The following is a 72089-nucleotide window of genomic DNA, read 5'->3' as shown; positions in this document are numbered from 1 at the left end:
ACTTTATGCAAGTCAGTTAACATTTTCTGATCTTCAGTTTCTTCATCTATAAAATGATAGTAGTCCAACATGACCTCTGAGGTCCCTTCCAGCTCTAAATCTAGAACTCTTTAATACTCCCATACAGTTTTGCCAGTGGCATGATAAGATAATGAGGGAAACATTTTTTGTTTGTTTTGTTTTGTTTTGTTAACAAGTCAGACATTGAATAAGTAAGTCTTGCTCCCTCTTGGTGGGAAGAAAGTAATGGAACAAGACTCTTAGTTGTAGGTAAATACAGATTTGGTGACTGGACTTATTGAACAAGGAGAGTGGCAGATTTTTTCTTCCTAGGCAAGCTTTGTGTGGGGCCAGAGTTTAACAGTGGTCAAGAGTTTTATAAGAGGAGGTCCATAGTCTTACAATGACTCACTGTATCTATAATGCTAGATGGGCATTTATTTCCATTCAGAGATGATTGTGAAGTCTTTCTTCTCTTTAGTCATAAAGATTGTATGTAATTATAGAAAAAAAAATCAATGCCCCTCCCCCCATTGTGACTGAGAGAAACACCTAACACTGCCCTCAAGGAGTGATACGGATTTTAGGAGCAACCAATGGGGGCTTCAGGAGGACATACTGTTCAGAAAAAAAAAAAAACAGTTAGATGCCCCATTCTTAAAGCTATGTAGACCAAGAAGGGAGCCACATGGAGAGCAATACTTCACAGAGTCCTCTAGGTCATACATAAATCAGTGAGAAAACTCATGCCTGCAGGCAGCACCTGGAAGCAGCAGAGGAAGTGAGTGTCTTTTTACAATTGTATGTTATTGTGCACTATAAGAATCTGGTCCCACAAAGACATATTTTTTTCCCAAAAGACTTAAGTTACAAATTTTGTTTTCTTTTATCCACCATTCAATATAGTTTTCTTCTACCATTTTAGGAACTATAGGCTTGTAAGTATGGGATAACTCCAAGTCCATTTGGCTAGAAGGAGAGAAGTCACTAAAGGAGTAGTTTCCCTTAGTAGGGAAGCAGCGAAGAGAGAACATTCCCTAACGGGTAAATGGGCCCTAAATACTACCAGACCATCTCTGAAACAAGGGTTACATCCAAAATAGTTTCGAAAGTGTAGAGGAAGACCTTTAGTTAGTGACATAGATTGTTGATGGATTCACAGAGGATAATAAAGGGATGGACTTAGCAAAGGATTGACAGAGGTAAGGGGAAACGCCAATAAGATCATGGATTCAGTGAACTTTTTAAAGACTGAAACATACTTGGGCCTGGGAAGGGGAGGGTGAATTTCTCCATGGTGTGGTTGGTGATATGGGCAACTGGAACTTGTATAAAAGTAATTGATGAAGGTGGCAAGGAGTTTTGTGTACATTAAGGTATCAGTACCTCAGAATGAAGTTTCTCAGGATCATAGGTTCATAGGTATTGAGCCAGAAGGGAGATATTAAAGCATGTAGCACAACACCCCTATTTACAGTTGAGGAAACTGAGGCACAGAGAAATTAAAACTAGATTTGAACTCTTGTTTTCTGAAACCAAAGACATGACCTTTCCACTGTTCTCTCACAGTGTCTTTTCACAGTGCTTCCTTTGGTTTCTTAATCTGAGGATAACTTTTTAAGTGTTTTGGTAAACAAAAACAATGTTTTAAATAAAGGTAAATGTAACTAGTTTCTTGAAGCATAGTAACTAGGGGGAAGGGGAAAGCAAAGGAAAGAAAAATCTTTATTTTTAAAATCCTACCATTCCAGGTATAGCAAACTCGTGTCCCTGAAAATGTTAATAGTGCAGTCAGTTGCATGTTTGTTATAGGTTTCCACCTTGTGCCAGACACACACGAAAGAGAAATGAGGAAAATCATAATAAATCAAATGTAAAAAAAAAACCACATATATCAAAAGGATAAAATATCTAAAATTTGAATGGGTATGTACAGATTCTATGCAATATGGAGTGTCAATGAATCCTCTGAGAGAAATAAAACAGGAAAACAAATAGGCACTTTATTGTTGCAACATAAAAATTTCTCATGAGATGCTATCATTAGGCAGATCATTACCAGCACTTTTTTTTTCTTTTTCTTCTTGTCTCATAAAATAGAATTGGCATTTACTACATTGATGTCTTGCACAATAAACTATAAAATAAGAATTTATGATGGTGGCAGAAGCCACATAAAATTTGTTTGTGGGGCTGAATATTCTATATAGGCTCTAGAGACTAGTGAACTTGGGTCTCACCAGAATCTTTTCATGCCAAAGAGAAGAACTAAGAACTAAGATATGACATCTCCATCTGTACAGGAACACCTGTAAATACCTGTTATGTGCATTAGAGCACTTAGAAAGACAGGGTTGCATAATATGTAGTGATAAATGCAATGCAATGTTCAATTAAGAATGTAAGCTCCTTGTGAGTAGGGGTTATTTCTTTCAATGTAATCACATCCCAGCACCTAGCACAAGGCCTAAAATATAGGAATATTTAATAAATACTTGTTGATTCAGAGTCATAGTACACAGGTTCAAACTTCTGCTTGCCTATGTTAATTTAGTGTCTTAGGCAATCTCTGCCTCAGTTTCCTCACCTTCCACATGAGGAGGTTGGACTAGATAACTTCTAAGGTCCCTTCCAGACCTAAATCTATGATCCTATGATCACTGAATCTGTACAGATCTTGAGTAGAAAATACATATTGACATTAAAAACATACTGACATTTTCAAATATAGACAGGGTGTATTTATTTGCAGGATTCTTTTGGTAAAACCTCACTTGCTTTGGGGCAGCCAGGTAGCAAAGCAAGTAAGATCACTGAGTAAGAGCACCGGCTCCAGTGTCGGGATGACCTGGGGATCGAATCCAGGCAGCACCCACCCAGAAACACCTGGCCATGTAACCTTGAGCAAGTTACTTAACCCCAATTGCTTAGGGGCGGCCAGGTGGCTCAGTGAGTAAGAGCACCAGCTCTAGTGTTGGGATGACCTGGGGATCAAATCCAGGCTCAGATACTCAGCACCACACCCAGAAATAACTGGCCGTGTAACCTTGAGCAAGTTACTTAACCCTGATTGCTTTAAAAAAAAAAAACCTCACTTGCTTTTCCAAGTCACCTTGCTCTTTCTCTGAAATCAAAATAAAACAAATGCTAGGCAAAAGGTATTTCTTTAGGATACATTTATCTTTCAAACATTGCCTTGGTTGGCAAATGAAGAAAGTATCCCCACCTCTGGGGTATTTTCCATTGGTCCACTGGGTGTTCAAACCATAAAAATTGCAAATTAAGTTCCTCATCCAAGCTTAGTTATAAGTATACTGATGATGGCCCCTTTTAGACTTCCCTTAACTAAATTCTTCCTGTTAGAGAAATGCTTAGTCAAATGATAATGTCCCTGTGCAGTGAGCAGAGACCATCATAAATCATCCACTAGTAAAATAAACATTCCTCAGCAACCTTTCCATTTTAATTAATAATGAAGGATATGATTTCTCTAGATGCCAAAGATATTACTGCTTTCCCACTGAAGACATAAAAACAATTTTACAAGAGAAGGGAATGTTTTGATGGAAAACAGCACTCCGTGCCATATTCAGTGGGTATTCTTCTTGATTCTACTTAATCACTGGGAACATTATAAGTTCAAAAATTTAGAGCCAGAAGAGATTTTAATGCTAATTGTGTCCAATCCCTTCATAAAGAAACTGAGGCTGAGATCACGTAACTTACCTAAGGTCACACGGCTATCAGGTATCTAAGACAACTATGAACTCGGGTTGTCCTGACTCAGGGCCTAGAATAATCAAATATTCTACCCTAAGGTCTCTAGTCAAATAATGATCTTGAAACCTAGATATTCATTCTATGTATGAATCTTCATGGTGTATATGTGGATGTGTGTAATATAGACAGATGTATATGTAGATAAAGCTCTATATGCATATACATTATAGGACACTAACATAGCATAATACATATAATTCCATATAGTATATTAGGTATACATATGTGTATATGTATGTACTATATGACATGGTGGATAGAGAACCAAGCTTGGACACAGGAAGAATTGTTCAAGTTCTGTCTTTGACATGTGGTGATTATATAACCATGGCAAGGTCTACCCTCCCAGTATGCCAGGAAACTTTTTTAAAACTACAAGTTACAGAAAAATTGTTGAGTTTCTCATATTGATAAAAACTACAAAATCATAGACCCAAATCTGCATATATTGCACGTGCAGGAATGGGGCAGCTAGGTTGTACAGTGGATAGATTGCTGGTCCTGAAGTCAAGAAGACCTGAGTTCAAATCCGGTGTGAGACACTTAATAGCTGTGTGACCCTGGTGTAATGTAATACCAAGCAAAGGCAACTTCCCAGGTTCAAAATACCAGCATAGGTGCTCTCTATTTTATTCAGTAACAAACCCAGAACAGAGAAGATCAAAACATGACATCATTCAAAATACAGCATTTACTAAGTGTGATTAAATCATCTCCAAGGCCTACCCCACCCCAGGACTTTCCAATCATTCAATCAATTACAAAGTCCCTGTTCCAAATACTTCTCCACCCCTAGGCTATACCTTAATTAAGTCCACCACAAAGCCCCTCTTCTCAAATGGAGATTAGTTTCCAAACATAAGTAAAATACATTCATTTGCTCAACCATAGAACACAAAAAGGTCAAAAGTTCCCCACCCCTGGATCACAATTGAATCTACCCCAGAGTTACATCAAGTTTAAACACAGCACTTAATACCCAAATGGAGGTCTTTTCTTCATCTTGACACGAGGCAAGTTCTCAGCAATCTTAGTTCCTGGAGAGACAAGGCTTAGCAAGGCCATAAGATACATTGCCAGTCCCTTCATGAATTTATCCTCTGTCTGTAGAACAGTCCTAGAACCCCTGAACACATTAGCAAAGCCCTCTCCCAGGATTTCTGTAAACATACAACAAGAAAATCCTTCTTCAGGGCTTCTGAACCAACAGAAAGGCTCCCAGACCCCTGCAACAACAGCACTGTCCTTCACCAGTGGACAGTATTCATTCTGTCTGCCGGACAGTCTCCAGACCCCTGCAACAACAGTACTGTCCCTCACCAGTGGACAGTATTCACTCTCTGTCTGCAGGACAGTCTCAGGCCTTCTTAACCAAATGCCAGGTTCCAGGACTTCTTCAACAGGACAGTCTTTCACCAGTGGACAAATCTGGCAAAATAACATCAAAACAGACAGACAAAGTACCAGCAAAACAGCCATGTCTCCTCAGTCCCTGGCAGCTCAGGGGGCAGGTCTCAAAAGTCCAGGGCAATTCAAAGCGGCCACCAGCAATCTCTTAGTCTCTCCCTCTCCAAGAGGTGCTGCTTCCAAAAAGAACTTCCGCCTCTCTCTTGTCTCTCCAAATCTACATCACCAGCTCCTCCCACTTCAGGACTTTCTTTTCACATCAACAAGCCCATCCCACAGGTGGGATTAACAAACTCTGGGTTTTAATACAATCAATTTGAAAACCAAGCCAATACAGGGGAATCTTTAATTGCCATTACTATCACACCTGGGGAAGCCACTTAACCCTGTTTGTCTCAGTTTTCTCATCTCTAAAATCAGGAGAAGGAAATGGCAGACCACTCCAGTATCTCAGCTAAGAAAACCCCAAATGAAGTTATGAAGAGTTGCACATGACTGAACAACAGTAAAATGTAAATGCATACTTACATGTGTGTATGTATGCATACATATGTATGTATACATAAATGGAATTGCTCACACATAAATGTATGCATATATGCATATTTACATATGCATATAAGCAAATGTGCATATATACATATTGGTATTATATACATCAGAAATGAGAATAAGAAATAACAATTAAAATGCCATAGTGATCATCATTATGAAACAATCCCAAAGCAATTAAAGAACTTTCACCTTTAATTACTGGTGTTCTGAGAGTGTCTTCAAACACTACATTGTCTATTAGATATAATTTGGAAGATGCTAAGAATGATAATTAGAATGGGAAAGCATAATGTAGAGGATATACACCTGTTTTGAAATTCACCAAATGCCAGTGATTAAGTAGACTGAATTGCAAAGAAAACACTGATAGAAACCAAATACTTTTATCAAGGACAACCAAAATCTCTGAGAATTGGTTTGGAGATACAACTGCTGTTTGGTCTTGTGTTGCTTGTTCATGATTCCTGTAGAGATTCACAATGTGAGACTGATGAAATTAGGGATGGGAAGAAATAACGACTCTCCCTGAAACAGAATGAAGTAACAGTACACTTCACTATATCCCAACTCTTAAGGGCCCTGTGGTTGCAATCATTACACTCCAATCTGTTGAGTTCTGGAAAAGCAATTCTTCGAAGTAATGGCAATTTGCAACTGTGTTGAAATGACCCTATAAAATAAAGTGATATGAAGTAAGAGAGATCCAAATGGCTCTGCTATTCAGTGTTCAATCTAGCACATCTGGCTCTATTCCTGGAGATGTGTTTGTTGCTAATGGAACATACAGCTGTTGCCATCCCAAAATTAAAGCAGTAGGTGAACATGTCTTTATGGAGTATTTTGCAGAAAAGATAGTGATTAATGTCACAGTGATTAGTTACACAGAAGGCAGTTTCAAGAATGATGGTGGACTGCAGCAACTAGTATGGCATATTATTTTATTAATCAAAAGGGCTAGAACAGTTACTCTAAAACACGACACATTACAGCTGCTGTATTAAGATTTTATTCTTGTCTGATTTACTCTTGCCAAGAAAAACTTAAGAGTTTAAAAGATAGGCTATTGCTTTCAGGTACAAAGACTGTATTTAAAAATTAGCAGTCAACACCATTTCCTTATTTTTATTTACTAGCCATTTTCCTCACCATTCAGATTGATCTCTAAGGGCAATCATAATGCATTCCAAATTTGATTTAAAGACAAGGAAGATATATAGGATGAGGGCCAATACATTCTCCATTCCAAAGGAATTGTAATGCTTACCTTTATAGACAATTTTTAAAGAGTTTTCTGGATATATATTTGTTTAAAATACAACCAAGTCAATAAAAAGTCTACCTTGTGTTCTGCTGAAAGCAAGTTGTGTGTGTGTGTGTTTAATGTGTAAAAAACTGGATGTATACTGGATATCTCAATATGCTAGAGAAAAGTGATAGAACATATTCAAATAGCAAAATAAATAATATTTTCCCTTTTCATTTACTATGAATTATTTTACAATTATTTTATTTGAGCAATAATCCCCAAAATTATCCAGTCAAAATAATAGATAATATTGATCTAAACCTTTAGCTTTTTATTTGAATCAATAATGAGTTTGTAGTTGTTTTATAAACTTTGTTCTTTGGTATGTTTGTATGGTTTTAAGTGATCAAAGTATTAATTGTATGTGATATTTGTCATCAAATTTTGCATTTTGACTTGCCATACACATTCCTATAACTAACTAATCTAAGCTAACACTAGTTGAATGACCAGATTCACAGGGTAATTACTCATGGATCACTGTGAGCTATGAATCTCAGTTCAATTTTTCCAAGGATCTGTGCTTGAGTCCTTGCTGTTTAATACTGTTATTTAAGTATAAATGGCATACTTAACAAAGCTGGGAAGGTGTATTCAAACATTAGATGACAGAATCAGCATCTAAAAAGATCTTGACATACATGAACATAGAGCAGAATCAAATAAGATGAAATGTAATAAGGATAAAAGTAAAGCCTTATACTTGGGGTCACAAAATTAATTTCACAATTATTAGATGCAATAAACAGTTCTGGAGGTTTTAGTGAACTGAAAACTCAATATAGCTGTCCCTCGACATTTTGAGCATTAGGAATAAAGGACTCCTGTGAATGTGAAAACTGAGAATAACTCTAGGCCCCATGCCAAACTTTTATTTTTAATAATTTTGATCGTTATTTAACATACAAAACAAGTAAAGAAACACACTGCACTCATAAAAAAGTTCCAGTTTCTGTTGTGAGAGATTAATATCTAGCATACTATGCAGATTCTTTGCAGCTGCCAGTATGTTACAGCAACTGTTCCACAAATTTCCTTCTCTTACAAAAAGCACAAGATATGATGATGACTGAGGAAGAAAAATTCTATGACTGAGTGTAAATGGTAGAGAGACAGAACAAAGGCTTTCCCAAAGAGTGTTTAGCCTATAGTTCTTTCACATACTGAAATTTTAACAAAATTTAACTGTTTATAATAACTTTATGTATACTTACCAATTGTGTTTTTTAAGTTTCCTTTACTTACACAGTATATGAAAGATCTCCAAAAATTCCCATTTAATTATCAAAGACCAATCTATGAATAACCCAAACTGGGAATATGAAACCCTTGAATGTGAAGGGATGATTGTAATTGATTATATTAAAAACTATACCCACAACTATATGATCATCTCAATAGATATAGAAAAGATTTTTGACAAAGTACAGTACTCTTTTATGCTAAAAACCCTACCAAAATAGGTATAGGGGTACCTTTTTTTTGTATAATAAAATTCATCTATCTAAAACCAAAAGAAAGCATCATATGCAATGGGGATACAGAAGAGCATTTTTCAGTAAATGAGAGTTATGTAAAAATATCCACTGCCCCCATCCTTATTTGATATCATTTTGGAAATAAAAGAAATAACAATAAAATAAGACAAAGGAATTAAAGTAATCAATATAGTAAAAAAGAGATAAAAACCATCCTTGTTTGCTGATGGTATAATGTTTTACTTGGAAAACTCCAGGGAATCAAACAAAGGTATTAATCAAGAAATTAATAGCTTTAGCAAATTGGGAGGTTACAAAATAAATTCTCAAAAATCAAAAGCAATTCCATATAATAATAACAAAACAGAAGAAGCAATTGTAAAAGGAAATCCCATGCCAAATAATTACAAAATATACAAATGTCTAAGGCTTAAACTCACCAAACACAGAAAAGACTTGAATATATTCAATTACAAAGTGTTCCTTAAAGAAATAAAGAAAAGTCTAAATAGCTGGAATATTAGTGCTCACAGATAAGCCCTGTCAAACTAGCAAAAATGAAAATAGCACCAAAATTTATTCATATTTTAATCCTATACCCATCAAATCAACAAAATGACCCAAGGTTTTGTACATATACACATACATGTGTATATAAAAATATGTGTATGTGACTAATAGCCATTCTCTAATAACTAAATGATCATAAAAGATATGAACAGTTCTCAACAGAACTACAAAGTATTCACATCTAAATTATTTTTTTAAATGCTTGTAATCACTAATAAGAAGAGAAATGCAAATCAAAACAACCCTGAGGTTTCATCTTATATCCTGTAAATTGGCAAAAAATAAAAAAAAATGGCATCAGTCTTAGAATGATAGTAGAAAGATAGGCAAACTTATACATTGTTGGTTAAGCTGTGAGATGGTACAGTCATATTGGAAATCAGTTTGGAATTATGCAAATAAAATGACTAAAATGTCTATATTCTTTGGACCAGAGAGTCCATTATTGGGCTTATATGGCAAAGTTATTAAAAAAAAGTTTCCATTTACTCCAAAATATACTTTTTGTGATAACTAAGAATTAGAAAGAAAGGAAATGTCAATCAATTGGAAAATGACTGAACAAACTGTGGCACATGAATATAATGGGATATCACTATGTTGTAAGATATGATGTTTGTGATGAATACAAAGAAGCATGGAAAGAACCATATGAACTGATGCAGAGTGAAGTAAGCCTACTATGTTCCCTACCAAATATGTGGAAGTAGTTTCCTTTGATTGGCTACCTGTGTCCTTAAAACTAGTGATACTAAGTCATTCTTTTTCTTTCCCCCCTTTCTTCCTGCTGTTCTCTTCTTTGGCCGCTCTTTTATCTGTTGCCTCCAGAGGGTGAAGTTCTCAGTAAAGATTGAACAAGTGAGGGGGAATAAGTTTCTTTCTCTTCTCCCTATCTTTTACCCTGCCTCTAAGAAATGAGCCTGCAGTTCTTTGTTTCTATTCTGTGGTTTGTTCTCAATTTCAGGTTCCAGAGGTGATTTCTACCTAAGTATTGATAAGAGACATACTGTGTCTTTGTGTTAGAGCTTTGGGTTAGGAAAACTGGACAAGCCCAGAGGAATATGACTTATGTTAGAAATTACAGAGGCAGAGTGCAGTGCATTAGTCAGGGGAGAGGGAGTTTTCTCTTCTAAACGTTCCCTATATTAATTAAATCTTAAGTCATACCTCTGGTCATACCCACTTCATATTTGATTAAAAAGGAAAAGTACAAACATGTATCACAAGTGATTTGGTGAACCTACTTTACATGTGAATCATGTTACTAGCATTTCACAACCCCAAATCTTTCTTGTCTTCAACCATTTCATGCTTCCCTATAACTTTTCCCCTCCCTCTCTAAAATCATATCTATCTTAGTAAAGTATTGGTTGCTGGCCAAATATGGACCAGATCCATTACTACCAGAAGCAAATTAATACAAGTCAGTTTTTCTCACATGGACTTTTCATGCAGAAAAGTATAGAAAATCACATAAAATGTTCCATTGGTTTGCTATGTCTTCTCTGTTGGATTCATATTGTGATTATGAGTTAACAAGTGTTTCTAGTTGTGCAGAGTATTAAGATTGAATAGTGGCCAAGAAGCAATGATTACAAAGAAGATCATAAAAATATAAGGCCATCTGTTCTCCAAGTGTTGAAATAAAGTAAATAATATCATGGATAAGAATACTATTTTTTCTTTTAACCCCCCATAGAATGGGTAGGTGGAAGAAGCAGTAGGGAAAAAAAAACAAAACAGAACACCCTGATGTACAGTGGAAATTAAAGTTGCTCATCAATCCAAAACTGTTATTATTGAAAATCTCTTAGCTGAAACACAAATCTTGCCCATTTTAAAATTCTTGGTATATTTTTCTTGTAGTTACTAAATGAGGGTAGGGAAGAATACTATATTTATCACAGAATGACTACCTCTCTCTTGGGCCTCTCTCTGAAATCTTGATCTTTTGTTCCCTACAAGGGCATATGGGCTCATGGATTGTAAATATGGAGCTTTCACTAAAACAACACTTCCCTGGAAGTTGTAGAAATATTTTATATTAGGGTCAATACATTTTTTTGTTGTTTTTTGAAAAACATATACTAGATGTTGCAGATGGCAGGCGTAATAGGAGCAAAGACATGGAGGTAAGAATGGTCAAGTTCCACACAGAAAATGGCAAATGTGACAGAAATAAAGGGACTGTGTTGTTGAGTAAGAACAGATGAAGTTAATATGGAGAAGAATTTCTCAGGGTGATGTCATTCTTGCCTTTTGTTTTAAAAAATTTGTTTAATTCGTTTTGTTAAATATTTCTAATTACATGCAAAAAATTTAAAATAATTTTAAAAGTTTTTGAATTCCAAATTTTCTGATTCCCATTCCTCCCCACTTCTTGAGAAAGTAAGCAATTTTATACTGATTACACATGTGAATTCATGTAAAACACATTTCTATATTAGACATGTTACAAAAGAAAACACAAAAAACACTAAAAATTGTTTTAAAAAAAGCAGGCTTCCATCTGCAATCAGAGTTCATCAGTTCTCTCCCTGGAGGTGGATAGCTTTTTTATCATAAGTCCTTTGAAATCATCTTGAATCATTTTATTGCTGATAATAGCTGTCATTCACAATTGATCATCTTTACAATATTGCTATAACTGTGTACAATGTTCTCTTGGATCTGCTCACATCACTTTGCATAAGTTCACACATATCATTCCAGGTGTTTTGTTTTGTTTTCCCTCTGAAACCATCCTGTTCATCATTTATTACATAAAAAAAATTTCATCTCAATTATATGCCAAAACTTGTTCAGCTATTTCCCAATCGATGTACATTCCCTTGATTTCCAATTTTTTGTCACCACAAAAAAAAAGCTGCTATATACATTTTTTTTTGTACAAAAAGGTTCTTTTCCCTTTTCTTGATATATTTTGTGATACAGAGCTAGTAGCAGATTACAGGGTCAAAAGGTATACACACATTTAAAGCCCTTTGGGAGACGTTCCAATTTTTCTACAGAATGGCTGGACTCACTAGTTTACAATTCTCACAACAGTGTATCACTGTCTCAATTTTTATTATATACCCCCTCCAACATTTGTCATCATTTTTTTCTGCCATGTTAGTGAATGCTATAGAGGTGAAATGGTACCTCAAAGTTGTTTTAATTTACATTTCTCTTATCAGTAGTGATTTAGAGCATTTTTATAGCTATTCAGAGCTATGATTTCTTTTGAAATATGTTGTTCATATCCTTTGACCATTTACCAAGTGAGGAATGGCTCTATTTTTATAAATCTGATATAAATTCCCTACATATTTGAGAAATGAAGCCTTTATCAGAGAAATCTGCTGTTAAAATGTTGTCGTGCGGCTTATTTAAGGCCTAATATCTGGTCAATTTTTGTTTAGGTGCTAAGTACACCTGAGTAAAAGATATACTCCTAGATTTCTATACCTGAGTGTGTGTGTTATTCCCTCTTTGAAGCAATTCCAACAAGATTAAGGCTCAAGTATTGCCCACAACCCTCTATTACCTCTCTATTATAAAAGATTATTTGGGCCTGTTAGGTTTTTTGGGGGAGGAGGTAATTTACCACACTGTACATCTTCCTTCCTTTCTCCTAGTATAGCCATTTTTCACACCCACTAATTTTATTTTTTGGATGACAACCCATTTTAGTCAACTCACATGCATGCTGTCTACGTATGCTCCTTCTAGCTGTTCTACTAAAAGGTTTTGCTGAGTATTTAACTCTTGTTTCTAATCCTAGCTCCTTTGTTTTCTGGAATATCATATTCGAAGTCCTCTGATCCTCTAATGTAGAAGCTGCTCAATCCTATGTAATATTCCTGGGAGTTTTTTTTAAATTTATTTAATTATTTAATTTTAATTATTTATTATTAATAGTATTTTATATTAATATAATTTATTAATTATAATAAATAATTATAAACTAACTTTTTAATTTAATAAAATTAATAAAATTTAATTAATAATATAAATTAATATAAAATAATACATTTAATTAAATTTAAAATTTAGAATCTCTTTCAGGAGGTGATTGGTGGATTTGTGTGTGTGTGTGTGTGTGTGTGTGCGTGTGTGTGTGTTTTGGAGCGGGGAAGGCAGGGTAATTAGGGTTAAGTGACTTGCCCAATGTCACACAGCTAGTATTAAATATGAGGTCAGATTTGAACTCAGGTCCTCCTGACTCCAGGCCTAGTGCTCTATTCACTGTGCCACCTACTGCCCCATTGGTGGATTTTTAAAATTTCTATTTTACTCTGTGTTTCAGGTATATCAGAGCAGTTTTCCTTGATCATTTCTTGAAAAATGATACCTAGGCTCCTCTTTTGTTCATGGCTTTCTGGTGGTCCAATAACTATCTCCTTGATCTATTTTCTAGGTCAGTTGTTTTCCAATGAGATATTTCACATTTTCTTCTTTTTTTTCTTCTTTTGATTTCCTTTGATTGTTTCTTGATGTCTTGTAAAGCCATTAGCTTCCACTTGCTCAATTCTAATTTTTAATGAATTATTTTCTTCAGTGAGCTTTTGTACTTTTTTTCCATTTGAACAATCCTACTTTTTAAGGAGTTGTTTTGTTTGTTTTAATCAGTAAACTTTTGTGCCTCTTTTTCTATTTGGTCAATGCTAATTTTTAAGGAGCTCTTTTCTTCAATGGATTTTTGTGCCCCTTTTAACATTTCACCTATTCTATTTTTTAAGGTGTTATTTTCTTCAGTATTTTTTGTGTCTTCTTTACCAAACTGTTGATTCTTTCTATGGTTATGTTCTTTTTGCATTATTTGCTTATTTTTCCAGCCTATGCTTTAACTTTTAACTTTATGTTAAAAGAGTGGCTCTGCTGCTGCCATGACTGGGGTACTCTCACAAGTTCTAGGTTTTTTGTGCAGTTGTCTCTAGGGTTAGTTCTGGGGGTATGTAAGTTTTCAGCTTTTACAAGGTGGTCTGATCTAAGGAAGGTGAATTTACTATCCTCCTAGCCTATGCTCTTCTGCAAGTGACCACAAGCACTCTTTTCCACCCTAAAACTGTTACTAGGGTTCCTGCTCCTCTGTGGCTACAAGCTCTGGTATACTAGTGATTCTCTTGGCCCTGGGACTATGACCAAGGTCTGACCCAGATCTACATATAGGCAATGCAACAGACTACTCCATCCATTGTTAGCAAAGGGACCACTGTAATCTCCTTCTGACCAGTTGTCCAAGCCCCTTCTGATCTGTGAGCTGAGGGCTACGGAAGCTGCTGCTTCAGATCTAGGTGCCCCCTACACCTACTGCTAACCTGTGTCATTGCCAGCCCCATACTCCATTCTCACTCTGTGCAACCTACGAACCTCTTAAGTTGCCTTGGACTAGAAAACTGTTTCATCCCATGCTGTTGTTGGTACTGCTACTTCAGAATTCATTTTGAGGCATTAATTAAAGTTGTTTGGAGGGGATATGAGAGAGTTTAAGTGACTCTTTACCTTTTCTCCTCAATCTTAAGAGATTTCTTTCTAAAGTAAATAAAGGTAGAAAGATGAAAATAGAACTTAAAGAAATAGATGAAGCCATAGTAAAAAAAAAAACAGCTCTGAAACATCAGGAATTAAAATTTCTATCTCCCTCCTTGCCAAAGTTGAATCGATGTCTACAGTGGAACTAAATTCCAGAATGTAAGCATCCATAAAAGAACATATGTGAGGTACAAAATGGACAGGAAAGTGCAATCTAATCTAATCAAGTTTAGCATCAATAATTAAGGAAAATATCTCCTGTAGTCTTTAAGAAAAAATAAAAAAAATAAAAGTTCTAGGACTAAGAGTGACAGGGTAAAGGAATGGATCATAACAGGTAAAGAAAGGAGGAAATAGTGATTTACTATTGGGGGGGTGTCCTACTTATTAATATTCCCATAAGTGGCAAGATACATTCTGTAATGGAAAATGATAACTTTACAATATTCCTAAAATACAGGAATTGGATGCTGAGTGGGACAATATTCTCTGAGAGAGGGTTCTGCCTTTATAGGTAACATCCTACTTCAGGAGAAAAATAATTAAAGAGTACAGATGTCAAATAGCAACTGGAAGGCTGGGAGGCCATGGATCCAGAGAGGAGAGTCCTTGGCAAATGACCAAGAAAATGTATAGAGAGGAGAAGCGGGTAGAATGGGGCCATATAATTAGGAACACAGAGGAATTTCTGCTATGAGCAATACTTTTATCTTTACTACCCCCGATGGAATCAATAATTTAGAGTGAGGTACAAGAGGAAACCAAAAATGATGAGGGCAAGATTTATAAGACAATAACAAAGAAATTGTTTAGAAGACAGAAAAATTGTTACAGTTTATCAGATAAAGGTGTCATATCTGAAATATACAAAGAACTTTGTCAAATTTATAAGTATATGAGTCATTCCCCAATTGATTAGTGATCAAAGGATATGAGCAGGCAGTTTTCTAATGAAGGAATCAAAACAATTTATAGTCATGTAAAAATGCTCTAGATAATTATCGATTAGATAAATACAAATTAAAACAACATGGAGATACCATTTTACACCTACTAGATTGGTTAAAATGATTGAAGGGGAAAGCAAAAAAAAATGTGGGAGGGGATATGGAAAAATTGTGACACTAATGCACTGTACTCTAACTACTGAATCATCTAGCTTCCCCAGCATACTATACATTAAAAGGAAAAATAAAGGCATATATCATACATTTATATATTAAAAACAAAATGGGAGAAATACATAAAAATAGCAATAGGTGACTTCAAATTCAAAAAAGAGGAGTTGTGTGTCTCACACTCATAGGAAGAAGGCTTAGACTTATAGCTCTGAGACCCTGAATAGGAAATTCTGAGCATGAAAACAGCATGGAAGATATGGGAAGATCATCTATAACACATGTTGACACCTATTAGAACAATAATAATATCTTCAATTTAAATAGAATTTTTTTTTTTCCCTGACTAAACTAGTTTCACATTTGCCAGCTGATATTATCCTTCTAACTACCTTGTGAGGCAGGTAAAAAAGACCTGGCAATCAAAGACAAAGTGCTTTATGTATTTTCAGTTATTTCCACTTCCCTCATAACCCATCTTTTGGCCTGGGGTCTTTTCAGGTTTAATCTTTTTTGAGAACCTTCATTCCCCTTTTTCTCTTGACTCTTATTTAGGACTGAAACAATACCACAGAAGTGTCTGCTCCAATATAGACTTTTATTGAGAAAAGATGTTGCTACAAGAGTTATGTTACAGAAATTCCAAAGCTTCTTTGTTCATTGTATCATTTAAATGTGTGTCAATTAAAAAATTTTGAGAAACATAGATTCTGGGTAATTTAATCATTTTATTAATAAAAGGCCAGCACATTTATTAATAAAAGGATGGTCATTTGATCATATCTCTCAGTTCAAAGATAAACATGGTGTGGGGACTCAGGGCTTATATGTTCTTTTGAAAGAGGAGTGGCAATCAACTCTGATTGGTTAACAATTAATGAGACTATTACAATGAAAGGTTGAGAGGGACATCATGTCATCCTTAGACTATCTCTACACTCAGACCACCACCAGCCTTAATCAATCTATTCAATGAATTTATGCCCCACCCAAAGCTGAGAAGAACACAATGGCTATTCCACCTAGGTGGGGTATTAAACAAGAAAGTTAGCCCAATTTCATTACCAGAAATGTCATTCAGGAGCCTGAACTTTTCAAATCAGGACTGCAGGAAAAAAAAAAAAAACTCTAGGTCTTCCCAAATCATTGGTAATTAATAATCATTTCTCCCAGGAGGCTTGTTTTATTAATCCTATTATGTGGATAGACTATCATAGGTGCTTTGAAGAACATAAAGATGATCTACATGATCTCCATATTCATGGAGCAGAGAAGATAAGAGGAGAACAAATACTGTACCTCTATAATCAGACAATCTGGGTTCAAAGGTCACCTCTAACAGATATAATGGCTTTGGATCAGTCACTGTTCTTCCCTCAGCTTCCATTTTCTCATCTTCAAAGTGAAGGCTCCAAAACTCCTTTTCATTTCTAGAGCTATGCTCAACAATATTAGGTGTATAACTGCCCTAAGATAGGAACAAGAAACACAAGAAAAAAGAAAAAGTACTAAAAGAATTCAGGAGAGGAAACAATCATTTCTAACTCTAAACAATTTGGGAAGCATCACAGAAAAGATGTCATTTATTTTTAGCCTTGAAGGAAGTCAAAGATTTTGATAACTGAAAATGTGAAAGGGAGGTGCTCTGCTAGGTGGTACACTGCATAGAGTGTTGGGCCTGGAGTTAGTAAGACTCATTTTCCTGAGTACAAATTTGGCCTCTACCACTTCCTAGATGTATGACCCTGGGTAAGTCAATTAACCCTGTTTGCCTCAGTTTCTCATCTGGAGAATGTAAATGAACTGGAGAAGGAAATGGCAAATCTCTCCAATATCTTTTTTTTCACTCTTTATTTTGTTTATTTTTAGTTTTCAACATTCATCTCCACAAGGTTTTGAGTGACAAATTTTCTCCCTGTCTTTCCCCCACCCACCACCCCAAAACAGCAATCCCACTGAATACAATCTGCTCTCTCTCTCCTTTATCCTCTCCCATATCCCCCTCCAACCTTCCAGTAAGGCAAGATGGATCTCTATACCCCAGTGCCTATACATCTTATTTCCCAGTTGCATGTAAAAATAATAATAATAGTAATAATTGCTTTTAACATTTGATTTTAAAACTTTGATTTCCAGATTCTTTCCCTTCTTCCTTCCTCACCCACCCGCACTCTGAAGATAAGCAATTAAATATAGGTTATACATGTGTAGTTATGCAAAACTTTTCCATAGCAGATATATTGTGAAAGACTGATTATATTACCCTCCATCCCATCCCGCCCCCCCACTTGTTCTATTTTCTACTTTGACCCTGTCCCTTTTCAAAAGGGTGTGCTTCTAACTATCCTCCCCCCTCAATCTGCCCTCCCTTCCATCATCCCCCCACTTATCCCCTTCCCCCCTACTTTCCTGTAGGGTAAGATACCAAATTAATTGTCTATGTTATTCCCTCCTTAAGCCAAATTCAATGAGAGTAAGATTGACCCATTCCCTTTTGCCTTCCTCTTCTTCCCCTTCATTGTAACAGTTTTCTGTTGCCTCTTTTATAAGAGATAATTTACCCTATTCTGTCTCTTCCTATCTCTTCTCATTACATTCCCCTCTCACCTCTTAATTTTATTTTTAGCTATCATCCCTTCCTATTCAACTGATCCTGTGCCCTGTGTCTATGTATACATGTACACATATATACACACACTCACATATGTATTTATATGCACATATTCCCTCCTATATAAACATATATATGTATGTATACATATATATATATATATATATATATATATATATATATATATATATATTCCCTTCAACTATCCTCATACTGAGAAGTCTCATGAGTTACAATTATCATTTTTTTCCATGTAGGAATGTAAATAGTTCAACTTTAATATATTCTTTATGATTTCTTTTCCCTGTTTACCTTCCCCTGGTTCTCCTGCTTCTTGTATTTTAACAGCAAATTTTCTATTCAACTCTGGTTTTTTCATCAAGAATGCTTGAAAGTCCTATATTTCATTAAATGACCAAATCCTTCTTGAGTTCCTCTGTGGACTGTAGTCAGTTAATATTTTTCTTGGAAGCTTTTGATGCGAGAGTTCTGACTTCGTTGTCTTCCTCGCGTTCCACACTTTGATCCTTTTTGTTCCCAAAAAAAGGATTCTAATGTTTGATTGCTCTGCTTGCTTTGCTTCCTCTGCTTGCTCATGTTGCCAGTCAATTACTTGACTACTGAGCTCTTTGCCACAATAGTTCTCTGCTTCCAGAGAGGAAAGCTTTGTCCCAAATCCCTAGGGTTTTTGCAGTTGCCAGAGCTATTGGTGTGGGCACTCTCTCTGAAGCCCCTACAAGTTCTGGCCACACAGGACCTCCACCCAAGACGGCTATCTAGATCCCAGCAGGTTAAAGCAAGACAGATTAACCTCTGAATGGTCGCTTGATCCCCCTACAGTCTACATGCCAGGACCTCTGGAGGCAGCCATGCTGGGCAGCATCTATAGCCGCCACAACTCCACCACCTCTCACCCCAGGGACAGGGGCTGAACCACACCCTTCTTTTCCAACAGAGTTCCAAACTGATGTTTTACTTGCTCTTTGGCATTTATGGGTTTAGGAGTCAGGAAATCTCCACAGCCGCTGGTGATTCACTCTCCTTAAGTCTGCTCTGGCAGCCGCTAGTCAGGGCTGCCCTGATGCCAAAACACACAGCTCATAGGGACTGCACTCTGCTCCCAGCATGCTGTGATGGACCTTTCCTGTAGGGCTTCCAGGCTGCCTTCAGCGAGAGATTTGTTTCTCTCTGTCACTTTGTGGGTTCTGTAGCTCTAAGAATTGTTCAGATTCATATTTTATAGGTATTTGAGGTTGTTGTTGGTGGAGCTCATGGAATTTCCTGCTTCTATGCCACCATCTTGGCTCTGCCCCTATCTCCAGTATCTTTGCCAAGAAAACTCCAAATGGGGTCCCAAAGAGTTGCACATGTTGGAAAAACTGAACAACAACATCAGAGGCACTCTAAGGTGAAGGGGAACACATTAAAAATGTGCAACAGGGTAGGTACAAGGTATATAAAGAGAATGGTAAGCAAGATAATTGTCTAGGGTATGTATTTGGAAGGAATATGACATCATGATTAAAAGAGAGGTTTAAGCTGGAATGTTAGGAAGTTTGTAGAAAATAAGAATTTTAAAAACCTAGATTTTATTATACACTTCTCAGAAATTGTGTTTTATCATTAAAATGGAACTGTCTAGGGTGTAAATACATATTAGATGCAAAAAGAATAGAGGGCTACTTTCACGTACTGGATTAACGATTTTGACTGACACATGTAATACAGAGTCATTTATTAAATACCCAACAACATATTAAGTGATACACAAAACACTGTACTAACCATTGGTGATTAAAAGATTTTTTTTAAAAAGACCTCACAGTTCCTGTACTCAAAATCTTGCAAACTAATAAAAAGGATGTAGCATGAATTATAGGAAGAATGATGAAAGTAAAATGTGATAAAGCCAAAGGGAGACCTTAATATAATGTTTAAGAGGGAAAGATCCTAAAAATTGATAAATTATGAAGAAATGATATCTGACTAGTTCATGGAGGAAGAGGTCGATTTCAACAGAAAGAAATTTAAATGGAGTACATTCCAGGCATGTGGGCTTGTTGAAGCAAATGAACAGAGACAAAATCTCATGATGATATTAGAGAAGGGCTCATATTCCTGTCTGGCTGGAATACTGGAATAGCAATACCAAAGGGTATGAAATAAAGCTGGAAACAATACTGACAACAGTATTAAGTTTGGAAGAATAATTTTTTTAAAAGATATTTTAAGAATAATTAGCTTTCCTCAAAACTATGTAGAGCAAAAGAAGATGATGCTGTTCCTCTTTCATTTTTAAAGAGAACCAAGACATCAATGAGTAATATCCCGATTTGTGTGTGAACTAGAATTTAGTTTGAGGCAGAGATGCATAAATCTTTAAGCCTCGCTATCTCTGTGCCAGAGTCACTGAGGTTTAATGGCAAGACAAAAGTCAAGATGACTTGAAATGGATTGGAATGCACTGGATGACTTTGGCATCTTCAATGTCTGACCAAATGTAATGGGAATGGGAATCTGAAGATCTTCCCTGACCCTTAATAGACCAAATGTAATCACATGGAGCCTGTGGTGGGAGGAGTTTGCTCAACAGGTAGAACAGGAAGGGTGGAGCAGAGCTGAGGAGCTGGAAGCAAGAGAAGTTAGAACAGAGGGAAGAGAGGATGCAGGGCAGCAGACATCTAGGATTGTGAGTGTCTTGCTTGTGGGAAGGCTTGAGAAGGGGAAAGGCTTTGGGATGGTATTGCTTCCTGTAGTGATAAGGTATATTAACCTTTTTGTTGCTATGATGGATTTGGTTTTCTGGTGTTGGGATTTGGCTTTCTGGTGTTGAGATCTGGCTTTCTGGTGTGTGAATAAATGTTTTGCTTCTGTCGTCTACATGGAGAGTCTGTTATATTTTGTCATTCGGAACTATGCCAGCATATTCATAGTTGCCATCAGTGCAGTGAATATGGCCTTGGTGATACACCAAACTCTAAGAGTCCCATAGTATCTGCTTCATTTACCTTCATGGTCATTGGAATAAACTGTTTTCATTTGCCCATTCTTCTGGGGTAAGTTTTCAAATGCTCAGGGTAGATATCCCCCTAACTCACTGATAAATTTGAAGTCTATTAATTACCCTCAACTTGTCTCCAAGGTGGTTTTACCAGGGTATGGCTGCTGTGCATGCTATAGCTTCTTGGAGCCACAGATGAGAGCTAGGTAACAGGCAGAAACCAAGATGAGTGTAGTGACAACATGATATTTACAGAACCTATGATGACTATGGATATGCCAGCATAATTCTGAATTTCAAAGTATAACAGACTCTCCACATGTTAGACAGAACTAAAACATTTATTCAAATACCAGAAAGCTGAATCCCAACATAAGAAAGCCAAATCTATCACAGCCAGAAAAAAAATCTATACATGGCAACAATGAAGGGGTTACTGCCATCCCCAAGCCTTTCCACAAAAAAAACATTCACAGCTTGCTGCCTGCTTCCTCTCACTCCCTTAGTTCTAACTGCTCTGACCAACTTCCTCTCTCTCTGCTCTACCCTTTCTGCTCTACCTACTCTGCAAGCTCCTCCCACCACACCCATGTAACTCAGGCTTCCATGAGACTCAAGCAGGTCACATGGGACTATTAATGGATGGGAAAGATCTTCCCATTAAGCAAAATTACATTAACAATACAATGAGGAGCCCTGAAAAGGGCTCAGAGAGCCTTTACAAAAGAGATTCTGGTCCTCCATGAACACCAATGTTAAAGGAAATCACAGAAGAACAATCTGCAGGGGAAAAGTAAAAATGAAAGATAAGATTATAATTAGACAAAATCCTCAGAATGTTCACAGGAACAAACAGCAAATTCAACCTACCCATATACATTATTGTTAAGCTTATATAATAACAATAAGATTGTTCCAAGAAGAAAAGAAAGATAAATCAAAAGTACTCAATCAGATTTCAAAAGCTTTGTACAAAAGGAGGAAATAGAGAAGTTGGAATATGTTATATCAAAAATTAAGAAATACATTCTGAAAATCAGATTACTAGAACAATTAAATGTTATTTTTGAAAGATGGACATCTTGGGTACTGGACCTAGATTCAGGTAGACCTAAGTCCAAATCTGACTTCAGACACTTGCCAGCTATATGACCCAGAGTAAGTTACTTAACCCTGTCTGCTTTGGTTTCTTCATTTGTAAAATGAGTATATAACAGCATCTCCTAGGATTACTCTGAAGATAAAATGAAATAACATTTTTGAAATAATATTTCTAAAGTACTTTTTAAACCTTAATGTACTATGTAAATACTAGGCTATTATTTATTATAAGATTGACTGAATTAACTGGCTAGTTTGGGAAAAACTGTTAGCTAATTCAGTGATTTTTTTTAAAGCCAAATCAGTTTTCTGATATCATATAGCTTAAACTGTATTTGAACATTTTTCTTAAACTTTTGAACTTTTTTTTTAAGGGGTTGCAACATGGTGACCATTAGTTTGGGTGTTGGAAAGCACCTTGACAATTATCTATTTACATTCTCCCATTTTATAGATGAGGGAACTAAGGCCTAGAAAGGTTAAATTTTCCCAAGGCCATATAGAGAGTAAGTAGTAGAACTGAGTTTTGAACTAAGAATTCCAGCTTTCTTTCTTTTTTTAAGCAATTGGGACAAAGTAACTTACTCAAAGTTACACAGCCAAGGTGTTTCTGGGTGGGTGCTAAGTGTCTGAGCCCAGATTCGATCCCCAAGTCATCCCAACCCTGAGGCCGGTGCTCTTACTCACTGTGCTACCTGGCCACCCCTCCAGCTTTCTTTCTATGAGATATAATATTGTTATCAGCAAATGGGACTCACATTTCCTGCCATTAATATATCACAATGCAAAACATTTAAGCAATCACATACAAGTATACATCTCATAGCAAAGAACTATGTTAAAAAACTAACTTAATGGGGGCAGCTAGGTGGCACAGCAAATAGAGTGCCAGCCCTAGAGGCAGAAGGACCTGAGTTTAAATCCAGCCTCAGACACTTACCACACACACACACACACACACACACACACACACACCCCTAGCTGTGTGACCTTGAGCAAGTCACTTAACATCAATTGCTCTACCTTCCCCCCTCCAAAAAGCAAAAAATAAAAAAATAAAAACAAAACAACTAACAATTTTAACACAAATATTTTGGTTTGGATATACTTTATTTACTCTCCATAAGTGGCAATATATAACTTCCTCCTTTACATTCTTATTCTATATACTTATATCTGATAGATTCATATTATAAATTATCTATTATTTTACATGAAATTCTGCCCTCTGTATAGTGTAATCTTTTAACTTATCATATGTGAATAAACAATGTACACACACTAAAAGGCAAATGAGAAAAAAAAAAGAAGGGAAAATAAGATGAAGTTAGCTTGTATACAAATCATGACCCTGGAGATCACCACCCTAAAATGTTTTTGAAAAATGCCACATTAATGTTTTCTATTAAATCTGCCAGTTTTTACAGTGATATTAAAAAAACATGATTTTACTGTAGAATAAAATTCTGAAATCTGACAATTCAAGATGACATGAAGGAGTATGTTTCTGACTCTGGGTTGGATTAACATTCATGCCAACTAACTGATTTAAAAGTCTGAAAATGTAATTAACATAATTCCTAGTGATTCCTATCAGTTTTGAAATGTAAGGTGAAGGCAGTTTCGCCAAATAGATGAAACTCAATTATCACTGAGATGTAAAAGCTCAAGTTTTTAATAACCTCTTTGCTGTCCCATTGTCTCTGAGATATCACAAAATAGTAGCAGGACTATTATTCCCTTTGATCTAGATGGCATAATCATGGCCTAAATAACAGCTGTTGTGGTTTCAAGTCTGGAAAGAAGGAAGCTCACTGAAGCTGATGAAATTATGAACAGTGTTGGCGAAGGGGAATTGTCTTTACAAAATGTTTATTGAGCACCCCAAATTTAAATGTACTCAACTGGAATAAGTTCAATTCAACAAGTATTTATTCAATTCCTACTTTATTCAAAGCCCTGTGTTAAATAATAGGACAAATTAAATTTAATTAAGCCATAATTTTTACCACTGCAACCTACAGTTTAGGTGAGGACTATCCATATATAAAAACAACTATACTCCAAGAATACACATGATATATACATTAACTTAGCAACCATTTCTTGTGTACCTACAGGGTGTAGAGCACTTGAATAGGTGCTGAAGGAAATACAAAGTTTAGATGACACATCTCCTGTCTTCACAGAGCTCATAGTACATCAGAGAGGGAGCTAATCCAATCCAATACGAGCTCCTACTGTGAAATATACTAGGCACTGAGGATATGAAAAAATATGGGAGAGGTGGGAAGAATACAATCTTTCCCTTGAGGAGTTTACATTATATGGTGGATATACAACTTGTCAAGAGATAATTATCTACATGATTTAGGAGAGAGGAAGAATGAAAAATTAGGGTGATCAGGAAATCCTTCCCATAGTAGGTGGCAAATAATGTGGGCCTTGAAGAAAACCAGGGATTCCAAGAGACAAGGTCTGTGTAAAGGTTAAAAGTTAGGAGATAAGAGTGCCATAAGCCACTTTTACTGTAATCTTTAATATATGAAGAGAACATGCACTTTTACACATATATGCATGTATAAAATAAATACTACGTATATACACATGTGAACGAGTAGTCCTAAATGTAAATATATACATATACACACGTTTGTATATTCATGCATGTATATATATATATATATATATATATATATATATATATATATACACATACATATAATCTTCCAAGAGCCTAGATCTTTTGGGGCAAAGAAGTGTCAACAACTATAGCATTTAGAAATAAAATCTATTTTGGAACCCACTTCCTTCTGTTAGCAGAGTCTACTCTTAAGTCCTGGAATCAGGAAGACAACTTCAAACTCAGCCTCAGATAATAGGCAAGTTAATTAATGACTGCCTGTCTCAGTTTCTTCATCTGTAAAATGGGCCTAATAATTCAGTTGTTTTGAAGATCAAATAAGACAACAATTGTAAAGCTATTAGCACATTGCTTAGCATAGTAAGTAATACATAAATGCCAGTAAATGTACTTCAGAGATGCGCTGTGATAGTCTATTGCATTCTAATCCCAAGGTATCAAACTCAAATAGAAAGAGATCCCTTTGTTGTATATTGAATTAAAAAGATACAAATTAATATATCTATATTGTATTATATTTAATTAAACATTTACAAATTACATTCTAATCTGATTTTGCAGAAAGCCTTGAGTTTCACACTTTTGCTTTATGTATTCATTTGAAAGAGGAAGAAACTGAAGTATACAGTGGTGATTTGAATTGCCCAGTACTATACAGTCAATTAGGGAATTGGATTTAAACTTAAAATTCCTTGAGGTCTGGCCCAGGTTTTGCCACCCTTAAAGGTCCTACCTAGCTTCATACTAAAATTAACATGTTTTTACTCTTATTAGACTATGAGTTCTTTGAAGGCAGGGAATCCTTGGAATTTAACATAAGACCCTGACACATATTAGGATGTTAATAAATGGTTGTCAAATTTCCTGTTACCTGCCCTACTGAATTGTAAATGGAAATGGATTTTGAATTTAGATGTGTTTCAATGAATAGCTTGATTTCAACTGTTTGATTAATGAATGAATGATAAATATAATTCAGACAAATAGTTATTTCTTATGTTCACAAACAGCCTGAAATAACGAATCTCCTTCTGCCTTTACTGGGAGAAACATAAAAGCTGACAGAAGTGACTTGTTTTACTATGCACTAGGATATAGCAGAAAACGGAAATGGTTACATTTTACTGGGGATCCAAACACTCTCATTAAAAAAGCTTATTATCTTTCAGATAGAATTGCTCACTCTCTTTGATCTAACTCTCCTTTTCCATTATTTCAAACTTCATAAAAATTTTGTTTATGTTTATCATTATGTTACTGGGATATGTAGAAAGAAAAATCCATCTATGTCAGTTAATAATAGGAAATGATGATAGGTTCCTTAGAAGAAATATATTTCAGTACCCCAAGAGATCTAACCTTTTACTGATGCAGATATCCCCATGCCAACTGTGATTTCAACTTTTCTACAATCTATTAGGTGCTCCTTATCCACAGTATCTTAGATACTAGATATACTTGATAAAATTGTTTTGTTTCCCAATAGATAACTTTCTATATTATCCCAGATGGATTCTGTTTATGCACAAAATTTTCAATTACATTCAACTGAAATCATACATTACATTCTCTCTGTATATACACACATATACAAACATGTACATATATGTATATATGCAGGGGCATGCATACAAATTATTTCATATATGTATACACACAAAACACGCATTCTTTGTGATCATATAAATTTTGTGAGTGTTTAAAAACTTTCCCTATAGCCTATACACATAACTTATCTAAGGCTCTTCTATCTTTCTTTTATGGCATGACATTTTGTAATTGGGCCATATATAGTTTGTACTTGTTGTGACAGATAATGGAAGATGTTGGTTTTATCATAACATCTATTAAAAAGATTTCTGGTTTTCCTAAAAGTTATCATTAAGTATAAAGTCCTCTCCTAGGTAGTTTATATTCTTATTTTTATTAGATTTTAGATTACAGAGTTCAATTATTTCTAATTCCTTCTTATCTAGATGATTATAGTGGTCTATGCTTCTGTATTTTGACCAGTACCAAAATAAGTTTTTTATTACTACTTTTAATATAATGTGATTTAGAAGTGCCACTCCCCCCTTTAAACAGCCCTTTGATGATGATGATTGCCCACTTATGTATATATACAGCCTGAATTATTTTGAGAAACTATTTGCATTATCTATGATCTTGATGGAATAAGAACAAATTTTATTTGGAAAGAGAAGCATCTGGATGACATCATCATCTAAAGGAATTGCCTTATCCATTTCCATAGACATCCTACAAGGAGTAGGGAACCTTTGGTCTCAAGACCATATGTGACCCTCTAGATCCTCAAGTGCGGCCTTTCGACTGAACCCAAACTTCATAGAATGAATCCCATTAATAAAAGTATTAGTTCTGTAAAACTCTGACTCAGTCAAAAGGCCAAACCCAAGGAGCTAGAAGGCCACATGTGACCTCAAGAATGCAGGTTCTCTACCCCTGTCTAGGCATTCCATAAGCAGCTAGGTGGACAGAGTGCTGAGCCTGGGATCTGGAAGACCTCAGATAAAATATAGTCTTATACTACCTGTGTGACCCTTGATAAGTCATTTAATCTTGCTTTGTCTCAGTTTCCTCAACTATAAAATAGTAATCATAACAGCACCTACCTCATTAGGTTGTTATGAGGATCAAATGAGATATTTGTAAAATGCTTGCCGGGCACACAATAAGCAATATATAAGTCCTTATTCCCTTCCTTTCTCTCTTTTCTTTCCCCTCCCCCTTCCACAGCTATCCTCAATAATTAAGGTAAATATCCTTGACAAGAAAACACATTAATTTAGCAAAAATCTTGTTTTATGCCTCACTTGCTACTAATAATGCACTATTAAATAAAGCTACCTATTATATCTTTGAAGAATTTTTTTTTTATGATTTTGACATATACAAAGGAGGCTTTCTTTGAAGAAGAACATTTAAGGGAAGGTTTTGCTCTACTGAATCAAATGCTTTTGCAAAAGTTAAAGAAATAACCCCAGTGTGTTCTTGTCACAGTACTACTGTAAAAGGATTTTATAGGTTTATTTTATGTTATTAAAAAAAAAGTCCAGAACTAGGCAAAAAACATAAGTAATGTAAAATCGTTTTCAATCACAAATGATGTACTACTATTTTACTTGTCACCTCTATTTATGTCTACTAAAAACAGATTCTGCCTTAGTTTTTATAACATACAATGTCAAAGTAACCTTTGGATTTTCAAGTGAAACGAGTAACTACTTTGCCTAAAAATATTCAAGTAACAACCAACCATTTTATCAAATATCATACGGACCTCTTATTTGACTTTAGCCTACATAAATCTCTTGAAAGATTTTCATAATATTCCTCTGGGGAATGTTACTGACCACTTTGACCTTTGGCAAATTTATCATTTTACTCTTAAGAACAAAATTATTTTGACTTTTCATATTATTCTTCCTAGGAAACACATGTGTTTAATGCTAGTGTATTTTGTAGTAGAAAAGATGTAGTGTTTGAAATTGACAGCATGGAAAATGTAGGTCGGAATAAGTAATTTCCTAACATTTTCTTGTAGGGAGTATTTGACATAAAACTTTTTTACATAATGCTTCCATAAATTACTTTGGGGAAAATATGACATCTCTGGAATGCAGGGTATGGGATTTGGAACCATTTGTGCCTACTGGACAAGCAGGCCATCTTAGTTGGGAAATAAGCTAATTGCAGAAAGAGGAAATTGAATAATTCCTCTCCCTTTAGATTTTTGTCCCAAGTTTTTTTTTCTAGGAAGACAATCAATCATGATAGATGAGTATACAATAAAAGAATGATAATGAAGCAAAATATGTTTATGATCAACAGGGGGCTAAATGAAAGTGTTAGAAAGGAAATTTAAGCATTTCTCCCTCTTAGACACTGATTACTCAGACTTTTGTAAACTTTTGTTACTTTCCATCTGTAGCTTCTTCCTTTTTCTACCTGCCTGACCTATTACTTTTCCCTTTCATCCTATTATGGCTCCTTTTCTGTTAGCAGGTGATCTGATAAAGTTATAATTTTCCTTATATTTTATATCATTAAGGGGATTTGCTTGGTGAAGTCTGAATTCAGTCAAAGGCCACACTTGAGAACCTAGAGGGTCACATGTGACCTTGAGGCCACAGGTTTCCCACCCATGTTCTATGCTCTCTAGCATGTAATAATCACTTATTAGGAACTAGAAAGATCAAGGGAACTGAAGGAAGGACACCAATGAGAACTATAGTGGGGATGTATGACAGAAGGCCATCAATCTGACCTCATAATGGATGAGGACACAATATATAAATGAGGAAAGAAGTCAAGGATTTTTCTTAAGTATGAATATAAAGGCCTTCTTCAAGATCTGCCCTCCCTTCTGACGTCAAGGAGCAATGTATTCCTATTAATAGTTAAAAGGGCAAGTTGAAGTCTTTATATTAAAAAAATAAGTCACCTTCAATAAACTTGTCTTTAATATTAAATACAAAAACTAATTGATTCCACTCCCCATTTTTGAAGGATTTTTATAGTAAAATATATGGTTGGGGAGAAGGGAAGAGAAACTGTTATATATTAGCTATGCAAATATGTGTGTGTGTATGAGTGTATTTTTCCCCACAAGATTCCACAGAGCTGAATCTCTATGATTTACAGACAAATGAGTTCATTAAGAGATAAATTCCGTTGCCCACTCTGATAAGAACATAGCCTTCACATATCAAAGAAAGTCCTGTGTACACATTTCAAAGCAGAATTCCCCAGTTTCTGGAAGTGTAACGGAAAGAAAAGTTATTTCCAAGTTAGAGAAAGATAGAGCCTCACAAAGTAAAGTTCTTAGTTACTAGGCAGGTGTCCTTGACCAGTGAGACATGACATTCATTCATCATCCTCCTTATCATTCTCAAAACTATCATGCACACCACCATCATCTTCTTCATCCAAAAACATTTATTAAGTGATTACTTACATGGAACATTATGTTAATCTGTGAATAAAATTTAAAAGAAATACTTTTGTAGTCTTTAGGATAATTTGCAGAATTGAGAGGAAATGTTTTTAACTGAAAAAAAATGTTACTCTTAGTCTCATGTTCACTGAATATGAATTTATACAGAAGGGGACAATAGGTTTATGATAAAGTTTTCCTTTTGTCTTCAGATAATTTATATTCCACTTCATGGTATTTTCCTTTCAGATTATTCATAAAATTTACTCTTTGGTAGAACTAGAAATGTCTAAACCTTCCAAGGATACAATAAGCTAATGCAGCACTTAAGGAATTATCTTGAACCTCTTTAATAGTTTTTGACACATTCTCCTAAATTGCCTAAGGAATAGCAGCTTTCTCCTGTTATCACATGCAGCTCTTTCTCTGCTCCACATCCCCCCCCAACCCCCCAAACATAAATCCGTTTGCATTTTCCATTATTTTACTTGTAGGCTAAGGAGTATAAAATTTCCCTGGAGCCATTCAAATAATCATGGCATTAGCAAACTACCTTCTAGGAGCCATTAAATGGATATCATAAATTTGGTCATACTGAATCTATATAAGAATTTATGGGACATACAGAATAAATTATATATCAGAACTGCTGAATGGCACGGGAAGAGTACATAGATGTGTTGTTTAGTGGAGATACACAGATTGTATGTTCCTTGTACACACTATATACAGTAACTGTGGTTGTTAATAAAAGGTTGTGGGATTTTCAGGTTAAAAGAATCAACTCTCATCCCTTCTATAAAGATGCATTTTGTAAAGGATGAGTGAAAATGTAGATTAGTGCAATTTTATCACTATAAATTATTGAACACATATTCTTTGAAATGATGTCCCTATTGGCATACAACCAATTAGAGGGATTATTCATTGAAGTACCAACAAACAAGGCACAGTTTGTAATTATGACCATCACAGCTGGTGAGTTTAAGTTGCAAAAACGTATGCTTAATTGTTGCTGTAAACACATATATTTAGATCAAGGTTAAAAATTCTAGTCAATAATCATAGCCACATCAAGTAAGTGAAATACTCATGTTCTCTTTTTAAATGTGTAAAAAATATATTTCTGTCTAAAAATACTTATGAATTGAGAATTAGTTTTAATATAAAATATACACTTCCTATGATAAAAAACAAAACAATTGAATGAGATTGAGAGCACAACCCTTATGGACTTAACCTAGTAGCAGGGAGAACAGGCCCCTGTAGATTATCCTTGAGACATGGTCAATAATTTTTATCAATTACTTCTTTGAACAATGTATTAGGCATTACAGATATGCTGTTTTACCAAAGGCCAGAAAAGTCAGTCACTTATAGTACAAGGTGTTATTTGAGATTATTTACATGGAATGTTATGTTAAGCCGTGGAAAATATTTAAAGGAAATACTTCTATACACTATAGGATAATTTCCAGAACTGACAGGAAAAAGTGTTTTCAGGTTTCTACCTTCTCACCATAAATATTACAACCCACTGCTTGGTTGTTTTTTTAATTTCTGGAATTCATCACAAATATTTATTCAGCTTAATAATTAGCAAGTAATATTTGCATAGTGTTTTAAGGTTTGCAAGATATTTTAGTTACATTATGTCATTTGAGACATAATGAGAACAACTCTGTGAGGTAGATACTATAGGTATTATGATCTAGTATAAAAAGGGTTAATGATTTGCCTGTTCACCAAACAATTAAATGTCAGTGGTGGGTGTTAAATCCAGATTGTCACAACTGCAAGTCTGACACAAGACCCCTGTATCACTCTGCCTATATTAAGGTTTTTTTTTTCTCTATTAAAACATATAAGCCTTGGAAAAGGTAAACTTAAACTTAACAGGTCATCTATACTTATTGTGTTCAGGAGTTAGCCACTTTTTTTTTCCTAGTTAAGGTTACAGATGGAATTATAAAGAATAATGAAGACCTCAAGGAACTAAGAGGTAAGAGGGGCACTTTAGGTACATTAAATATAGAAACCAAATCTAGAACATTAGGTGGAGAAAATGCAAAAAACAAACTTTGTCTATACCCAAATTTTGCCAAGGGCCTATCCTGACTGTGAGGAAATGGAAAATGGAAGTACGACAAATCAAAAGACATGAGCTCTTCATGGGAATTATTGGTAATGTAATTTAGAGATAAAACAAAGACATAATTTGAATTATCCACATTAGCAAGTAACACATTAATGAACTGCAAAATGCATGATGTAAACTCTGTACACAGATGCCCAAGGGGATGGAGAATAAGTGAGTGATCAATTGCTTGGGACAAAGTCATAGAATCCTGGGAAGTACAGTCATCTTAATTAAGAATAAAATTCTTCAAGCAAGAATTCATTTGGATACATTTGTCCTTAGGGCATTTGAATAGACTTTTTCTCAGCCTCTTGGAGTCATCTAACTAATTCCTTTCCTTAGACTTCCCCTTCTATATTACAACTTATCCAATCATAGACATATTCAGGCTGGAAAAGATGGAAAGCATCTAGGTCAGCCTTGTCTTGACCAAATGAAGAAACTGAACCTAAAAGAAGTCAAGTGATTTAAGCTGGTTAGTTAGTCCTGAAACCTGGATATTCTGGTACCCAGAGATATATTTGTCCTACTGTTTCCTGAATACTGCCACAGTGCCGATTCTGAGTTAGGTCATAGCCTTGGAGGTCACAATGTATGATACAGTGGCTGATGTAGTGAAGCTGAAATCAGCAAGACTGAGGGCTCATATCATTGCTCTGAGGCTCACTGGCTTTATGACTTCCATAGAGAAGTCACTTAGAATCTCTTAGCCAATTTCTTCTTTAAATTATAATTATATTTTCTGAGTCTGTAAGGAATTTTTTTTTAATAACAAAAGCAAACAAACAAAAAATTTACCAAGTCCTAGTCATTGCTAGAATTGCTACATTGGAAGGAAGGGCCTTTAAAGAAGTTATTTTGTCATAAATCCATGTCTATCATAGAAGGGTAAAAAAAAATAAAACTCCCCTCCCCACTAACTTACAAACTCAAATGAGATTTGTTTGAGGATATTCATTATGTTTAAATAAGGTCTCACGAGACAAGAAATGCTGAAAATTCACAGATCTATTTCTTTGGGGATAGAAAGTGGCAGGGAGCCACAAAGGTAACTTCCTAGTTTTCAACTTTCATACAGGAAAAGTTCAATTTATGGTGAGTGTCAGAATACCTTCAAATATATTACTATTATTATTTTTACTGCTACTACTTCTACTGCTACTCCTACCCTGGAATTGCAGTTGCAGGGGAAGGAAGGTACTGTGTCTCATTCTGTTACTTGTGCTCCCAAATATATACTTTGGGGATCCATTGGCACTATAATTGGTTAGTTGGGTGAAGAAGAGAGAAAAGAAGAGGAGAAAGGGAACTGACTCATCCCTACAGCTAATTTCACTGGGTCTAATCTCATAGAAGTAGGATCCCATTTTTTCTCCAGATCCATAGGTCCCTAGATGTGCATGAGTTCATAAAAGGTTATGTGGCAACAGATATGTCAAAGCCTATCAATGGTGTGAATTTCAGTTTAAACTCAACCCTCCTGAGCCCATCCATATCCAGAATCTAAAGCCCTTATAGGTACAATAAACAGGATAATATTCACTGGGAGTTTTTTGTTCAGTATTTTATATATTGAGGTGTCTTGCAGCTGGTAAATATTAATGTGTTTATGTACATATAAATTTCTTAGTAAGCAATGTCAATTTATTACATTCATAAAGGAAGAATGACATTTGCACTAACACAGATCCTAAATATGCACAACCTATGAAAGGTCAAAGTAGCTGCAAAACAAGAATTATGGAATGAATTGAAGCCTGTCTTGTTCACTTTAGGTAAAATTTCAGGTAAAAATAACATTAGTACCTGTTTTTAAAAGTTGTTGTATGGTTCAAATATAACAATCTAAATGAATTTGACTAAAGATCATAAAATGTTTTACATGTCAGTTATTTTTATTTTGTGACTTTTTCTACAGTTTTCTATCGGCTTAGTTCTTTGTAAATGGGAAGCCACCAAATTATTCATGCTCCTTTCCTTCCTTCCCTCCATTAGCAGAAATGTGGGATCATGAGTATTTAATTTGTTCAGTATTTCTTTTTTTTCATTTAATAATCTATTTTTTAATCTTTTTGGAGGGCAGATGGGGTTAAGTGACTTGCCCAAGGTCACATGACTAGTAAGTGTTAAGGGTCTGAAGCCGGATTTGAACTCAGGTCCTCCTAACTGCAGGGCTGGCGCTCTATTCACTGCACCACCTAACCACCCCCATTTAATCATCTTTAGCACATTGCTAGAAAGCATAATTTCTTCTTGCCTACTATATAATTAGTAACTCTGGAAGGGAAATTATATATTTTTACTCTCAACTTTCATCACACACAATAATGACTAGACTCTAAAAATGAGAAAACTAAAACTATTTCTATGATTTTAATTTAAAAATATAATACTTTCAAAGTAATAAGCTGTCATCAACTAATAAACAATACCTTATGGAAAAGTTGAAGAAGTATTCACCCACAACAGGGTATAGAAATTCAACTCACCCAACAGGGAAGTAGAAGGGGAAGGGGTGAAGAGGACAGGAATAAAAGGGAAGGCAGATTAAGTGAAGAAGAGGTCAAAGCAAAACAGACTTTTGAGGAGGGGACAGGTTAAAAAAAAGCAATAAACAAAAGAACAGGGCAAAAAAACAAAGTTAGCAATAATAAATATGATTATGAATGGGAGTTTAGCCATAAAAAGGAAAGAATACAGACAAATGAAATAGAAATCACAATCCAGTAAGATTGTTTATAGATACCAACTTGAAACATAAAGACACATATACAGTTAAAATTTGGGGCTGGAACAGAAACTATTATGCTTCAGCTAGAGTAAAAAAAGTGATAGTAGTAGCAACCATAATCTCCTACAAAGCAAAAGCAAAAATAGACAATTAAAAGGGATAATTAGCATAGGTATATTTTGCTAAAAAGGTACTAGAGATAATAAATGAATATCAACACAACATATAATCATCAAATGTCATAATATCTAAATTCTTGGAGGAAAAGTGCAATGAATTATAGGAGGAAAGACAGTAGAACTACAATAGTGGAGGAATTCAATATACCCCTATCAGACTTAAATAAATCTAATGATGAAAAAAACAAGAACAAATTAAGGAGATGAACAGAACTCAGAAAAGTTAGATGTGACAGATATCTAGAAAATATTGAATTAAATATAAAAAAATATTTTTTCCCCACTTTACATGGAAACTTCATAAAAACTGAATATTTTTTAGGGCATAAAAACCTTACAAACAAATGCAGAAGAACTATTAAATATGCCCTCTTCAGAAGATCAAGCAATATAAATGACATTCAATATAAGATCTTTGAAGCACAAATTTAAAATAAATAGTAAAATAACCTCATCCTCAAGAATGAGTGGCTCAAGGAATAAATCATAGAAATAACCAATCTTTTTTTTTTTTGCACCAGTAGGGGTGGTAAGAATTTTTTTTATTTAGTTTCTTTTAACAAAACAATTTTTTAAATGTATTAATTCTCCTTGTTAAGCAAAATAACAAAAACAAGTGATTATGAATGACTGTGCATAAATCAATATACTTTTAGCTATATGTTTCTTTTATTAATTAAATTTTAGTATTTAGCATTCATTTTCACAAAATTTTGAGTACCACATTTTCTCCCCATCTCTGCCCTCACCCCTCCCCAAGATAGCCTGCATTCTGATTATCCCTTTCCCCAGTCTTCCCTCCCTTCTATCATGCCACCTCCCCTTATCCTCTTCCCCTTTATATTCTTGTAGAGCAAGATAATATATGCCTGCATATATTATTTCACATATGCATGTAAAAACAATTTTTACATTTGTTTTTAAAACTTTTGAGTTCCAAATTCTCTCCTCTTCCCCCCCCCATGCACCTTCATTGAGAAGATAAGCAATTCAATACAGGTTATACATGTATAATTATTCAAAATATTTCCAAAATAGTCATGTTGTGAAAGACTAACTAGATTTCCCTCCATCCTATCCAGCCCACCACTTATTATATTTTCTTTTTTGATTCTGTCCCTTTTCAAAAAAGTGTTTGCTTCTGACTACCTATTCCCCCAATCTGCCCTCCCTTCTATCATCCACCCCTTTTATTTCCTTCCCTCTTTACTTTCCTGTAGGGTAAGATACCCAAATGAGTGTGTATGTTATTCCCTCCTTAAGCCAAATCCAATGAGAGTAAGGTTCACTCATTCCCTCTCACCTCCTCCTTCTTTCCCTCCATGGTAAAACCTGTTTCTTACCTCTTTTATATTTTATCCCATTCTATCTCTCCCTTTCTCCTTATCCCAGTATACTCCTCTCGTATTCTTTAATTTTGTTTTTTTATATCATTCCTTCATATTCAACTCACATCGTGTGGTCTATCTATCTATCTATCTATCTATCTATCTATCTATCTATCTATCTATCTATCTATCTACCTATCTCCTCCAACTACTCATACTGAGAAAGGTCTCATGAGTTACAAATAAATATTTTCATGTAGGAATGTAAACAGTTAGATTTTAATAAGTCCCTTACGATTTTTCTTTCCTATTTACCTTTTCATGCTTCTCTTGAGTCTTTTATTTGAAAGTAAAATTTTTTTATTCAGCTCTGGTTTTTTCAGCAAGAATGCTTGAAAGTTGCTTATTTCACTGAATATCTATTTTCTCCCCTGTGAAGTATTATCCTCAGTTTTGCTGGATAGGTGATTCTTGGTTTTAATATTAGCTCCTCTGACCTCTGGAATCTAATAGTATAAACCCTTTGATCCCTTAATGTAGAAGCTGCTAGGTCTTGTGTTAATCTGATTGTATTTCCACAATACTTGAATTGTTTTTCTGTCTGCTTGTAATATTTTCTACTTGACCTGGGAACTCTGGAATTTGGCTACAATTTTGCAAGTTTTCCTTTGGGGATCTCTTTCAAGAGGTGACTGGTGGATTCTTACAATTTCTATTTTACCCTCTGGTTCTATAGTGTCAGAACAGTTTTCTTTGATAATTTCTTGAAAGATAATGTCTAGGCTCTTTTTTTGATCATGGCTTTCAATAATTTTAAAATGCTCTCTCCTGGATCTATTTTCCAATTCAGTGGGTTTTTTTTTTCCCAATGAGATATTTCAGTCTGTCTTCTATTTATTCATTCTTTTGGTTCTGTTTTATAATTTCTTGATTTTTCATAAAGTCATTAGCTTCCATTTGCTCCATTCTAATTTTGAAGGAAGTATTTTCTTCAGTGAGCTTTTGGACATCCTTTTCCATTTGGTCAATTCTGCTTTTTAAAGCATTCTTCTCATTGGCTTTTGGGACCTCTTTTGCCATTTCAGTTAGTCTATTTTTTAAGGTGTTATTTTCTTCAGCATTTTTAGGGGTCTCCTTTAGCAAGCTGTTCGTTTTTTTCCATGATTTTCTTGCCTCACTCTCATTTATCTTTCCAATTTTTCCTCTACTTCTCTTACTTAGTTTTTAGAATCCTTTTTGAGCTCTTCCATGGCCTGCAAAAAATTCATATTTTCTTGGAGGCTTTTGAAGTCAGCTTTGACTTTGTTGTCTTCTTCTGGCTGTATGTTTTGTTTTCCTTTGTCACCCAAGTAAGATTTTATATAATCTGACTTCTTTTAAGCTGTTTTTTTTTTTATCTTCTCAGCCAAACACTTGATTTTCTAACTCCCTTTCAAGGCAGGACTCTGCTTTCAGTGGGGGTGGGGGTGGGAGTGGGTATACTGTCCCAAGTTTCTAGGGTTTGTATCACTCCTGGATGCCCCACCATCTATGGGGAGAGAGCATCAGAAGTAGCCACTGCTGCGACTGCTACTGTTTCTACCACCACCATTGCCACCTCTGCCACCCCAGGGCTGGGACTAGATCATGCACTCCTCTTTCACCTGAGTCCCACAGAGTTCCCCCCACTGAACTTTCATACTGTTCTTGGCATCTGTGGGTTGAGACATCTAGAAATCACCACAGTTGCCAGCGATTTAGTCCCCTGAGGCCTATTCTGGCCTTATCACACCCAGCACAGTCCATGGCCAGACTGCATTCCACTCCCAGGCCAGTGCGATACACCTTTCCTGTGGGTCTTCCAGGTTGTTAGGCTGGAGACATATTTCATTCTGTCATTTTGTGGGTTCTGCAGCTTTAGAATTTGCTTAGAGTCCTTTTTTACAGGTATTTGGAAGGGTTTGAGGGTAAGCTCAAGTACATCAATCCTTTTACTCTGTCATCTTGGCTCTACCCCCAACAATCAATAATTTTATTAAAAATAAAGAGAACAATATACCAAAATTTGTGGGAGATAATCAAAGAAGTACTTAGAGAAAGTTTATAGCTCTAAAAACTTATGTCAATAAAAAAAAGAAAAATCTCAATAAATTATGGGTTCAATTTTAAAAACTAGAAAAACAAAAATTAAAAATTCCCCCATTAAACATAAAAATTGAAATCCTAAAAATTAAAGGAGAGCTTAATAAAAATGAAAATTTTTTAAAAAGTAAAAAATGAAGATGGTTTCATAAAAAACAAATAAACCAACAGTTAATTTGGTTAAAAAAAGAAAATAACCAGTTTAAAATATAGTGAATGAACAACTAAGATAATTAAAGAAATTTTTTAAACTTATTTTGTCCAACTAAATGCCAATAAAACTGACTATGTAAATGAAATATATTAATGTTTACAACAATTTAAATATTTCAGATTAAGAGAAGAGAAAATAAAATACTTAATAACTCCATCTTGGAAGAAGAAATTAAACAAGTCATAAATAATCTCTCTAAGGAGGCGGGGGGAACAAACAAATCTAATATCAGATGTATTTACAAGTGAATTCTACAAAACATTTAAGAAAAATTAATTACACTATTAAATAAATAATTTGATAAAAATTATGTAAAAGAGAAGTCCTATCAAATTCCTTCTATGACACAACTAGTTTGATACCTAAACCAGGGAAAGCAAAAACAGAGAAAGAAAAGACCTATGTCCCTACTGAATACTGATAAAATTTATTTTTAAATAAAATACTAGCAAGAAGATTACAAAAATATATCACAAAGATCATACATTATCATACATTATGGTCATGGTGGAATGAAATGCAAGTGGCTCAACATTAGGAAAACTATAAGCATAAATGACAATATCAATAACAAAAACAACAAAAATTAATGATTTAATCAACAGATACAAAAAGTAAAAACAATTTACAAAATACTTATTCTAATTCCTATTAAAATATGAGAAAATAGAGGAATAAGATGAGCTTTCCTTAAAATAAGTAAGATCTAACTAAAACAAAGAGCAACCATTATTTGCAATAGGGATAAACTAGAAGCTGTTCTAATAAAATCAGGGGTGAAGTACAGATGTCCACTATCACCAATATTATTCAACATTGTTCTAGAAATGCTAGCTATAACAATAAGAAAAGAAAGAAATTTAGAGAATTAACATAGGAAATGAGGAAACAAAACTATCACTTTTTAAAGAGGATAAAGAATCCTAAAGATGCAACAACCAACTGAAACAATTAGCAACTTCAGCAAAGTTTTAGGATATAAAATAAACCTATATAAATCACCAACATTTCTACATATTACAAACAAACCCAGAAGGAAAGAATATAAAGATATATTCCATTTAAAAATACTGCAGACCATACAAAGTATTGGAAAATCTACCTGCCAACACACACCCAGGAACTTTACGTACAAAATACTAAACACTTATGTGAATAAAAAATGCAAAAAACTGGAGAAATATCAATTGTTCATGTGTAGAACTAACCAACATGGTAAAAATTACAATGCTACCTAAATTAATTACCTTATTGAGTGCCATTTCAATCAAACAATTAATTTACAGAGCTAGAAAAAAATTGTAGAGGGCCAGTCTCTGAACTGGTCCATACATGGGAAGACTCTGGTCCAGGGGGATTTCTCCCAAGCCAGCTCCCCATGAAGGCTACATTATGTCTTAATATTGGCTCACCATCTCTTCCTGACTTGCAGGAGTTTAGGACATGATAACTAAGCAGCGACCCAGACATAGATGCATGCAAGGGAACAAGGATATTAAAACATATGGATTTACATAAGTGAACAAGGACATAAAACATACAGATGTACGTCAATGAACAAGGACACTAAACATTTTCTCATGGGAACCTAAGAGATAATTACTTTACATTCATTATATAAACCCTGCTCTCTGATCAATAAATCAGAACTGCTTTGACAGATCCCACCTGGCTCATATCCATTGTTCCACACTTCTCAGTATGGCCTGTGCCCATTTTGATGCAAGCATCAAAAAATAGTAAAATTCAGTTGGAAGTACAAAAGATCAAGACTCTCAATGGAATATTTTTTTAAAGCAAACTGAAGAAAGGAATAGAGGGACCAGATCTCAAGCTACATTATAAAACTGTAATCAAGATAATTTGGTACTGGATAAGAAATGAAATGGCTGATCAATTGGAATAGATTAGGTACACAATATACAGAAAATGAGGACTGTATACTAGTGTCTGATAAACCCAAAGATCTCAGCAATTCCAGGTAAAAACTAAGTATTTGAAAAAAAATTGCTGAGAAAACTGAAAAGTAGTCTGGCAGAAATTAGGCACAGATAACATCTCACATCATATATCAAGACAAACTCAAAATGAGTTCATAGTTTGACATAAGTGATGATATTATAAGCAAATTAGGGGAACATAGAAGACATTATATGTCAGATCCATGGATAGCAGAAGACTCTAGGACTAAACAAGTGATAGAGAGGTTTAAAGAAGATAAAATTTGATTACATAAAATTGAAAAGTTTATGCACAAACAAAACCCATGCAGACAAAATTGGAAGAAAAGCATGACACTGTGAAAAAAATATAGAAAGTTTCTTTGATAAGGATCTCATTTCTCAACCATATAGAGGATTGAGCCAAATTAATAAAAATAGGAATGATTCTCCAATTGACATATGATCAAAGGATATAAATATACACCCTTCAGAAGAATTAATCACAGCTATCAATAGTAATAGGAAAAAATGCTCAAAATCATTGATAATTAAAGAAATGCAAATTGGAACAATTTTGAGGTACAACCTTTATTCATCAGATTGGTTAAGATAACAGAAAAGGAAAATGATAAATGTTGAAGAGGATATGAGAAAATATATAACTTAATGCACCTTTGGTGGAGCTGTGAACTGTAAAAATATTATGGAGAGTAATTTAGAACTATTTCCATAGGGTTATAAAACTATGCATACCCTTTGAACCAACAATACTGCTACTAAAGCTATACCCCAAGGAGGTAGATGGAAAAGGACTCACATGTAATATATATACATACATACACATAGCTACTCATTTTGTTGTAGCAAAGAATTCAAAACTAAGTAGACATCCATGAGTTGGGGAACAGTTGAACAAATTAGGGTATATAAATGTGATGGAATGTTATTGTGCTATACAAAATGATGAAGGAAATGGTTTCAGAAAAAACTAGGAAGGTTTACATGAATTCATGCCAAGTGAGGTAAACAGAAGCATGAAAATAATCTCCAGAACAATATCAATATTGTAAAGATAATAAACTGTGAAAAAAACTTAGTAATTATGATCAGTACAATGATCCATCAGAATTCCAAAAGACTCATGATGTAAAATGCAATCCACCTCTTAAGAAAGAACTGATGGATTGAAAGTACAGAACAAAGCATTATTTTTCTTTCTTTTGTATTAACATAGTTAATGTAGAAAAATATTTTGCACAATTCCATATGCATAATGAGTATCTTATTTATTGATTTCTCAATTGCAGGGGATGGGCTAGAAAGAAACAAATTTGGAACAAAAATACTCTACACACACACACACACACATACACATGCACACACACACTTAAAAGCAACAGTAACAGACTTGGGGAAAAAATAGGCATTCAAATCTACAGAGAAGGATACGACAACTGAGAGTTGGAACTGAAGCAAATATATCTTCAGTGAACTGCATGTATCTCCATGCCAAACACTGACAGCATGTTGAAAAGAAAACAGCAATGACTGACAGTTTCCTCACCCTGTCTTCTCACATAGTAAAGGGATACTCTTCCTCACTCCCTCATAAGTTTTGTTCAGGAGTTATTTTTTTTCCCATATTTACCCCACTGAAAGATGTAAAAGAATAGAATAATTTCTATGTGGGGACAAAAAGCTATTTCTTTCCTAGATTCTTCCTAGTTATTTGCATTGTTTTATATTATAATGGTTTTTGCTTTGAAATCTGTGGCTATTGCTGTCCTATAAATAGAATTGCACTGGAAAAAATAAAGTTAAAGAAGGAACATGGCCTTCTGAAAGTTCAGATGTCAAAGTTAAGGCCACATTTTTCCTAAAATACTAATAGGACTAGACAAAAGACTTTAATATTCTATATGGTCATTTAACTGAATTGGGGTAGCAAAAATATGCCCATTCTATCTGATACATATTCTTGGACTATCATGTTTGTGTGCACAGGAAGAACTATTTATGCTTCAGTCGACATTATTAGGGCTTACAAGGATAAGATACATACTGGAAAGTTCATACTGCAGGTGCTCTGCCACCTGCTTCACTGCAGTATATCACCAATGAATAAGGTGCGACAGCATCCCCTGCATGGATCACCATTTACAGACCCACTGATGTTTTGGATTGGCTACAGCATCTAAGGAGGTGATATTTCAGATCCAAAAATCCTTGTTTCAAAAGCTGGGACAATTGGGGGAGTTGTCACCTCTCAGTTCTATTAGGAGTTTGGTCTTACAAGATGTATATGACTGGCACATTTGTCATTTGTTGTTCCCACTCTTCCCCGTAGGACATAAGAACCATCTCAGCAGGATATACTCAAAATAGATAACTGAAGCTTGTCATCACTTTAGATCACAAAAAAGGGTTTGGAGTAACTTTAGATTTCAGAATTATTATTTGTCCCTTTGATCATTGATTTGGCAAGTCATATCGATGGAAGATTTCAAAGGGATTCTTAAAGGGATTAATTGTGCAATGATTATCACAGTTTGATTTTTCATGCTTAGGTATTCATATTCCTACAGTTTAAGGAGATCTCAGAAGCTACAAAGCCCAACTCCTACCTGAACGGAAATCACTTCTACAAATCCCCGAAAAGTGATCATTTAGCTTTTGCTTGCTAATGAGGTCTTTCTTCAACTTTTCCATTTGTCTTTAATTAATAATTTACATCTTCCAGGATCTGTTTGTCTGCAGATATAAATCAAAACCAAATTATCATGAACTTTGGGCCTTATTCTACGTCTTGTAATCCTCTTCCACTGATCACATCTTTAAAATTTTCTCCAGGTTCATTTTTGTTATTCCTTACTTTCACCCGGAGAATAATGCAGCTTAATGATTCTGGGGTAAAGAAGAATATTAATTCTAACTTACATTTTCATTTATACCAAGCATAGAGTTTTGGAGTTTGATTTTGGGAGGAAAAAAGTAATTCTGTTTGGGAGATCAGATATTTACAGAGAGAGTCAAAATATATGAGTGAATAAAACATTAAAAATATTTATTAATTTTTAATAATAGCTCAAATTGTGTAACTACCAGCTACAAATTGTCATCTTCACAACTCCGGAAGGCTAAGTAGATAAAGATCTATGTTATTCATTTTATTTAGAAGAAAACTATGACTTGGAGAATCTAAGAAACTTTCCCTGTGTTATATTGCATATGATGTACCAGAGCTGGGTTTTTTGGACACTGGACCTGATTTGAATCTAATGTTCTTTCCACTGTATTGCTACAACAATATTCAACATGTCATCTAATCAATATGTTTTCCAAATGGATATAAGTATATATAGTTTCTTTTGTATTTTAGAAAAAAAACATTATTTTGAAAAGAGGTCCATATGCTCTAGCAGATTGCCAAAAAAGTTCATCATATACAACCACTTAAACTCACACCTAAACCCAGGCACAAACACATACACACACAAGGTTATGAACCCTTGATTTAAAATAAAATGCATAGGGGCAGCTAGGTGGAGCAGTGAATAGAGCACTGGCCCTGGAGTCAGGAGGACCTGAGTTCAAATCCGGCCTCAGACACTTAACACAAAAATCTAGCTGTCTGACCTTGGGCAAGTCACAACCCCAATTGCCCTCCAAAGAGCAAAAAAATAAAAATAAAAAAACAAAATGCATCACTACCACCTGATATTATTAGTTATGTGAATTGTAGGCATAAATCTCAGGGGGCAAAAAAACTTGGAAGGGCTTCAGCATGAAGTCTCAGTGCTAGCAGAAGTCTCCATTTTTCTTTTATTCATCCAGTTGTAATACATTAGTTACATTTAAATATATTAAATTTAATTATTCTGGATCTAGTTTAAAATTTTACCTGCTTGAGATATTTTGGATCCTGTCTCTAGTGCCCAAGGTTAGTTATATTTCCTATGTAACATCATTTAAAATTGGATAGTACTGCCTGTTACTTTTTTTCCTAGTAACTGATAAAAATGCTTTAAAAGCTAAGACATCTGAGACATAGCTAATCCTAGACATAGCTAAAAAAAATCTCCTTTAAAATCCTTTACTCCTTTAAAATCCTTTCTCCAAACTATTCATTGCATTGAGAAATACTGCATCTTTGCCTTCATCCATTATCATTCCATTCACCTCAAGCAGAAGTCCTATCCCTTATCTTTTTCTTGCCCTGTTGTTGTCATCAAGTGGTTTCAATGTCTGTCTCTTTGTGATCTCATTTTGGGGTTTTCTTGGCAAATATACTAAAGTGGTTTTCCACTTCCTTCTCCAGCTTATTTTACAAATGAGAAACTGAGGCTAACAGGGTTGTGACTTGCCCAGAGTCACACAGCTAGTAAGTGTCTGAGCCTGGATTTGAATTCATGAAGATGAGTCTTTAATTCTAAGCCCAGTGCTCTAATCACTGTGACACCTAGCTGCCCTGTTTTGCCCTAGACATAGCTTTAAAAAAATATCCCCTTTTTAAGTTATGCTTAGCCTGAGCTCATTGTGATACCATTCTTAAAGGATCATGCTACTTTTTATATTTGGTCTAAGTTTTTACTGGCCCTTAATTATAGTTTCTACGACTGTATAGCAGTTGCCTTTATCTGAATTGGTGAATGAGTTCCCTACAGAGCTCCAGTATTCTGCTTTCCCCAATGTATTTCAGATCCATCCCCTTCTCTCCATTCACACAGTCACCACTCCAGTGCATAGTTTCATTCTCTTTCCTGTGGACTATTGAAATACCATGTTAACTGGACTCCCACATTCCAATTTTTTGCCTCTTCAAACTATGCTACACATAGCTGCAAAATTAATATTCCTAAAACAGTCATTTGACAATGCCACTTCCTTACTCAAAAATTTGTGGTTGCTCCTTTTTTTTTTTTTGCCTCTAGGATAAGATACTGACTCAACAGCCTGACATTTAAAGTCCTCAATCAGAACCTCCTTTATCTCATGTCAAGGAAGTACTTCCATTCCTAATCTTTGTACTATTAGCTGGTTCCCAAAAATCTTTGACCTCTATGCATTCACACATGCTGTCGCTCACTGACTAAACATCCTCACTCCTTACCTCTCTGCCACTTAAAAAACTATAGTTTCATTCAAAGATTAGTTCATGTGCTATCTCTTACATACGACCTTTCTTCATTCCCATCCTTCACTTGTTAGTGCTTTCACTCTCCGCAAATAACTTTCATTTACTTATCTACATACTTTATGTATCCTTCAGGAGAATGTTTCTTAGGGATAGAGACTTTCCTCTTCCTGTCTTTATGTCCTCCAATGCAGAACACAACACACTGCATATTAGACACTTAATAAATGTGTATTAAGTTTGTTAATAATTTATCACTGCTTCATCTTTTTAGAAAAGAAAAATCTCTGGCAGATATAGGTATGTGCTTGATGTCCTCACTGAGAAAATATTATGCTTTTGTACCAAGTTTTTAAATCATTTCTAAAACTCTCATTTAATCCCTTCTTCTGATTAGATACTTTTACAACAGTAGTCTAATGACGTGTGGGGGGGAGGGTATGATAGTGACAAAGAGCCGTACCCCAAAGACTGTATAATCAAGCAGTAGGTGGATGAGAAGATGAACTTTTTGCCAATTCAATTACACCACCTACCCCATGCATTATATCTCAAAACCCCCCTGCTGTACCCACTTCCACCACTGGTCTTCCACAGCTATCTGGTCTGGGACCTTTGTGGTAGTTATATCCTAACCACAAGCCAAAAATCCACAGATAAAATTTCTCCATTCTCCCACTTGCATCCTACATTCTAGATCACCTTAAAGCTACCAAAGGGAGCTCTCAAGAGATGGCTTCTGTGATATGGGGTAATAGCTAATTATAAATCCCATGCAGTTCTATACCACAAGAAAAGATAGTTTCAGAGAATCCTAGTGAACAGAATCAGGAGAGCAATGTACACAAGAACAATACTGTAAAGAAAAAAACTGAATACTTAAGAAATCTCTTCAAAGCAATGATCAGTCACATTTCCAGGGGACCTATGACAAAGAGAGGTGAAGGATTCAAGGCACAAAAAGAGAAATTGTCTTTGTGCTTATTCACCACAAGTGTGCATGTTTGCTGAATTTCTTCTGTTTTTTACTGCAGAGAAGACTAGGGAGGAATGGAGTTAATAATGATTTCCTTAATAAAACTGAGTCATTATAAAACTGTTTTAGCAGAAGAAAGCACAGAGGGGCAGCCAGGTAGCACAGCAAGTAAGAGTACCGGCTCCAGTGTTGAGAAGACCTGGAGATCGAATCCCGGGCTCAGACACCTAGCACCCACCCAGAAACACCTGGCCGTGTAACCTTGAGCAAGTTACTTAACCCCAATTGCTTAGGGGCGGCCAGGTGGCTCAGCGAGTAAGAGCACCGGCTCCAGTGTCGGGATGACCTGGATCAAATCCGGGCTCAGATACTCAGCACCACACCCAGAAATATTAACTGGCCGTGTAACCTTGAGCAAGTTACTTAACCCCAATTGCTTTAAAAAAAAAAAAAAGGAGAAAGCACAGAGAAGGACAATTATGAAAGTAACATGTGGACTTTATTACACATGTAACGCTCCTTTTAAGCATTTCTACTTTTCCTAAGGTAAGACTCTTTGTGTCCCCTCCCACATGGGGTATGGACAGCCTCCTTTGATAAGCTACCTGTATCTTTAAAACTAGTGAGACCAAGTGGGTTGCTCTTTTCTGCCATCCATTCCAATGCACTCTTCTCAAGGACTTCTACACACTATGCCCAATGTGGAATCCATGAATTCAACCTGTGAAAGGGGACAGACCTACCTCCTCCCCTGCTCTGTCTCTTTTGCCCTGCTTAGATAAATGACCCTGCAATCATTTGTTTCAGTTCTACCTTGTTCATCTTTAGTTTCAGATGAGGAGGGAATCTTCATGGACCTGGAAGTAGAACCTGTAGAACCCTGAAGCCAGGGGAGTGGTGCAGTCAGCTTAACATGAAAGCCCTGGGAAACCAAGGTACCCAGCACTCAAGCCTGATGGGAATTTTGGACTTGGAACTGGAGATGTGCTCTATAGAAACTGGGGTAAATTGTGAACCTAATTGCTTTCCCCTAGCCAGACAATGAGGCAATGCATGGTACATGGATTATACTTCCCACATTTTAGGGGCAGTAATTTTGCATGTTACAATTATGTCTTTTGAATTACTACTTTGTAAAAGCTCCAATGTGTTTATATACATATGTGTGTAGACATATATACAAAATAATATATTATGCTGTTTTCCTAATGTTGACCCATTCATGTATCCCTTATATAAATTCATCTTGGAAATGGTGGTTTCTTGGATGATTTTTAAATAAAATTTTTGAGTCAATATTCATTAATGGCATTGACCTATAGTACTTTCCTGTTTTATTCTTCAGTGGTTTAGGTATATTTCAAATTTTCCTTTGCTATTTGTTTTTATGTTTTTTTTTCTTTTTAATCACACTGGCTAAAATAGAATTTATTATTCAATTTTATTAGTCTTTTCAGAGACTCTGCTTTTGGTCATATTTAGTATTTTTTTTTAATTTTGTTTCTAGTTTATCTATGTCTCCTTTAATTCTTAGTGTCTTATCTTTTGTTCTTATTTTGTTTATTTATTGCTTAATTTCAAAATGATTATTCAGCTTATGGTTCTCTTTTTTCTATTTTGTTAATGTATGTTGGTAGGGATACGATACTTCTCCTGAGGACTGATTTAGCAGCATCCCAGAAATTTTGGTATGTTGTAACACATTATCATTTTCCTTTGGATAAATATTAACATTGTTCTTTGACCCACTCATTATTTAGGATTTCACTGTTAAGTTCCCATTTGGTTTATGTGAAATTGTTTCTGTTCCTTGAACTGATTACTATTTTTACTGTGTTATGATCTCTGAAGGATGTTTACTATTGTTGCCTTTTTATATTTGTTTGCCCTATTAAATTGTCTATTATTTTTAAAAATGTATGTATCTTTAACTTTTCTGTCTAGGTTCCTTCTGGAAGTATTAATTAGGTAGATATGTGGCAGGCACTATGGCTAGAGCACCAGGATTCAGGAAGTCCCACTTTCAAATCTGGTCTTCAAAACTGTCAGTTCTGCTCTAACAAGACATTTGTGTTTCCCAAAAAGTTCCACCTTACTATGCAAAATTGCAATAAAAACAACAGACTTATGGAAAAATGACATTTGGGGCACAATAATTAAAAAAAAAACTTTACCACATAAAAAAAAAGATAGCTTCCTAATAAAAAAATGCTAACATGGTTTTCTCCATGTTAAAGGATTAAGAAACACCTAAATAACACAACAAAAACCGGCTGCCTATACAACCTCTGTTGGCTACTTCAGTGACAAGGTCTTGTGAAAGTTGTGTAAGCCCCAACTCTGGGATTCAGGCTAGAGGTAATGCTGCAAAAGGATGGAGGCCTATATTTTGAACCAACCTTTTGTCCCAGTATCTCCTAGTGGAACAGAAGATATATAATAAATACAGCACTTTATCTTAAAGAAGACCTAAAACTAGAAACGCTAGCTATAGAAATAAGACAAGAAAAAGAAATGTAAGAAATTAAGATAGGCAATGAGGAAAACAAAACTCACTCCGCAGATGATATGATGGTATACTTAGAGAATCCTAGAGAATCAACTAAAAATCTAGTTGAAATAATTAACAACTTCTGAGAAGTTGCAGGTTATAAACTAATCTGACACAAATCACCAGCATTACTATATATTACCAACAAAGTTCAACAGGAAGGAATAGAAAGAGAAATTCCATTTAAAGTAACTGTAGACAATATAAAGTATTTGGGAGTCCACCCACTAAGAAAAACTCACAAACTATATGAACACAATTACAAAACACTTTTTGCACAAATGAAGTAAGATCTAAACAACTGGAGAAATATTAATTGCTCATGAGTAACATCAGGAAATAAAATAAAAATGACAATTCTACTTAATTTATTCAATGCCATACTAATTAAATTACAAAAAAAATGTTATTTATGAAGTTATGAAAAATAGGAAAACATTCATCTGGAAGCTCAAAAGGTCAAGAATATTAAATGAATCAATGGAGAAATGTGAAAGAAAGTGAAATAACAATTACATCTCAAGTGTATTACAAAGTAGTAATTATTGAAACAATCTGGTACTGGGTAAGAAATAGAGTGGTGGATCAGTGGAATAGATTAGGTACATAATACATTTACTACTGACCAGAGTACTCTAAGGTTTGACAAACTCAAAAGATCAAAAATTTCAGGAAACGAATTTAACAAAAATTGCTGGGAAGACTGGAAAGCAACTTGGCAGAAACTAGGTATAGAACATTTCACATTGTATTCTGAGAAGGTTGAAATGGGTACAAGATTTAGACATAAAGGGAGATACCATAAGAAAATTAACAGAGTATGGAATAGTTCATCTGTAAGATTTATGAATAAGGAAAGAATGTAGGACCAACAAGAAACAGAAAACATTATGGGATGTAAAGTGGATAATGTTGATTATAACAAATTAAAAAATTATTGTACAACCAAAATCAATGCAGTCCAGGTTAGAAGGGAAACAGAAAAATGGGGAAAACTGTTTACAACAAGTCTCTCTCATAAAGGCCCCATTTCTCAAATATATAGAGAACTAAGTCAAAATTTTAAGAATAGGAGTCATTCTACTTTTGGTAAATAATAGTCAAAGATACATACAGGCAGTTTTCAGAAGAAATCAAAGCTATCTATAGTTTTATGGGGAAAAATGCTTTAAATCAGTATGGATTAAACAAATGCAAGTTAAAACAACTTTGAGGTACCTTCTCACACCTATTAGATTATTGTTCAGTGTGACAGAAAAGGAAAGTGACAAATATTTGAGGGATCGGAAAAAATAGGAAAATCAATGCATTGGTGGAGTTTTAAACTGACAACCATTCTGGAGAACAATTTAGAATTATGTCCAAAGGGCTATAAAACTGTTCATACTCTCTGACCTAGCAATATAACCACTAGGTAGTTAATGTATCATACCTGTGACTAAGTTCCTATCACATAGTAGTTCTTTCTCCCTTAAGGTTTGTGTCTTTCCACCTTACCATGTTGCATCCAAAAGAGAGAATAATTGGTGACATTAGTTAAGAGGTTGTTGTAGTTATTCAAAAGTGACATAAATATTTGCACTAAATCAAATCAAAATAAATTTCACGAAGAGAGGATTCAGAGGGAGAGGCCTATAAAAGATAATCTGGAGCAATTTTCAATTGTTTATTGTTGTAAAGAAATTGAACTATGTTCCCAAACAAAACAAGAAAAGCATAAACTAACCCACCTAAAAGCACAATTTCACCTTCATCTACAAAATCTTAAATTTTAAAGATTCCTAATTACTGCCAACTTCCTTCTAAAAGTGCAACTCACTTATGATAGTGATTTTTCACACTGGAAAACCTTCCAAGATGATCAAAGCAAACAGTGGTGTCCTTGCACCAATAAAATGTTGCGTTAAATGAAGCTTGACAATTTTCTGTTATCCACTGAATCACTACTGTTAAATACTTTTCCATTATCTCTTTCATCATTTAGAGGAACTGGCTAAAAAAGAAAGCAAACTGGATCTATGTAATCATCTATGGCCATTGTTGGTATTTGCATTATCCATTGTTAGTGTCTGTGCTTTTCATCTGCAGGTTCTCATCATGCTGTTTATCTTTTGGAATTCATGGCCTTTGCACAGTGACTTCTGATTGATTTAGCCAACTGGAAGAAACAAGCTGATTATGCCTGTTGATTAAAATTAGTCTAAGAAAAAAGCATGATAAATATAGAGTTCACTTTGCTTTGTGGGAGATAAAAAAGTTGTGCATTAAAATGTTTGCAAGTTGATTTATAATTGTGTATTTTTTTTAATAATGTAGTTTTAGAATTGGTTTTTCAGGCTCTAAAAACTGACATAAAATTAATATTCAGGTATAGCTACTCATTCCTTTTCTTAAAGGATACTATTTCCCCCATAACACTTTAAGTATTAAACATTTTAGGATCTGACTCACTAACTACATATAGACTATCCCTATCTGTACATAAAGTTCAACTGTCATGGCAATAATTCTTTTTTTAAGAGTCAATTATTACATACAACTAACTGTATAATACTGTATATAAGCACAGTTGGGTATAAAACCATCATAAGAATTTTTTAATGCATAATTATGTGATCACTTAATCACAATTGGTTTAAATGCAGAATTTAAAATTAATCACATTTTAGTTTAATAGACATCAAAATATCATTGACAGTTCCTTAAATTTATGGAAATGTTATTTTTATTTGAATTGTTTTTGAGTTAGCTATTTTCCTAAATGAACACTTCCAACTTTTAACATGTTTATTATCATCTCCTTTTTCTAAGGAGTTCATCTGCCCTAACAGATTAGCAAACACCACATTGCACAAAGAGACAGATGAATAGCAAATCTATCTCCCAACTCCTACATGTTCTCATTTCTATAAATAGAAACCATTAAAGTTCATTGTGTATTCCTGATGGTTTTATGATTTAATTTTAGATTTGGATAATCAAAGGTTTAGATACACAAGTAGATTCCCACTTAAGTAGATTTGGAAAATGGTTGAATGATCTAAAGGGAAGGCATTATTGGTTTGATGTCAGCTGGGAAGGAGGTCTCAGAAAGAAGATTCAAAGGACTGATATTTGGGGTTTTTTTTTGGTTGTTGTTGTTTTTTTAAGCAATCAGGGTTAGGTAACTTGCTCAAGGTTACATGGCCAGTTATTTTTGTGTGGGTGCCGAGTATCTGAGGCCGGAACCGATCCCAGGTCTCCCAACGCTGGGGCCGGCACTCTTACTCACTGTGCCACCTGGCCACCCCAAAGGATTGATATTTGACAGTTTAACGTTTAACATGTTTATCAATGATTGGCTATCATATCTTGTATACATTTCTTCCTCCCCTTTTCCTTTTCTAATCATATTTTTTTTTACCCTTAAAGACACAATTGAAGAACCATATGAAACCTTTTCTGATATCCCAAACTGCTTCATCCTCCTTCCCCAAACTTTTATTTTGTATATGTTTATTTTGTATAAACTCTATATTTTATATACATTCTGAAAATGTTTATATGTACACCTATGATTCGACACAACCTTCTTGAGGAAAAGGCCTGAATTATTTTTGTCTTTGTGCCTCCAGGACTAAGTACAATCCCTAAAACATAAATGGTATTTGAAAAGTGTTTTTGTCCATTGATTGATAGCTAATTGTATAACTTTGTTCAGATAACACACATAGGATCTAGAAAAAAAAATCTAGCTATTATCAACACTATGTTATCTTCATACATTTCATTGCCAATTTTTAAAATGCCTGTCTTTAAAAAAAGGAAAAGAAAAACCTAAAAGATCAGCATCAGTTAATGGTAACTGCCTTTAAAACATGTTTTAAAAAATACTTCATTAGTAAACTTTGTTTTCAATGATAGTGTTCAAAGAACAAATAGAAATAGTTAAGATTGGGGGCAGCCAGGTAGCACAGCAAGTAAGAGCACCGGCTCCAGTGTTGTAATGACCTGGAGATTGAATCCCGGGCTCAGACACTTAGCAACCACCCAGAAACACCTGGCCCGTAACCTTGAGCAAGTTACTTAACCCCAATTGCTTAGGGGCGGCCAGGTGGCTCAGTGAGTAAGAGCACCAGCTCCAGTGTTGGGATGACCTGGATCAAATCTGGGCTCAGATACTCAGCACCACACCCAGAAATAACTGGCCGTGTAACCTTGAGCAAGTTACTTAACCCCCATTGCTTTAAAAAAAAAAAAAAGAAATAGTTAAGATCAAAGCTGGGCTCTGGAACTAATAAATGAAAGAAACAACCCAAATTCTGGAAATATGGAAATAACTCTGTTTCTAGTGAGATAGATGACCTGAACAAGTAAATTCCCTTTCATTGCTACTTGTCAGCCTTTAATTGTCTTTTCCCTTTCTTATTACTTTATGTTAGTCAAATAAGAAAATTTGGTGATAACTGATAGGCAGACTAGGTTATGTATGTGAATGTGAGTGTGTGTTTCAGGGTCTCTGTATGTCATTGCTGTAATTAAATCATTTAACCAGTCATACACAATCACAGAGAGAAATTATAACACTCAAGATGACCTTTAATTGTACATATTTGCTTTTGAATAAGCTGTCCAAAAATCTATACTTAGTGATCCTAAACATGCAAGCTTTAATCATCTTGGCATGCTGTGGAAAGCTGTCATCTCCTGGGACACTTTTTTTTTCTTTTCATCTCAATGTTTTTTCAAGTGATAAAGTGAAGCTATGACTTCTTTTCTGGCACCGACCTAATGGTGTGAGTCACAGGAGACAAAAAACTTAAGATATTTGTGACAGCTAGGAAGAGACATGCAATGAATGTATTGATGGATCCTAATAGTACTAAAAGTCAGAGTAATGCAAGTACCTGTTGGTTTTCTTATTTTTAAGCATTTGCCTATTGTTCTAACCTACTGCTCTAGTATGCCAACATGCCTAAGTACATAAATCATAGTTACATACACTGTACAGAAACAAGCACAAATATACTTTTTGAAGAATACATTTTCATGGCCAATTGAAACTATTTGGATTTATTGAATATCCCCCCCCAAACTTTATTAGTGACCATCTGGGGTTGGAGATGGGAGATAATTTCCTAAGCTTCTGAAAAAGAGAAACAATAACCATAGTAGCCATTTATTGAGCCCTTTACACGTATGATTACTTGTTTCTCAAAACATGGTAAACTAAACAGTTTAGATATTGTTATCCCCATTTTAAAGATGGGGATATTAAGTTTTAGAAAGTTTAGATGCATTCCTTATTATGACCCAATTAGCAAGTGCCAAAGGCAAGTTCTGAATCAAAAGATGCTATGGACTTTTAAGTTTAGAGATCTTTTGTGAACATAAAACATAGTTTGTCTATTATAACTGAAGGGGGGTAAATTGTGAGCTATTAATATCTGTAAATTGTATTCACAGATTGGGGCAGAAAATATTACAATCAGGGAGAGATAACCAGGTGTTAATGCTAGGAAAACTTGGGTATAGCTCCTACTTCCTACACATCCTGCTTATGTGACCATGAACAAATCACTTATCTAAGCCCAGATGCCTCTATAAGACTATAGGTTAGAGACCTTTTCTCATACAATAAATGGAGGGACCACACCAGTAAAATGACAGGTCAACACCAAAACCAAACATACTAAAAATTTAACATCTATTTGGATATATAAAGAAGTGGCTTAGGGAAAATAAATTACTTGAATATTTGTGTACCTCGGTATTAGTACAAAATGAATTATGGCAATCTGTGCAGAATTATTAGAAATTTCTTCAACCTTGTATCCCCACTGGGCTTCTTTATTTTGAAGTGTTTATGTTGTAAAGTATAATAGCTGAAGAAGCTGAAATGATTCAAGCCACAGAGAATAATGTTTTTATTTTAGTCTTTCAAAAGGTCACTAAAGCTGAACAGCAGTAAATTACATTGCTAAAAATGCATTGTCTGTCAACACAACACCCTTTCCAGATGGTTTCCTCAATATTTGCTAGATTTGCATTTTTCAATCATATTAAGGTGCTGGTAAGGGGTAAATTGGCCTTATTATTTTTATAACAATTTTTGGTGCACAGGGAGGGAGTACCTTGTCCTTTTAAAAAAAAGTATTTTTTTCTCCTATTAAGGATTTTCAATAGGGTAGGTTATATATGTACACATATACATATATACCCAGGTGTGGAGATGTATAGACTGCACCTATCTACATGGACATATCCATGCATATGTGCAATATAATAGACAGCATATGACCTCTCATATAGAATATATTTGTGTATATACACATACACTAAACTACAGATACACATGTGTGCACACACACAGACATCAACATTATTTGTCTACATATATGTCCATATATACAAACACATAACCAATGAGACAGGAAGATCAAGGTTCAACTCCTTATGATACACATTAGCTATGCAACCCTGAGAGATCACTAAACTCAAGTCAACTCTCAAATTTTTCATCTGAATCAAATGAAATAATTTCCACACCTGCAATTCCCATTGCCAGTATCAATGACATCAAAGAAAAAGCCTCCTACCATTCCACCCAAAAGGGGATGAGTACATGTGTATGTATGTGCATGTGCATGTGTGTGTGCGTGTGTGTGTTTGTGTGCATGTATACATATCCAAACCCAAATTTTCTATCTATATCTTTTTATATAGAGAGATAATGACATGCCCTCTACTTGGATGGATTTTCATTTTAATGAGAAATCAAGGGTTAACATAAATATATTATTATATAATATATAAAAAACTTTTTTCTTAATAAAGAAAAAGGAGATGAAGAGGAAAACAAATCCTTCCTAGCCTAATCCATAAATAATTTCCCCTGTGCAACCCCACCTATGTACTTGTACCTACTCACATGTATAGATCCTTTTACTACCTCCACAGTAGTGTGAATCATGTTAGTGGCAGTACTGTAGGGAACATCTGGGGATGTTTACAGATGGGAAAACAATACTCTTTCCATTTCCCACAGAGTGAGCTAGGGTAAAGGTAGACACTTCATAGGTTTCTTTGTTGGAACAGGATACAATCCCTAATTCTCCTCACATTCTGCCTTGTATCATATTTATTTATGTATATGATTTTTGCCCTTCTAGATCATAAGCTTCTTGAGGGCAGGGTCTGTGTGTTTTATATCATCATTGTTTCCCTTAATTCTAATCACATTAAGTGGGAGTAGCTAGTGGCATAATAGATAGAGTTCGGGGCCTGGAGAACTGATTTTAAATCTAGCCTCAGAGTCACTTATTAGCTGTGTGATCCAGGCAAATCATTTGTTTCCATGTTCTCACAGTAAAATGGGGATAAAATCAGATATTTGGAAAGCACTTAACACAATGCCTAACACATAGTAGGGCTATGTAAATGTTTATTTCCTTCCATAAATGTTTGTTGAATTGATTTAATATAAGTTAAGTTTTGAATTACTGAGTAAATTCTTGTTAATGGCAGTCTGTTCTATCTGGTTTATTTTCCAAAGAATAAAATAGAGACAGGAAAAAAATATACTCAAATATTTATATGTTCTGATAACATGGTTTTTGCAAAGGTAATAAGTATTGATAGTGAGCAACTAAATTCCTGTACTCAGAGCTGTGTTTTGGAAGCAAGGTAGCTGTCTTTTTAACTTGAATATTTACTTGGAAATTCAATCAAAATACAGTTAAGTAAATAAAATTTCACTGGCTTAAAAAAAAAAAGTAAAACTAGAAAGCATTCCAAATACCAAAGAGAATATTACTATTTGTAATGAAAGCAAAAAAGGAATGATCTTGGAATTTTCGGCAAGCTTTGAATTAAATCATTAATAAAAATTAAAAAAAAATAATAAAAAGTAACAAGGTGAACTAGAGAAAAAATAATATTCCAAGAATATTTTCCCAGTTGTTTTTATATACTGACAAATGTTTTGGAGTAAACATACATTAATTTTACATAATAGCATCTATTAAAATTATATAAACCTGTAGCTTTTTCTTGTTTACCAAAAAGTGGTTGGACTTTCTTACTGATATGACTTATAAAAAAAATGAAATAGTATTCAATTCAATACACATTTATCAAGAACCTGTTATATGCAAAGCATGATGCTAAGTCCCAGGGATACAAACACAAAAAAGTTACCCTGAAGAAATTTACTTGAAATTTCAAGTGAGCACTGGGGGATAAGTAAGGATTTCCCCACAGTAAATGGCTCCTGAGCTGTGTCTTCAAGGACATTAGAGATGCTAAGAGGCAGATGTGGGGAGAGCATATCCTCCAGTCATGCGGGATAGCCTGTGCAAAGGTAAAGAGACTAGAGAAAGCAATGCCAAGTTCAGAGAGAATTAAGGTCAGACTGGCTGGAAAACTGGGAATATTATGCACAGTAATATGCAGTAAGTCTAGAAATGTAGAGTGAAGTCAGACTATGAAGGTCTTTCAAATCCTAGCTGCATTTTATCCTGGGCATAATAGCAATTTATAAAAATATCTTATGCAAAGGAGGGATATGGTTATAGCTGCACCTTAGGAATACTATTTTGAAGGTCACATAAAGGATGGATTGTGGAGGGAGGATAGGAAAAGTGAAAAAAAAAATTAGGAAGGAACTTCAATAATCTAGGCAAGAGGGAAGGAGGTCTCATTTTAGGTGATGGAAGAATAGTAGGTTTAAAATAGGATTTTCAAAACTCTGGACCAAGGAAATAAAACAGCTATGTATGAATGAGAGAGGGTGTGTGTGTGTGTGTGTGTGTGTGTGTGTGTTTGTGTGTGTGTGTGTGTGTGTGTGAGAGAGAGACAGAGAGACAGAGAGACAGAGAGAGAGATAGAGAGACAGAGAGACAGAGAGGGTGAGAAGTGATCTATATGAGTGATGTCCAATTGGCAGATATAAGACTATTATTCATAAAAATTATAGATATGAAGAGTAATCAATTTTAGTATAAATAACATTTCTAGTCCATATATAACACTCCTTTATATACAAATAATCCAAGTGAATATAATTTTCTATTCTTAAAAGAAAGTAAATATCTTTGCTTCTAAATAGTACCATGTTTCCCCAATAATAAGACCTATCCCGAAAATAAGCCCTCCCCTTACTGTGTAAGATCCCTCTAAAATAAGCCCTCCCCCGAAAATAAGCCCTATTGAGATTGCTACTGTAGTGAAGGTAATCCCCTGTGCTACACGCTACATTACGGTACCCACTGTATGCACCATCCCCCCGCCCCATGAAACACACACCGCACTCCGAGCTGCATCCAATCAGAGCTGCAGCAGTGAGCGCGTCATCCTGTTCTTTATTGAATTCATTTTTGAATGAAGGTACAATTTTGTTCACATTTACCTGTTTATTAAAATTGCTGTCAATGTTCATTAAAATAAGCCCTCCCCTGAAAATAAGTCCTCTGGTGTTTTTCTGTCCAAAAAAATTAATAAGACAGTGTCTTATTATCGGGGAAACACGGTAGGACAAGAACCAAAAGAAGCTTATTAAACCTAACAATTTAAGAATAAAATTTCTAATACCTATTAAAAATGTCTTTCACCTTATCTGGCATCTTAGCAAATTTAGTGGTTTATCCTAAAAGGAAATATAAGTTAAACAAAATAAAACAGAATCTCATATGAAAACAAGAATTTAAACAATATTTTCCAAGCTGAGTTCTTCAGAAATAGTGTTTCACACAATTTAAAGAGCTTATGCAATAAAAAATTTCTGCTGCAGATAATATTTCCCCAAAATACCAATTAAGAAATTATGTATGCACCAAAATATTTATTATGTGGTTCTTTTTTTTTTCTTGGAAAAAAACAGACTGAATTTATTTGATTTAGATTCAATCCTACTCTCTTCCCAATATACCTTGTCATCCAAGTTTCTTATGCACCAGTATTTATTGGTTCTCTCTATATATTTCAAAATCCAAAGTGTTCTGTGGCCATGTTAATTTTGATAAACACTATTTGAGATTATCTAAATTCTTTTTTATCTTTTTTTCTCATCTCTTCAGACTTTAGCCATACCATGACTGAACAGTGACCATGAACTGCCATTAAACCATAAATACTGAGTATCATCTTTCCATTTTCTTAATATAATTGCATATCAACATATTAATCATATGCAATAGATGACTGTTGTATCTACCTTTTATAATCCTAGGCTATGTGTTGGAGATGAATCCCCTCTCTGCATCAGTAGAGGAAGGTTCTATATAAGGAAGGTCATCACCTTGGCAAACTGGATGGGCTTTTGCTTTTATAATGATACAAGTCTAAAAGAGAGAAAAGTGAAAAAAAGAAGAAAGGGGCAGGCAGGTAGCACAGCGAGTAAGAGCACCGGCTCCAGTGTCGGGATGACCTGGGGATTGAATCCAGGCTCAGACACTTAGCACCCAGCCAGAAACACCTGGCCACATAACCTTGAGCAAGTTACTTAACCCCAATTGCTTAGGGGCAGCCAGGTGGCTCAGCAAGTAAGAGCACCAGCTCCAGTGTCAGGATGACCTGGGGATTGAATCCAGGCTCAGACATTCAGCACCACACCCAGAAATAACTGGCTGTGTAACCTTGAGCAAGTTACTTAACCCTGATTGCTTTATAAAAAAGAAGAAAAAGAAAAATGAGGAAAGAGGAAAAATGAAAAAGTAGGTGAGAGAAAACTATAGTAAATAAAAAAAAAATATGAGATAAAGAAATGGAAAAGCCCTGTCTTTCTTATGAAAGAGATTTTCAACTTCATTCAATAATAAAACAGATAAAGAAAAAGTCAAGGTTAATGGTGACACAATAAAGACAAAAAACGTCTGGTGCTCCCACTATGCTATCCATCACTCTGCTCTGCCAAATTCATTCCTCACCTCTGACTCGACCCTATGAGGAGCTGGCCCTGATTCAGATATCATTCACCTTCCCTTCTCCCACATTAGTGTATTTTAACAAAGCCTATTTAGAAGGCAGATGTACGATTCAGAGAAAGGCCTTTTGGATCCTGGATGCCCACTCTTCATCCTTCAAGTGGTGAAGTCATGTGTGGACACTGTTTTCTGTAAAAGAAAGCACTAAATACCACATTAATAATACAGATTCCTTTGAGTCATTCTGCTAGCAGAAAATGCTGGGTCCCTAAATATGATACACATAGCAGATGACAAATCCTACTTTGAAAAAACCCAGTAGAACAGGTCAAGTGCATCAGATGAAATAGCCCAAGCTGTCCAGATCCAAACAAAAAGCCAATAAAGCCAATGTGAAAGTGCTTGAATAGCAAAATTGAGAGCTGATTCTTTGGAGTCCTCCCCAAACTAATGGTGATTAGTACACTCTTCTGGGTCACTTTCAGTTGACTGGTCCAGAAAATGTCCAGTAAGGAAAACACCTACACTGAACCAACTTTTCCCCCAGACCCACTCCCATTCTCTGTGGGAAATGAAAAACAGACAGACTCTGGGAGAGTTGGGGGTCAGAGGAGTAAAAGTGTAGACATCTTTTAAACATGAACACTTTAGTACTCCCATATTTTACTGAATCTTTACCTATCATTGTGGATATTCCCTCCAGCAGGAAAGATTACTTCCTATTCATGTCTTCCTCTCTGACTCAAAAGTCCTATATGATACTTATCTATGTTCTCCAATAAATCCTCTATAAAAGAGTTTCCCAAAGTCCTGGAAGTCATGCTCTATGTTTTTGTTGTTGTTTAGTTTTCTATATAGTCTATCAAGTACTTGAACTAGTCATATGTTCTCTCACCCACCTCAGCCCCTTTACTAGTCATACATGTCCTGGATAGTTCTTAGGCTGCTTCTTGAACACATCATCACTAATAACATATGACAGACTTAGGCCAACAATACTATCCTGCTGTCCTTTTTTTATCCACAATTCTGATTTTTCTGAGATTACATTGTTACTAGATATGTAATTATGTATATCTATCCCTAAAAGGATATTGGTATTGAAAAATTGTTTTGGGGTGTTTTTCTTAATGTTAAAGAGCAACTTCATATCACTGAAAGCATCATACACTTTCCAACAGGCAACATCCTTTTCTCTGCCTACCATTCAATTCTGGGTCTTCGTCATTTATATCTATAATGCATATCCAAGATATAATATTCATCTATGGATGGATTAATTCATTTAATGATAGAGAGGTATTTCCATAAGAGGATGATATACCATAATAACACTTTATGTTAAGATAATTATAGTACCTTAATATGCTCTGCCTAAGGGAAAAATCCTTGTTTCAACCTAAATTCTTTTTGACAATTCCCTGACACTCTGATCACAGAAACATATATTCTAATTAAATTTCTGAAGGTTGTTCTTAGGAGCATTAGTAATATAAAAACCTGGGAAAACCAAAATGTTTTCCTCGGCTCTCAATGTTGTTTTTTTTTCTCTTTTCTGATATGTATGTGCATGAATACATGTGAATGAAGATCTGCCACTTGCTACAGTACATTATATTAGACCAATTAAAAGCAAAGCCTCGAAACAGAGTTTCTTTTTGCCAAACAATAAAAGATATAATTTTTATTCTTTTGATTTGGTTTGTATTTAACATGTTTTTCCAAATAGTTGGAAGCAAAAAAAAAATAATGATATTGTATCCTTTAATCTTTAGAAATAAAAGTCACAAAATTAATATTTTTAAATGGGAAAGAATGCCTAAGTGATTCTTTGTATTGTCAAAAAATGCTTTAATAAATCGATGACTTCAAAATGGTATACAGATGGGGGCGGAGTCAAGATGTCAGAGTAGAAACAGTACCTCCAAGCGGCTCCAGCTCTCACCACCTCCAATCCATGTAAAAGGGGACTCTGAACAAACTTTGGAGCTACAGAACCCACAAAATGACACAGAGAAGCTAACCTCCTGTTAAGGAGAGCTTGGCAGGCCAGCAGGAATTGGCCAGCACAGTGCTCTGTGAGCCGAGTCCAGCCCCACTCCGAGGTTTTAGGGCAGGCCTGACCAGCTGCCAGGCAGAGGGACTCCAGATCACCAGCAATTGTGGCAATAAGGCATTACAAACACATATATGCTAAGGACAAAGTTGAGAGGTAAGTGCAGTGGGGACTTTGGGACCCAGGAGTTGTGAATGCATTGGCTTTTGCCCCTGGGGCAAGAAGCCGCTGAGGACTGTGGCACAGCCACCACCATGTGGCAGCTTCAGCTCCTGGCCTACAGAGTGTAGGGGGATCAAGCCACCAGTCCAAGGGGAAATCGCTCTTGCTTTAACCTGCTTGGATCTGGATTGTGGTTTAGGGTGAAGGTCCTGGGGTATGTGACCAGCTTGCCAGAGCATGTGGAGGTTTCAGAGAGGGCACCCAAACAATACATCCGGCAGCTGAGAAAACCCAAGATCCTACCGTGGCAAAAAGACCAAAGTCAAGTAATTGAGTGGCAAAATGAGCAGGCAAAGGAACCAAACCAAACCAAACAATCCAACATTAGACTCCTATTTTGGGGACAAAAAGGATCAAAGCATGGAACAGGAGGAAGACAGTGAAGTCAGAACTCCTGCACCAAAAGCTTCAAAGGAAAATACGAGCTGGTTACAGGCCATAGAGAATCTTAAGAAGCAGATAAGAATAGTGAAGGAAAAAGTAGGAAGAGAAATGAGAACAATGCAAGAAAATTATGAAAGGAGAGTCAAAAACCTGACTGAAGAAAATAACACTTTAAAAAATAGATCAACTCAAATGGCAAAAGAGGCTCAAAAAGGCAATGAGGAGGAAAATGCCTTAAAAGGCCGAATTTGCCAGATGGAAAAAGAATATCAAAAGTTCACTGAGGAGAATGATTCCTTCAGAATTAGACTGGAGAAAATGGAAGCTAATGACTTTATGAGAAATCAAGATGCTGTTAAACAGATCCAAACAAATGAAAGAATAGAAGACAATGTGAAATATCTCACTGGAAAAACCACTGATCTGGAAAATAGATCCAGGAGAGATAATTTAAAAATTATTGGACTATCTGAAAGCCATGATCAAAGAAAGAACCTAGAAATCATCCTCCAAGAAATTCTCAAGTAAAACTGCCCTGATGATTTAGAACCAGAGGGCAAAATGAGGTTGAAAGAATCCACCAATCACCTCCTGGAAAAAGATCCCAAAAAGAAAACTCCTAGGAATATTATACCAGGTTCCGAAATTCCCAGATCAAGGAAAGAATATTACAAACAGTCAGGAAGAAACAATTTGAATGTTGTGGAAACATAATCAGGATAACTCAGGATCTGGCAGCTTCTACACTGAGGGATTGAAGGGCTTGGAATATGATATTCCAGAGGGCAAATGAGCTGGGCTTAAAATCAAGAATTACCTACCCAGCAAAACTGAGTATCATGTTTCAGGGGAAAATATGGTCATTCAGTGGAACAGAGGACTTTCAAGCATTCTTGATGAAAAAAAAAAACAGAGTTGAATAGATAATTTGACATTCAGATACAAGAAGCAAAGAAGCATGAGAAGTTAAACAAGGAAAAGAAATCATAAAGAACTTATCAAAGCTGAACTATTAACATTCTTACATGGAAAAATGATAATTTTAAGTGATGAAACTTTTCTCAGTATGAAAATAGTTGAAGAGAATAGAAATATATATGTGTGTGTGTGTGTGTGTGTGAGTGTGTCTATATTAGAGGGTATACGGGTATATGAATACATATGTGAATGTGTGTATATATATTTACAAGTATACATATATAGAGGGCACAGGACCAATTTTATAGAAAGGTATGATACTTAAAAGGTGAAATTAAAAGGTAAGAGAGGAATATAATGAGAGGAGATGGGGAAAGAAAGAATGGCATAAGCTATTTCATATAGAAGAGGCAAGGGAAAATGGTTACAATGGAGGGGAAGAATTGGAAAGCAAAAGGGAATGGGTCAACCTTATTCTCACTGAATTTGGATCAGGGAGGGAATGAAATATATACTAAATAGGGTATCTCACCCTACAGGAGAGTAGGGGGAAAGGGGATGAGAGGGGGGATGATGGAAGGGAGGGCAGGCTGGGGTGGAGGGAAGTTGGAAGCACACCGTTTTGAAAAGGGACGGGATCAAAGTAGAGAATAGAGCAAGTGGGAGGTGGGATAGGAGAGTGGGAAATATAGTCAGTATTTTACAATATATCTACTATGTTAATGTTTTGCATTAGCTACACATATACAACCTATACTGAACTGCTTATCTTCCCAGTAAGTGTGGGTGACAAGGAAGGAAGGGAATGAATCTGGAATTCAAAGTTTTAAAATCAAATGTTAAAATATATATACTATTATTAATACTATTTTACATGTAATTGGGAAATAAGATATACAAACACTGGGGCATAGAGATCCACCATGCCCTACTGGAAAAGTCGAAGGGGATATGGGAGAAGATATGGGAGAGAGCAGATTGGAGGAGGGGATATCCTGTGGGACTGCTATTTTGGGGCGGTGGGTAGGGGAAAAATGGGAAGAAAATTTGTAACTCAAAATCTGGCGGAAATGAATGATGTAAATCAGAAGTTAATAAAGCATTTGAAAAAATAGTATACAAATAAATGTATATGTGTTCATATTTCATGTATTTCAATTATCTATCTATCTATCTATCTATCTATCTATCTATCTATCTATCTATCTATCTACCTATCTATCTATCCATTTATCCATGGTGTTTTGGATAGATATAGGTTTCAAGGGAGAAAGTCCTGGTTGAGATCCTAACAATTGGTGCATCCTGGACACCAGCCTCTGAACAAATCACTTAACCCATCAATTCTCCAGGCAACTATCAAAACTACAAGTTGCAAAGCACTTGCTACACTGGAAAAAGGAGTTTTCTCAAGTAGAGTTCACTATACCAATGGAATAACAGGTCTTGTACAAATAGTATGCGTGTGTCTGTGTGTGTGTGTGTGTGTGTGTGTGTGAGAGAGAGAGAGAGAGAGAGACAGAGAGACAGAGAGACAGAGAGACAGAGAGAGACAGAGAGACAGAGACAGAGACAGAGAGACAGAGAGAGACAGAGACAGAGAGAGAGACAGAGACAGAGAGACAGAGACAGAGAGACAGAGACAGAGAGACAGAGACAGAGAGACAGAGAAAGAGAGAGAGAGAGAGAGAGAGAGAGACAGAGAGAGACAGAGAGAGACAGAGAGAGACAGAGAGAGAGAGGAGATGAAAAAGTGAGCTAGTTACATGGCAAGAGGTGGAGATAATTTGTGAACAGCCCAGATGCTCCACTGATATCTTTATGATAATAAATAAGGAACTACATACCTTCCCCTTGCCCAGCAGGACTTTCTGTAGTAAACTTACCAGAGAACAAAAACAAGAACACAGAATATTATGAGCAGTAGATGGCTTATTACCTGAATCACTGAAGGGATTACTCACACTGATGAGATCATAGGTCTGTTTCAGTGTATGAATATATATACAAAGGGCTGCCTTATATTCATTACACATACCCCCAAAATATATACATAAACCCAAACATATATGTATATAGTTTTTAAAGAGCCATACATATGGATCTATATATGTATATGTATGTACCATATATGCATCCATACAAATATATGTGAGTATATATGCTATCAGCTCAGCAAATATATAACAATATAATGTCAAGTGGTAATTATAATAGATTTTCTTAAGCAGAATAAAAATATTTTTAATAAAGGAGTATACAATTCATTTGTAATTCACAGATCAACTGATGTTTCCCAGACTAAAGCAAATAAAGATTAACTAAGGAAAAGCAATTCATTCTTCTTTTTTATTTCTTAGTTAACATCATTCATTTCCACAGGATTTTAATTACAAATTTTCTCCCCATTTTCCCCTACCTACCACCCGAAAAGAGTGATCTCACTGAATATCCCCTGCCCCAATCTGCTTTCTCCCATATCTCCCCCCATCCCCTCTCCAACTTTCCAATAGCGGACAGTGGATCTCTATGGTCCAGTGCCTGTATAACTTATTTTCCACTTGCATGTAAAGTAATAGTAATAATAATAATAATAATAATAATAATAATAATAATATATACATATATTTTTTTTAAACATTTGATTTTAAAACTTTGAATTCCAGATTCTTTCCTTTCCTCCCTTGTCAACCACCCTTAATTGGAAGATAAGCAAGTCAATATAGGTTGTACATGTGTAGCTAAGCAAAACATTTCCATAGTGGATATATTGTGAAAGACTGACGATATCCCTGCATCCTATCCAATCCCCCACTTATTCTATTCTCTACTTTGATCCTGTCCCTTTTCAAAAGTGGGTGCTTCCAACTTCCCTTCTCCCCAGCCTGCCCTCCCTTCCATTAGCCCCCCTCTAATCCCCTTCCCTCCTACTCTACTATAGGGTGAGATGCCCTATTTAGTATGCATGTCATTCCCTCCCTAAGTCAAATTCAATGAAAATAAGGTTGACTCATTCCTTTTTGCCTTCTTGTTCTTCCCCCCATTGTAACAGTTTTCCCTTGCCTTTTCTATATGATAATTTACCCCATTCTGTCTCTCTCCAAAACCTCTCATTATATTCTTCTCTCACCTCTTAATTTCAACTTTTAAGTACTATCCCTTCTTATTGAATTGGTCCTGTGCCCTCTAGGTATACATGTACATATATATATATATATATATATATATATATATATATATATATATATATATATATGTGTGTGTGTGTGTGTGTGTGTGTGTGTATGTATATATATATATATGTATATGTATATATATACACACTAACATATATGTTCATACACCCATATACCCTCCTATGTAGACATATATTTGTATATATACATATAATTGTGTGTCTGTATGTATATGTGTATATATATATACATATGTATATATATACACACACACATTTCTCTTCCATTCAATGCTCTCAAAATGAGAAAAGTTCCATAAGTTACAATTATCATTTTTTCCACATAGGAATATAAATAGTTCAAATTTCATAAGTTCCTTATGATTTCTTTTCCCTGTTTACCTTCTCATGCTTCTCTTGCTTCTTGTATCTGAATACCAAATTTTCTATTCAAGAGTGTTTTTTTATCAAGAATACTTGAAAGTCATCTATTCCACTGAATGACCAAATTTTCCCCTGAAACATGATACTCAGTTTTGCAAGGTGATTCTTGGTTTTAATCCTAGCTCATTTGACCTCAAGAATATCATATTCCAAGCCCTACAATCATCAGAACCTGCCAGATTCTGTATTATCCTGACTGTGTCTGCACAATATTCAGATTGTTTTTTCCTGGCTACTTGTAATATTTTCTCCTTGATCTGGGAATTCCCAGAACCTGGTTATAACACTCCTAGGAGTTTTCTTTTCGGGATCTTTTTCAGGAGGTGATCGGTGGATTCTTTCAACCTCTATTTTGCCCTCTGGTTCTAAAACATAAGGCCAAATTTCCTTGAGAATTTCTTGAACGATGATTTCTACGTTATTTTTTTGATCATGACTTTCAGGTAGTTCAATAATTTTTAAATTATCTCTCCTGGATCTATTTTGCAGGTCAGTGGTTTTTCCAATGAGATATTTCACACTGGCTTCTATTTTTTATTTGTTTGGATCTGTTTAATAGTATTTTGATTTCTCATAAATTAACTAGCTTCCATTTGCTCCAATCTAATTCTGAAGGAATGATTCTCTTCATTGAGCTTTTGAGATTCTTTTTCCATCTGGCAAATTTGGCTTTTTAAGGCATTATTCTCCTCATTGCCTTTTTGAGCCTCTTTGGCCATTTGAGTTAGTCTATTTTCTTACTTATTTTTATTTTTTTAAATTAATTTGTTTGTTTACTTTTAGTTTACATGATTCAATTCCACAATTCCTTGAGTTTCACATTTTGTCCCCATGGCGGCATATAGTCAAGTATAGAATCTGTAAATACTTTCACATTATACATTAGTCAGGTTATAAAGACAGATTGTATCAGATGGAATGAAAAATGGTAAAGAGGACATGAATCCAAACTAGAAAAGGAAAAATATCAGGTATTTTGCTTCCATCTGGATATACACAAAATTCTTTCTAGTTCTTTCTCTGGATGCACACATTTCTGGCCGTCATGAGTCTTTTGGGATTGACTTATATCACTGCATTGCTGAATAGAGTCCAGTCTATCAAAGTTGGTCATCACATATACGTTGTGTCTGTAATTGTGTACAAATTTCTCCTGGTTCTACTCCTCACTCAGCATCAGTTCATATAAGCCTCTCCAGGTAAATATGAAGACCTTCTGCTCCTCGTTTCTTATAGTACAACAGTATTCCATAACATGCATATACCACAACTTGTTCAGCCATTCCCCAATTGATGGGCACCCCCTTAATTTCCAATTCTTTGCCACCACAAAAAGAGTTGCTATAAACATTTTTGTACATATGGGTCTTCTTCCCACTTCTAAGATCTCTTTGGGATATAACCCTTGGACTGGTATTGCTGGGTTAAAGGATATGAAATTATTTATAGCCCTTTGGTCATAATTCCAGATTGCTCTCCAGAAAGGCTGAGTTCACTACTCCACCAGCAATGCATTAGTGTTCCAATTTGCCCATATCATCTCCAGCATTTGTCATTTTCCTGTTTTGTCATCATAGCCAATCTGACTGGTGAGATGTGGTACCTCAGAGTTGTTTTGATTTGCATTTCTCTAATCAATAGTGATTTAAAGCATTTCTTCATGTGCTTATAGATATCTTTAAATTCTGTCTCTGAAAATTGCCTATTCATATCCTTTGACCATTTATCAATTGGCGAATGACTTGTATTCTTATAAATTTGACTCAATTCTCCGTATATTTTAGAAATGAGTCCTTCGTCAGAGACATAGGTTGTAAAGATTCTTTCGCAATTTCCCACCTCCCTCTTAATCGTGGTTACATTGGCTTTGTACAGAAGCTTTTCAATTTCATGTAGTCAAAATTATCCATTTTAGATTTTATAATATTCTCTAATTCTTGTTTAGTCATAAAGTCTTTCCCTCTCTACAAATCTGACAGGTAAACTATTCTTGTTTTCCAAGATTGCTTACAGTATTAACCTTTATACCTAGATCATGCACCCATTTAGACTTTATTTTGGTATATGGTGTTAGGTAATGGTCTATGCCCAGTTTCTGCCATACTATATTCCAGTTTTCCCAGCAGTTTTTGCCAAATAGTGAGTTTTATCCCAAAAATATAGGGTCTTGCGGTTTATCAAACAATAAATCACTATAGTCCTTGATTTCTGAATCTTGTGTGCCAAATCTATTCCACTGATCCACTCCTCTATTCCTCAGGCAGTACCAAGTACTTGTGATGACTGCTGCTTTATAATACAGATTGAAATCTGGTATAGCTAGTACACCTTCCCTAGCATTTCTTTTCATTAACTCCCTTGATATTCTGGACTGTTTATTCTTCCAAATGAATTTTGTTATTATTTTTTCTAGCTCTATAAAGTAGGTTTTGGTAAATTCATTGATATGGCACTAAATATGTAATTTAATTTAGGTAAAAATTGATCTAATTAAGAGATAAGGAAGGAAACTAGATCCTGCTAAAAGGCACTATCGAGAATGAAGCAGTATCATTACTTAAGATATATGCACCAAGTGGTATAGTATCCAAATTCCTAGAGGAGAAGGTAAAGGAATTAGAGGAAGAAATAGATAGTAAAACTATACTAGTGGGAGACCTTTATCTCCCCCTTTCTGAACTTGATAAATCTAACCTCAAAATAAACAAGAAAGAAGTTAAGGAGGTGAACAGGATTTTAGAGAGGATAGGTATGATAGATCTCTGGAGAAAAATGAATAGGGATAAAAAGGAATATACTTTCTTCTCAGTGGTTCATGGCACATACTCAAAAACTTGACCACATTCTGGAGCATAAAAACCTCACAATTCTATGCAGTATGGCATAAATATTAAATGCATCTTTTTCAGATTATGATGCAATAAAAATTATATGCAATAAAGGCCCATGGAAAGACAGACTAAAAACTAATTGGAAATTAATTTAATCCTAAAGAATGAGTGGTTCAAACAGAAATTATAGAAACAATCAATAAATTCATTCAAGAAAATGATAATAATGAGACAACATACCTGAATTTGTGGGATGCCTTAAAGGCAGTTCTTAAGGGAAGTTTTATATCCCTGAGTGCATACATGATTACATTAGAGAAAAGGGAGGTCAACGAATCAGTCATGCAATTGAAAAACCTAGAAAAAGAATAAATTCAAAATCCCCAATTAAATACTAAATTAGAAATATTGAAAACCAAAGGAGAGATTAATAAAATTGAAATTAAGAAAACTATTGAATTAATAAATAAAACTTAGAGCTGGTTTTATAAAAAAAAAAACAAAGTTGATAGACCCTTAGTTAATATGATAAAAAAAGAAAGAAGAAAGCCAAATTATGAGTATCAAAAATTTTACCTTCAGTGAATAGGAAATCAAAACAATAATTAGGAATTATTTTTCCCAATTGTATGCACATAAATTTGACAATCTTAGTGAAATGGATGAATATTAACAAAAACACAAGTTGCCCAGATTAACTGAAGAGGAAGTAAATTACTTAAATAACCCCATCTCAGAAAAAGAAATTGAACAAGCCATCAGTCAACTCCCTAGGAAAAAATCTCCAGGGCCAGATGGATGTACTAGTGAATTCTATCAAACATTTAAAGAACAATTGACTCCACTACTCTACAAACTATTTGAGAAAATTAGTGAAGAAAGAGTCCTACCAAATTCTTTTTGTGACTCAAATATGGTACTGATACCTAAATCAGGATAGAGTTGAGTCTATTTTTTAAGGTGTTATTTTCTTCAGTCAGGTTTTTTACTCTCATTTCATAATTTTCTTGCATTGTTCTCATTTCTCCTCCCAGTTTTTCCTCCACTTCTCTTATTTGGTTTCCAAAATCCTTTTTAAGCTCCTCTATGGCCTGTAACTAGCTCATATTTTTCATGGAAGCTTTTGGTGCATGAGTTCTGACTTCACTGTCTTCCTCCTTTTCCATGCTTTCATCCTTTTTGTCCCCAAAATAGGAGTCTAATATCGAATTGCTCTGTTTGCTTTGCTTCCTTTGCTTGCTCATGTTGCCACTCAATTACTTGACTTTTGAGCCTTTTGTCACAGTAGAACTCTGCTACCAGAAAGGGGAGCTTTGTCCCAATCACTGGGGTTTTTGCAGCTGCTGGAGCTATTAGTTGGGCACCCTCTCTGAAACTTCAAAACACTCTGGCACACTAGTCACTCATCCCTGGACCTCCATCCTAGACAAGAATCCAAATCCAAGCAGGTTAGAGCAAGAACGATTACCCCTCAGACTGGTGGCTTGGTCCCCCTATAATCTGCAGGCCAGGACCTCTCAAGCTGCACGACCATGGAGTCTCAGCTGCTTCTTGCCCTGGGGCAAAGGCCAGATTGCACTCCTGAACTTGCTGTTCCCGCAAAGTCTACACTGACTTCTCACTTTGTCTTTAGCATCTATAGGCTGATAATTCTGGAAACCGCCATCACAGCTGCTGGTGATCTGAAATTCCTGCAGCCAGCGGTTGGTCCAGCTTGCGTGTTCCTGTGCTTGGCTCCCAGAGTGCTGCAATGGCCCCTTCCTGCCAGCCTGTTGGGCTGTCTTTAGCGGGAAGTT

This window comes from Petaurus breviceps, unplaced genomic scaffold (assembly GCF_028583685.1).
Source record: "Petaurus breviceps papuanus isolate PSGF00001 unplaced genomic scaffold, PetGlider_PUasm1.0 90804, whole genome shotgun sequence".
NCBI lineage: Eukaryota > Metazoa > Chordata > Mammalia > Diprotodontia > Petauridae > Petaurus > Petaurus breviceps.
The sequence above is the reverse complement of the archived record's forward strand: the minus strand, read 5'-3'. Positions refer to the sequence as shown.